This window comes from Chiloscyllium plagiosum, unplaced genomic scaffold, assembly GCF_037043375.1.
Source record: "Chiloscyllium plagiosum isolate Xiang-an unplaced genomic scaffold, Cpla_swu_hap1 HiC_scaffold_5, whole genome shotgun sequence".
Taxonomy (NCBI): Eukaryota; Metazoa; Chordata; class Chondrichthyes; order Orectolobiformes; family Hemiscylliidae; genus Chiloscyllium; species Chiloscyllium plagiosum.
Window position 1 is genome coordinate 40,274,006 of NW_028270143.1, and position 60,948 is coordinate 40,334,953.

The window sequence follows — 60,948 nt, forward strand, 5'->3', positions numbered from 1 at the left end:
AAATGCTTTGTCCCTGATAATTTCTTGGAAGTTTATTAGCAATAGAAGAGCTGGGGCTTTCTGATATCACAAAAGAAGCACAAAGTAATTTCAATAAACCTGTGACATTTTACCTCAGCCAGTACATTAGCATTTTACTTTTGGGTTTGCTACTCAGAAACAGATAGTGGGCATGATGAGAACCTACATGACATGATCATAACTCTATTAAGTAAAAGTCCAATGAAAATGAGAGCTGCAAAGGAACATAGGAGCAGGAGAGGTAATTCATCTCTCAACCCTGCTCTGTCATTGTAGACCATGGCTGATCATCTACCTCTGTGCTATGCTATTTCCCTATCCTTTCATGTCATTAGGCACTAGAAATATATCAATATGCAACTTGAGCTTACATACTGTCTGAACTTTCACCAGAACTACAAAGATATGCCATGCTCAGGGTGTAGAAATTCCTCCTCATCTCAGTTCAGAATGGCTTGCCTTTTATTCTGACAGTGTGTCCCCTGGCTCTTGACCCCAAATTCAGGGGCAACTTCCTTTCTGCATCTATCCTGTTGAACCCTTAAGAATGTTGTTGATTTTTATGAAATCACCTGCCATTCTTCTAAATTTCAGAGAACACAGCCCCAGTCTCCTCAATCTTTCTTCATTGGACCATCCCTCCATCCCAGGAATCAGCCTTTCTAAATCCATTCAAGTCTCATTGCATTGTCCTCACAACTCACATTCTCACCAAGTTTTGTGTCATTGACAAATCTGGAAATATTACAATTGATCCCCACATTCAAGTCATCGATACAGATTGTGAAAGGTTTGGTCACAAGGGTTGATCCCATTGGTCACAGCTTACTAACCCGAGAATGACTCTTTTCTTCCCATTTTATTTTATGCATGTTAACCAATCCTCTATCCACCTAGTATATTACGCCAAGACCAATGTACTCTAATTTCATTTATCAACTTCTTGAATGGACTTTTATCAATAATCTACTGACTATGTAAATACACTGCCTCCACTGGTTCTCCTTCATGAAATTTGCTCATAAGATCCTCAAAATAAAACTCTCAAAGATTTATCAAACATTATGGACGGCACGGTGGCACAGTGGTTAGCACTGCTGCCTCACAGCGCCTGAGACCTGGGTTCAATTCCTGGCTCAGGCGACTGACTGTGTGGAGTTTGCACGTTCTCCCCGTGTCTGCGTGGGTTTTCTCCGGTTTCCTCCCACAGTCCAAAGATGTGCAGGTCAGGTGAATTGGCTATGCTAAATTGCCCGTAGTGTTAGGTAAGGGGTAAATGTCGAGGTATGGGTGGGTTGTGCTTCGGCGGGTCAGTGTGGACTTGTTGGGCCGAAGGGCCTGTTTCCACACTGTAATGTAATCTAATTTTCCCATCATAAAGTAATGCTGACTACACAACCAGTCGATTATTTTCTAAATCTCCAGTAACCATGTACTTTATCAGAGAATTTATTATTTTCCCAACTACTGGCTCGAGCTAAAAGATATGTCATTTTTTGTTTTCTCTCTCCCACTTCCTGGAACAGTGGGGTCAAAGTTGCAACTTGACAATCTACAGATAATTCAGAATTAACAAAATGTTGAAAGACAGTCATCAATGCAGCTCTGTAGCCATCTTGTTTAACACTCGAGGATGAAGGTCACTGTGTTCTACAGAATTGTCAATTTTCAAACCCCATAGTTTCCCAAAACTACTCATTTTGTAGGAGTATTTGCTTTCAGATTCTCACTTGTATTGGTCCCTTGAATCTCAATTATTTTGAGGAGACTTGTATCTTCTTCTGTCAAGACAGGCATAAAGTACAAATGCAGCTTCCCTGCCATTTCTCTCATTCCTATTATAAATTTCACTCTCTCTGCCTGTAAGGGATCCCTATTTGTCTTTGCTAATGCTTTTCTTTTTACCTAGCTAGAGAAGTTTTTACAATCTATTTTTGTGCTTCTTACCAGTTTGTATTCACATTCTACTTTCTCTTCCTATGTCAGCTATTTGTTCCTTGCTTGCTGAATTCCCCCATACCTCAGTCTGACCACATATTTGGCAACTTTATCAGCATTCTCTTTTCATCTGATGTTATTTTTAACATCCTTTGTTTGTCGGGTCTAAGTTGATTTTCCTGTTGGATAATTTTGCCACGTGGGAATATAGTATTTTTGACAACCAAACATGAGATCCTTACATGCTATCCATTGTCTAGCCACTGCCAATCTCTTTGATGTACTTTTTCCAACACATCACAGCAACCTCCTTCTTAAACTATTATCATTACCCTCCTTTAAATTTAAGAATTTATAATAGAATTTTTCCAGGTCTTGAGTGGCATGGGAAATGGCATGAAATTTGAGAGAATATATCCAGAATGGAAAAATAAGATTTTCAGTTTTGAGAAAAAAAAGTCAAATTTTCCCTTTGAGATTTCAATAGCTACATGAGACTCTCACTACTAAGTGGTAAGGGCATATTTTAATTCATTTACAATTTATTATTAGCTAATCCCACCTCACTTAAAGTATACAATTATCCCAGGTACTGGTGGGAAACTAGATGACACCAATTCCTAAGTGGAAAGTTGTGTGTTACCTTAAGACTATAAGACATTGGAGCAGATGTAGACCATTCAGCCCATTGTGTTCTTGCTTGGTTAGGGAAAGTAGGAAACTCAAATGGGATTTGAAGCCAGAACACTATGGTACAAGGGTGATGACAGTTAAGTGGGTGAAACTCCAAGCATAATGGGGGGATCTGAAATAACAGGGCAATCAAGGGGCACTAGAGGGGTGGTGTGGCAGAAAGTCACCATTGCTTTGACTTCAATCGCAGTGCAGTAAGTAATGATAGTGGGCATAACTTTGCACTATGCCATGGCTGAATCAGGAAACAGGGGAATGGGTGACTGCTTTGTGGAATATCTATGTTCTGTCTGTAAAAATGACCCCAGCTTTCAGTTGCCTGCCAATTCAACGCACCACCATGTTTCCACACCAACACAGTCTACTTATTCTCTCCTGTTCTCAGTTCACATTATTAATTATTCAGCTTCTCTTCTGTCCTGATCCATTGTCAATAGTCCCTTCATTTGCCTATCCTATATCTCTCTTACAGCTCCATCCCCAAACATCTGCTCATCTTCCTACCACACCCATCCCCAACCTCATGTTCAGCCTAAGTAGCACTTTATCTGAGCTACTATCAGTCTTTCCTCATATGACCTTCACTCCATGCCAGGCAACATGACTCTTCTGATGAAGAGTCACTGGACTCAAAATGTTAACACTGCTTTCTCCCACAGTTACGACCAGACCTGCTGAGTTTTGCCAGCAATTTCTGTTTTTGTCCTATATCTCCTGCATCTGCAGTTCTTTATTTAATTTTAGGGGGGAAAGAGGGGAAGTTATAGTTAAACATGGGAACATGATGGCAACGTGAGGATCCTGAAAGCTGGTGGAGTTGACAGGGACAGCGAGATAAACGTGAACATAAAGGGTGGAGGAATTCTTAACTTTCGACAAAGTCTGGAAATTAGTCTCAAGAGCTCAGTCAGGGTACTGCCCAGTTTCCATCAAATCTCAATTACATAATAAAGATGAAAAGCAGCCAGTGGCTTCACTGTGGGCGGAGCTCTTTTTTGTCTGCAGGCATTGAGTACATTGGTGGGTATTGTGAGCCCTTCCCGTGTCACTTGCATTAATGATAGATTCCATAGATTCAATGATGTATAACGGACTTAGATCTGTCATAGAGACACAGAACATAAAACCTAGAACTTAGAACATTACAACACAATACAGGCCCACGATGTTGTACTGACCTGTGGAACCAATCAGAGCCCATCTAACCCACACTACTTCATTCTCATCCATATGCCTATCCAATGACCATTTAAATGTCCTTAAATTTGGCGAGTCTATGACTGTTGCAGGCAGTACGTTCCACACTCCTACTATATATATATATCACTCCTCAATTTAAAGCTATGTCCCCTCATGCAAGCCATCACCATCTGAGGAAAAAGGCTGTCACTGTCCACCCTAACCAACCTCCAATTATCTTATATGTCTCAACTAAGTCACCTCTTAACCTTCTTCTCTTGAACAAAAACAGCCTCAAGTCCCTCAGTCTTTCCTCATATGACCTTCACTCCATGCCAGGCAACATTCTAGTAAATCCTTTCTGAATTCTTTCCAAGGCTTCCATATCCTTCCTATGCTGTGACCAGAACTGCACGCAATACTCCATGTGTAGCCACACCAGAGTTTTGTACAGCTGCAGCATGATTTCATGGTTCTGAAACTCAATCGCTCTACCAATAAAAGCTAACACACCGTATATGCCTTCTTAACAGCCTGAACAACCTGGGTGGCAACTTTCAAAGATCTATGTACATAGACACCAAGATCCCTCTTCTCATCTGCACTACCAAGAATCTTACCATTAACCCAGAATTCTGCATTCCTGTTACTCCTTCCAAAGTGAATCACCTTGCACTTTTCTGCATTAAACTCCATTTGAAACCTCTCAACCCAGCTCTGCAGCTTATCTATGTCCCTCTGTAACCTACAACATCCTTTGTCACTATCCACAACTCTTACCAACCTTAGTGTAATCTGTAAATTTACTAATCCATCCTTCTATGCCCTCATCCAGGTCATTTATAAAGATGACAAACAGCTGTGGACCCAAAACAGATTCTTGCAGTACACCACTTTAACTGAACTCCAGGATGAATATTCCCCATCAACCACCACCCTATGCCTTCTTTCAGCTAGCCAATATTTGATCCAAACCGCTAAGTCATCCCCAATCCCATGCCTCCGTATTTTGTGCAATAGCCTACCATGGGGAACCTTATCAAATGCCTTACTGAAATCCATATACACCACATCAACTGCATTAGCCTTATCCACCTGTTTGGCCACCTTCTGAAAGAACTCAATAAGGTTTGTGTGGCATGACCTACCCTTCACAAAACTGTGTTGACTATCCCTAATCAACTTAATCCTTTCTAGATGTTTATAAATCTTATCTCTTACAACCCTTTCCAGCACTTTACCCATAACCAAAGTAAGGCTCACTGGTCTATAATTACTCCCTTTCTTTAACAAAGGGACAACATTTGCTATCCTTCAGTCTGCTGGCACTATTTCTGTTGACAATGACGACATAAAGATCAAAACCAAAGGCTCAGCAATCTCCTCCCTGGCTTCCCAGAGAATCCTAGGGTAAATCCCATCTGGCCCAGGGAACTTATTTATTTACATACTTTCCAGAATTGCTAACACCTCCTCCTTGTGAACCTCAATCCCGTCTAGTCTGGTAGGCTATATCTCAGTATTCTCCTTGACAACGTTGTCTTTTTCTAATGTAAATACTGACAAAAAGCATTCATTTCGCACTTTCCTTATCTCTTCTGACTCCACATACAACTTCCCTCTACTCTGCTTGATTGGCCCTAAACTTACTCTGGTCATTTTTTCATTCCTGATATATCTATACAAAGCCTTAGAGTTTTTTTTGATCTTATCCGCTAACAACTTCTCATGTCCCCTCCTGGCTCTTCTTAGTTCTCTCTTTAGATCTTTCCTGGCTAACTTGTAACTCTCAAGTGCCCTAACTGAGCCATTACATCTCATCTGAACATAAGCTGCTTCTTCCTCTTGACAAGAGATTCAACTTCCTCAGTAAACCAGCACTCCCACACTCGACAACTTCCTCCCTGCCTGACAGGTACGTACTTATCAAGGACCCATAATAGCAGTTCCTTGAATAAGCTCCACATTTCAACTGTGTCCATCCCCTGCAGTTTCTTTTCCCATCCTATGCATCCTAAATCCTGCCTAATCACATCATAATTGACTTTCCCCCAGCTATGACTCTTGTCCTGCGGTACCTTCCTATCCCTTTCCATCACTAAATTAAACATAACCAAATTGTAGTCACTATCACCAATGTGCTCACCTACCTCCAAATCTAACACCTGGCTGGGTTCATTACCCAGTAGCAAATCTAATGTGGCCTCGCCCCTTGTAGGCCTGTCTACATACTGTGTCAGGAAACCCTCCTGCACACATTGGACAAAAACTGACCCATCTAAAATATTTGAACTTTAGTATTCCCAGTCAATATTTGGAATGTTAAAGTCCCCCATAACAACTACCCTGTTACTCTCGCTCCTATCGAGGATCATCTTTGCTATCTTATCCTCTACATCTGTGGAACTATTTGGAGGTCGATAGAAAACTCCCAATAGTGTGACCTCTCCTTTCCTGTTTCTAACCTCAACCTATACCAGCTCAGTAGATGAATCCTCAAACGCCCTTTCTGCTACCATAATAATCCTACCTCTGTGGTTGGTGCCGATGTAGACCACAACTTGGGGCTACTCCCCTTTCCCCTCAATGATCCTGAACACACGATCAGAGGCATCACAAACCCTGGTACCTGGGAAGCAATACACCAACCATGAGTCTCTTTCGTTCCCACAGAACTTCCTATCTGTCCCCGAACTATGGAGTCCTCAATGACTAATGCTCTACTGCTCTTCCCCCTTTTCTTCTGAGCAACAGGGATAGACTCTCTGCCTCTTTGCTTACCCCTGATAAGTCATTCTCTCCCAACAGTATCCAAGATGGTCAATTTGTTGTTGAGGGGAACAGCCACAGGGATTTCTGCACTGCCTGCTATCTCCCTTTCCTTCCCCTGACAGGAACCCATCTACCTTCTTCTTTTACCTGAGGTGTGACTACCTCATTGTAACTCCTCTCAATAGTCCCCTCCACCTCCCGAATGATCCGAAGTTCATCCAGCTCCAGCTCCAGTTCCCTAATGTGGTTTTCAAGAAGCTGGAGTCAGGACTTCCCACAGATGCAGTCAGCAGGGACACTAGTGGTGGCCCTTACATCCCACATTCTGCAGGAAGAACATTCAACTGCCCTAATCCCCATTCCCACTATTCTAAATTCCCAATGAGATGTTGAAAAACTGGAAAAAAAATCAACTAATCACCTAACCAATCCGGAGCACAGAACCTTTTTTTTGGTTAGAGGAGGAGAATGCATTGATAGAATCATAGAGTCATGGAGTCATAGAATCGTAGAGTCATACAGCACAGAAACAGATCCTTCGGCCCAACTCATCCATGCTGACCAAGTTTCCTAAACTGAGGTAGTCCCATTTGCCTGCATTTGGCCTATATATTAAATGATTCTGCGTGTATAGCTCATGCATTGTTCTATGATTTATATTACAGTCCTGGTGACAGGTAATCATGAATATGTTATGACAGGTTAATCCTAGTAATCTCTGATAAGCAGAAATGATTCGACAATTCTCAAACACTTTCCAAATGTCTAAAACTACATAAGGACATAGAGATGCTTTCATCTCGCAGTATACTGTGAGTATGTGAGAACACAGGCCCTAATACTCATGTTGCATTTCATGGGGAATTTGGAGAGAGATGTGAGACAAGATGATAGTACTCTAACCACAGTTATGACAACCCAATGCATTTGAGCGACTAGACTTGTGTTGTGTGTATATACATTAAGTGCAATGTCCCAGAGGCTCAAATAGAACCAAGTCATACCCTGGTGTCTGGGAGGCCACCAAGGCCTATTGTATCATGGCCTCATTTTATGTGGTACAATTGCTCAGGAATTATATCCCTGAGAAGCTATTCCATTTCCAATACTACTAGAATGAGTGAACCCATCGCAAATGGATTTGGCAATATCAATGAACAGGCTGTTTCACTCTGCTATAGTAGCCAACTAACCCCGTCCTGTGGCTTTGTTGATTTAAAGTGCATATATATTTACAGATGTGAGATTCTATTTCCAATGCTGTGTCTCCTGTGCCTCCTATGTGCCCTTGGAAGGTTTGCCATTCCCATTTCCAGGGCCTAAAGCAATGCCAAGTGGTCTTTCTGGTTTCACTCCTTTGTTCCTGTCTAGCGGGTCGCAGAACCATAGAATCCTCACAGTGTGGAAACAGGCCATTCAGCCCAACAAGTCCACAATGACCCTCTGAAGAACATCCCACCCACACCCATCCCGCTACCCTATCACCTTGTATTTCCTGTGGCTAATGAACCTAAACTACATCTCCCTGAACACTATGGGCAATTTAACATGGCCAATCCACTTAATCTGCACACCTTTGGACTGTGGGAGGAAACTGGAGCACCCAGCTGAAAGCCACGCAGACATAGGGAGAATGTACAAACTCCACACGGACAGTCGCCTGAGCTATCATGCTACACCATTATGTAACTTGCTGATCCAGTTCAGAGTCAGCAATATTGCTGTCCGTCTGGAGTCACACAAAGGCCAGACAAGGTGAGGACAGTAACTCACTGGCTGCATCTCTGGGAAGAAAGCAGAGTTAATGTTTTGGATCGAGTGACTCTTCATCAGACTCAAAACATTAACTTTGCTTTCTTTCTACAGATGCTGCCAGACCTGCTGGGTTTCTCCAGCAATTTCTGCTTTTGTCTCTGGGTTACTAGTCTAGCAATAATACCAATGGGTTACCACCTCCCCTTAAGCTGCCTTAAATAGGATGGCAGCCACCTCTGTCTTCACTTTACATTATCACACTGATCTGCATCACAACCCTTTCCATTGTCGTGGCATCAGAGAAATGTGGGCAGGAGTTCCCTCAGAGCTGTTGCTACTTTGCTACAATCAATTCACTGGATGGGGCAAGCCAACATTCCATGACAATTCCATCAGAATTCTATCAAATTCATAATGGTGGAATGTGCAAATCTCTTCAGAATTCCAGGCATATGTGTTTTGATATTGTTTATGATTATGCATTTCAGTATTTCCAAGAACTGGCTTCATTAATTCTGTTCTATTCTGGTTCGCAGTATTGTCTGACTGTCCTGATTTGATTTATGTAACCAAATCTCTTAACAATTAGCAATGCACTTGAACAAACAATAAAATCAAAGGGAACTTATTGTGTGTATGCGTGTGAACCATTGTACTCATAGTTGCAAAGGATATTATTGTGGGGGAATTGTTTATTTTTCTCATTTCAGGTTTCCAATGAAATTTTCTAAAAATGTCTGCATTGGAAAATCTCATCTAGCATCAACAGATAGCAGAAAAACACCGCTAAGTGATACTCTAAGTCATGTCAGATGTTCTTTGAACATTCATTTTCATTTTCACTGAGAAGGGAGCCATTAAGGTGCTTGGAATAAGGCTGAGAAGAGCTACAATGTTTACCTTCAGCTCAGGGGTCTGAGTTGCAAGTAAGGCTAGAGAACAGAGAATTGAAAGTTGATTGTTTTAGTATATAAGAGTAGTTATGATTTTTGAAAAAGAATCAAGGGAACCTGGATATGTACTTTAAATTAAGCTACTGGAATAGAACAAGGGTTCACATCTATAGAAGGCCCATTTTGAGGAATTCTTGTTCGCAATACATTTTTCACATGTGAAAGCATCTTTAAGACAAGAAGGTGAAAATAGAAGCCTTTGGAATCATTTCAGAAAAATGGTTACAGTAGGGGTTGTACGGTAGGTTACTGTAGGTAACTGAGTCGATGGACAAATTCAGATCGGCTGAATGGCCTGTAATTGATTTTTGACTTAATGATTTCACTTGTGGCACTGACTAACTGCCAGCTTTGCCCTTATCAGCCTCCATGAGAAAATCTGTTTAGGAAACCGGCATTAGTTTGTCGACATACATGAGATGGTGGCTAAATATGCCGAAATGCACTGTTGCTTTGCTTGAGAGCGATGTTGACATGATACAATGTGCAATCATTCCAGCTTTTCTTCATCTCTAACTAAATGAGATCAACTGAACACATTTCCTCAAAGACAATAGGGTAAAGTTTGACATTATTTAACAGGGTAAATGAAGCAGAGTCAATCAACAGTCTAATATTCATTGCCGTTGCCAAAGTCAAGCTCTATCACAAATCCTCTTGGACAAAGGAAAGATTCAGCACGTGTACTATCTTTACAATATAGACACAAGGAATTATAATGAATATCTCATTTCCTTCTTTTTGACCGATTGTTTTTCGTAATTCAGTATTTCATTCAGACAACGTTGACTAAAAGGAAAAGATTTTTGGAAAGAATCATTGAATCGTTGTGAGTTCAGAACTTAAAAATATGTGTTTTCATTTGCCAGAATTACTCTCTTGGGATAATTCTCCCAAGTTTCCAGTTGCTGCACAGAATTTAACACAGCCATGGATTTCAAAGTTGGGAAAAATGAGTAAAACAAGGAATCAGCAATCAAGAGGCTTTCCTTTTCCTTCAAATGAGGATTCTATCCTATCATGTTTATCAGGTTCCTTGCCTGTGTCCACCCCATTTCTCTCTCAAGTCTTGTACACCACTTCTAACCACCAGCCATGACACCTTCTCTCTCATTTGTCTTGTAGGTTCTGGAGCCCTTCTGGTGATCCCTCTGCAGAGATGATGCTGGATCTGAAAGAACTGCCCTGGGGATCACTGTGGGTGAGAATACCAAGACACCAGCCCGGCTGTTTCCTTCACCACCAAGCAGCCCAGACACTGACACCTCGATGAGAAGTGTGGGTATGGAGAGTGTGTGGGTTCACAATCTGGTGAACACCATCTATGAAAACTCCACTCTGGTCAAAGAGGAAACAGACTAGGCCACTCAGCATAGTGGCCACTGGCTACTGGCCACAGACCAGGCCACTGGCATCAGCCGCCTGCTCTGCCCCAGGCAGGAGAGGACATGTGGTGTTGACAACAATGGACTTCAGACAGGCAATCTGGGTGCAATCACCCTCACTGCCCAGAAGATGGATTAATGCAGCCAATATTGCAACTGTCTGTTGGCATTCGTAGACAGGTCGATGTCTGCTGTGGATGGCCAGGTCCAGCACCCTCAGGGAGCAATTGGAATTAACATTTTCTTTATGACCTGTAAATAGAAGCAGAGATACAATAAACTAAATCTGATTTGCACACAAACATAAATATGAATTTAGCAGAAGCAGAATACTTGGGCCCTCAAGCCTGCTTCATTATTAAATAAGGCCGTGGCTGATCCACTTTAAATTCCACATTTTCATCTATCCCCAAATATATATTGATTGTTCTGCCTAATAAAAATCTCTGACTCAATAATATTCTGGCAGTTTCAGCTCACCATTTACTCTGCAAAACTCTTCTGGCTAGTCCAAAAGGTGGTTACCCTCATACACTTTCGTCTATGTAAATCCCCAAAGAACCCACACACCAAGAAAATATGGATGGTAGCACAATATGGTGATCAGTGTGGGATCTGCAGATATCAGCAATCGCAAAGGGGCAAGTCAATTGGTAACTCAAAAGACCTTTGGGAGTACAGATACTACTGGTTGCTGAAGACAACAAACCATCCGAAGAAACCTTGTGGCAACACACAACACTGAAATGTACCTAAAAATAGCTTGCAGAAAGACTTTCAAACCTGATCAAAGACATACTAGAACAGAAGAAATCTGACCTTCCAATGCAATGGTTCAAGCCGTACCCTGAGCTGCTTGTCTGTGTGACCAGTGCCAGTCTCAGTTCAGCTGTTAAGTGAACAGACGGACTGGCTCAGTCAAAACTAGAAATGCCTACTACAAAAGGGAACCATTACAGTAAATCAGGCAGAAAGGGCGAGAATTTTTTAAAAATAAGTTGCAGCTCAGATTGGCTGTTGCTACCATAATGGGCACAGACCATGAGGCACAGGTTAAAAAAAAACAAACAGGATCAAAGGAGAAACTAGTGTAATCCTGGAGCGGAGAGCCAAGGAAATTGTGTGGCCAGTCACTTAAAGCAGAAAAGTTATGGGCAATTTAAAGAAGTAAGTAATTCTGGTTAAATGCAGAAATCTTTTGGGAACTCCATTATAGATGCAAAAGATGGGAAATCTTCCAATAAAGCAATAAAAAGTGAGAAACCTCTTTTACTGTTACAAAAGATGATAGTCCTCCATTAAAGTTCTCCAAGACAGCACCAAAGCATGGAGAACAGCCTTCAGTGAAAAATAAACATCTTTACAGAATATTAAATATCAATTCACATTTGGAAGCCATGACATCTAAAACCGTATTGTCAGAAAGACTCAACAATTTCTAAACTAGAATAAGAAGCTAAAAAAGGAACGATACTTCTCCACACAATTGGAAGGAAGGAAGTTTTGTTATTGCTCACCACAGGGTAAAATAAGAACTGGACAGATTCAAAAAGCTCCAAAAGCCTCCAACAATTATTTCAACTTCAGAACTCATGAAACTCTTGCTGAAAAATGGTTTAACAGAAGAATACAACATTCAATAGAATTCATAGATGTTTTCATTATTAATCTCTACAGACTGGTGGAGAGTTACAACAATGGTGCCATAAATTGAAAATTCACAAGGAACTGAAATGTTATGGGTATTACTGTGGAGTATTTGTCAGATTCATTACAATCTTATTACACCAGGCCACACAAGTACCTCAAAAACTAACCCATTTAAAAGATATTGGTGGTGACCCACACAACAACCTTTCAGCAACTTTAACTAGATTGGCTTCAGTGGATGAGAATGACAATTGATGATGTGAACGTTATACAAGGCCTCTGTCTCATGCATTATTAGATTATTCAGGACACTGGAGACCATCACTTTGCATGAGATCTTTGTTGAAGCATACTGGATCGGTTGAAGTACCTGAGTCTAATATTCAGTAGCTCCACTGACTGGCTTGATAGTTATCGGGTGGGCCTACAAGTGGTATTGTAACTCTCTTCTGCTGCTGTGTGTGTCCCTCACAGATACAAGCAGTCATCTCTTCAATCAGAATCCATCCATAAAGGTGCAGAGGAAATTGGAAAAGCTGCAGTATCCAGGACTAGGCCAAGTATTTAGATATCATGGTTACATCCTGGAAAACAGACACATACCTTTTGGTGTACACTGAACAATTGGACATTGAAGGAATGGAAAGTTTTCTTGATATTGAAGGCCACTGGTTAGTCCAGCAGAACCTTGATAGCTGCATGAACCGGCACGAATTTAGTGATAACCCTGAGGCCGATGGTTATTTCTATCCAATTGTCCACATCTGGTGGTGAGTGTGGTGCTGGAAAAGCACAGCACGTCAGGCAGCATCCGAGGAACAGGAGAATCAACGTTTCAGGCATGAGCCCTTCATCAGGAATGAGGATGCTGCCTGACCTGCTGTGCTTTTTCAGCACCTCACTCTCGATTCTGATCTCCAGCATCTGCAGTCCTCACATTCTCCTCCCTGCTCATTGTGAACAAGGCATGGTCATTTCTTTGATGGAGTAACAGGCTGCAGACTAGAAGGCACCAGATATAACCCCAGGAGGTTCCTGAGAAGATCTAGATGTGTAAACGTTGAGTGCCATTTTGATCTTCGAGAATATGTCCATTGGGTGGCTACCGAAGCCTATGAGGGGTAACTCACTCTACATCATGGCGTATCACCCAGTTATGGCTTCTGTTGAAGGCTGCAGTCTTCATTAATACTATTTCTTGGGCAGTTGCAAACATTTGAGGTCTGTGTTCTGTCATGGATAGGCTCTTCATGGTTGCTATGCAAACATAACCAACATTGCCAACTTGCTGCTCCTGCAGTTGGTGCAGTGAAATTGGTTTTGCCCAGTCTTTTCTCCCTCTCCACCTTTTGTCTCTTACAAGGATGAATCCCATGCGCTCTGGTCTCTCCATTTCTCTTGCATTGTCCTTAGAAGCAACTTCCCATTGTTACTCCCCTCTCAGCAGGTACTAATGTGTCTCTGCATCCTTTACCAGAAGTCCACTACACTGGGCAGACTGAAGGCCTCAGTTTCCCACTCTTCCCCTTCAAGGCAATCAACAATCCCAACAATCCCATATTCAGAGAAGTCACAAAGACCTCACCTTGTTGCCACCATCATATATGTGTCCGAAAGGGATCCTATTGGGAAGCATGTGATTAGCACCATCTCCAGAGATGAGATCAGGCAGACACTCAGATTCAGTCTAAGACAGTCAGTGGAAATATATAGAAGAACACTAGTGGACACATATTGTGTGTATAGTTTACAGCAGTACTCCATTTTCCTTTCAAGATCCTATGCCTGTAAGAGCAGGGGAGGGGTACGGAGAAAGAAGAGTCTTTGAGAGGAATTGGGGGAAATGCTTCTGTGAGTGAGGGGCAGTGCAGGATGCCTTTATGCTTTTTGGAGGGAGGAACTGGACTGCCTCTCAATGTGGGGGAGATGCCTGAGGAGCAAAGTCTATGGAGAGGGGTGAGGGGGAGTGTAGATGCATGAAACAGACACTGGACTGGGGTTGGAAATGTCTCTTGGGTGGGGGGGAGGGGTGATATGAAGGTTAAAGCCCTTATGGGGAAAGGGGTGCAGAAATGCCTCTGGGGGACATAGGAGATGTCTTTTGGGACACGGTGCTTGTGGTTGAGGAAATGCCTGTGATGCAGGGGTAAATGTTCGTAGGAAGGTCAAAGATATATCAAGCATCTTCCCCCATGGTTGAATAAGACAGCATTGTCAATAAAACTCACAATGTCTTCTGATTTTTTTTAAAGACTGCAACATTATCTTCCTCTGTGTCTTAGCTTAAAGCAGTATTGTTTCACATTTTTTAACCCACAAAGAATGAAAGTGGTCTTTCCAATACTTGGGAAAAGTATTCAAGTTCTCTGCAAGTAAACATAAAATGAGTTTTCAGATTTGAATACAGATAATAATAAAACTCAAACTGAACGGTGAACCTAAGGTAATTAAGATTACGGCCTTCTGTAAATAAACCACAGGGCAGAAATAGCAACAATTTTCATATCCAATGTATTTGTTTCTAATTTTTGATGTCCATCTACCTTGCAATATGCTCTGTGACAATCTCTTTATGTACAACATACTATTAGAAACTAAAGCTGGCGGTTAATAAATTTAATTGATTGCATACTTAAGGATTTTGAAGGATTTGATGATGGCAAAGCTCCAAGGATGAAAACTGCATGCAGTCCATCATTTGCCTAATTGATTTTGTGTTGATTTACCTGCTGAAATATCCAAACAGCCCCTACAGCTTGCACAATGGAATTTGGATTTGAAAATGATTGCAGCTGTTTAAAAAGTTAATCCCGCCTTTTAGAAGACATTAACTTCAGATGAAGTTTCTGTGTTACCACAAAAAGTAGTTGAGGGGAGATGATGCTGCACTGGCAATATCATTAGACCAATAATTCAGAGGTCCAGGCAAATGCAATTCAAATCCCACCACATTAGCGGGTAGAATTTGAATTCAGTTAACAAGGGATATAAATCAGTCTCAATGATGGCAACCATATTAATTAGCATTGATGTCGGGGAAATCAGTCTGGTTTGGTCATGTCCATTTTGGTAGGAAATCTGCTGTCCTTACCAGGTCTGATCTACATGTGACTCCAGATCCACATAAATGTGGTTTGCTAGTCCTGCAGGTGATGACCACATTCCACGGAGGAATAAAGGACATAAAATGAAGTGATGCGGCAGAGAAATATTTTACTTAAACAATATTGCAGGAAAAGGACAAAAGAAGGAACTCCCCGCTATCACCTTCCGTGGGGTTACCATTGGTCAGAAATTGAAATAGACTAGCCATATACATACTACAACAGCAGGTCAGAGGCTGGGGAAGAAGTCCCAGTACTGATCCTTGCAGAACACCACTGATCACCCAGTGACCTCCAGTCAGAAAACACCCCTCCACAACTACCCTCGGCCTTCTATGACCAAGTCAATTTTGTATCAAACTTGCCAACTCACCATGGATCCCATGTGACTTAATCTTCTGGACAAGCTGACAGAGGAATCTTGCCAAATGCTTTAGAAAGTCCATGTAGACAAAATGCACTGCCCTGCCCTTGTCAATCATCTTCGCCACTTCCACAAAAAAAACTCAATCACATTTGTGAGACATGACTTCCCCCACATAAAGCCATGCTGACAATCCCTAATGAGTCTGTTCTTTGTCATGCAGAGTTCCTCAATTTTGTAATCCTTATCTTTCATCCTTACAGGAACATGCTGGTCCTGATCTCTGATCAACTGGCCTTTAAAAAACTCCCAGTGTTAGATGTGGATATACCTTTAAACATCTGCCTCTAGTCTACATTTTCCAGTTCTTGTCTCTGATTCTATTGTGAATCAGCTAGGCCTCATCTCCCCTCCTCCAGTCCATCATTGTACTTTTTCAAATGTCTCACTGTCTGAGCCCAGGCCATGGCCCCTTTAAGAGCAGATAGCATAGGAAGTCAATGTGTCTTGCAAATTAAAGCAAGAAGTTTGCAAGACTGCTCTGTGGCTTATGTACTACAACAGCAGTCTGCCTTGGAAGATTCAGGCTCTGGATTCTAATGACAATGTGCGGTTGGGTAGAAAGTTCCAGAATGAGCTTTTCTTATCAATTAATTAATCTGCTGTTAGTTTGTCTTTGAATATTTCCTTTTTCAGTCTGTCCCTTTTGCCTGATGTTTTCCTCCTGTATCTTTTGATCCATTGAACACTCTCTCATTTTCTTGGTTTGACTCTTTGTCTGATTATCATATTATTTCTAATTCAGTGCCACACTCTGTCTGTCTTTCCCTTATCTTCCTTTTGCTGACCCTTCCTATCTTTTCCCATCCTCTAAGCTACACCTTTCTTTGCTGCGTCTCAAGTTCATACATTTGTCCCTTGGTTTCTCTGCCTGACTGTTGTTGAGGCAATAAGCTGGGTTCAGCAGGGTTTACAACACTTCCCCAGGAAATGCTTGATACATGAAGCTACCTGTTCACAGCACTTAGCATTTCCCATCATCCAATAATCCCATCACAGAAACAAAAAAAGAATCTACTTCCATGAGATTCATTCATACTCTGTATCTAACCCCATGCTGTCCCTGTCCTGGAAGTGTTTAATGGGTCTGTGTAGGGAGACTTTACTTTCATTATAAAGGGAGATTTACTCTGCTTCTAAACTTGTGCTGTGCAGAGAGAGGGTGTGGTTTATTTTGTGAATCTACAGCTTTCGTGGGACAGTGTAGGAAGGTGAGCTGGTTCCAGGGCTGTACCCTGAGTCGGTGGAGGGGTACTGAATGTAATCACATGGCCCAGTACAGCTCCCTGTTGTACTGTTGCGTGTCGTGCTGTGAAGGGTCAGCTTTCAGGAGGTGTGATTGCAGTTTCAGGGCCAGTCCAACCCTGGGACATTCCCTGAGGAGATACTGGGACCTGTCGTGTCAGACTGCTGGCTGGATTTATTAAGTAACATCTGTTGAAACATTTTCAAGCTGTCTTTCATGTTGGTAAAAACAAAGGCTTGACCCTGACTTAAATATTTGAAAGACTGACTGTTCACAATATCTGGGAATATACTGCCTGTGACTTCAACGTGAGTATCTTATGACTGCGACTCACTCAGGCTCACTCACTTGAATTTCCAGTTTCAGTTTGTTGGAAAAAATTGAAACAATTCCATTTTGTTATTCAATTCCCTGGCTCCTCTCATTTGCAAGCTGACTATTATCCCATCTCTCGCAGGACAATATCTTTTCAATATCTTTTTTGACTGATGTCTCTCAGTAACTAACACCTCCCCTTTCTCTCTTTCTTGCTTTCTCTCAGGGCAATATGTTACCCTGACTAATATCTCTCAGTTGTCTGGGTTATCTCTCTCTCTCTGTCTCTGTCTCTGTCTCTGTCTCACAGGGAGATATCTGCATACTGATTGGTGTGTCTCAGTACCCCTTCTCTCAGTGAGATATCTGTACACTGACTGGTGTTTCTCAGTCCAGCTATCTCTGAGGATGATATCTGCTCACTGACTGATGTCTCTCAGCCTCTCCTGTCTTTCTCAGGGTGACTGAGGTATCTGCACACTGACTGGTGTCTCTCAGTCCATCTTTCCATCAGAGAGATATCTGTATACTGACTGATGTCTCTCAGTCCCCTCCAGTATAGGAGTTGGGAGGCCATGTTGTGGCTATACAGGACATTGGTTAGGCCACTTTCAGAATACTGTATTCAATTTTGGTCTCCTTGCTATTGGAAAGATGTTGTGAAACTTGAAAGGGATCAGAAAAGATTTACAAGCATGTTGCTAGGCATGGAGGGTTTAAGCTATAGAAAGAGGTTGAATAGGCTAAAGCTATTTTCTCTGGAGCATCGGAGACTGAAGGGTGACCTTATAGAGGATTAGAAATTCATGAGGGCATTGTTAGGGTGAATAGTCAAGATCTTTTCCCCAGGGTAGAGGAGTCCAAAACTAAGGGGCATAGGTTTAGGGTGAGAGGGGAAAGATTTGAAAAGCATCTAAGGGGTAACGTTTTTACACAGAGGGTGGTCCATGTATGGAATGTGCTGCCAGAGGAAGTGGTGGAGGCTGCTACAATTACAGAGGAACCTCAATTATCCGAACGACATGTGTGAGAAGTATTTTGTCTGGATAATCTGAAATTCGGATAATCGAATGTTGGATAACTGAGGTTCCTCTGAACAACATTTAAAAGGCATCTGGATGGGTATATGAATAGGAAAGGTTTAAATGGATATGGGCCAAATGCTGGCCGATGCAACGAAACTAATTTACGATGTCTGGTTGGCATGGACTAGTTGAACTGTTTCTATATTGTATATCTCTATGACTCTAATTCTGCAGCCAGTAATTCACTGGGTTATGAGGGAAAGAATAGGGCCCCTCAAAGATCAGCAAGGCAGCCTATGTGTGTAACCGCAGGAGATGGGGAGGTACTAAATGAGTATTTGCATCATTGTTTACTGTGGAGAAGGACATAGAAGATATAGAATGTGGGAAAATGGGTGGTGACATCTTGAAGAATGTCTATATTACAGAGGATGCAAAAAGGCGGATAAATACCCAGGACCTGATCAGGTGTACCCTAGAACTCCATGAGAAGCTAGGGAAGTGATTGTCAGGCCCATTGCTGAGATATTTGTAATCACTGATAATCATAGGTGAGGTGCCAGAAGACTGGAGGTTGGCTAATGTGATGCCACTGTTTAAGTAAGGTGGTAGGTAAAAGCAAAGGAACTATAGACCAGTAAGCCTGACATTGGTGGTGGACAAGTTGTTGGAGCAAATCCTGAGGGACAGGATTTACATGTATTTGGGAAGGCAGAGAGGGATAGTCAACTTGGCTTTGTGCATGGGAACTCATGTCTCACAAACTTGATTGAGTATTTTGAAGATGTAACAAAGAGGATCAATGAGGGGAGTGCAGTGGAGATGATCTTTATGGACTTCAGTAAGGCATTTGACAAGGTTCCCCATGGGAGACTGGTTAGCAAGGTTAGATCGCATGGAATAAAGGGTAACTTAACCATGTGGATCCAGAACTGGCTTGAAGGTGGACAACAGAGGATTGGTGGTGGATGGTTGTTTTTCAGACTGGAGGCCTGTGACCAGTGGTGTGCACAAAGATCATTGCTGGGTCCAATGCTTTTTGTCATTTATATAAATGATTTGGATATGAGCATAAGAGGTACAGTTAGCAAGTTTGCAGATGACACCAAAATTGAAGGTGTAGAGGACAGCGAAGAAGGTTACCTCAGATTACAACAGGATCTTGATCAGATGGGCCAAGGGGCTGCGGAGTAGCAGATGAAGTTTAATTTAGATAAATGTGAGGTTCTGCATTTTGGAAAGGCAAATCAGGGCAGGACGTATACACATAATGTTAAGGCTCTGGGGAGTGTTGCTGAACAGAGACCGTGGAGTGCCAGTTCATAGCTCCTTCAAAGTGGAGTTGCAGGTAGATAGGATAGTGAAGAAGGTGTTTAGTATGCTTTCCTTTATTGGCCAAAGCATTGAGTATAGTAGTTGGGAGGTCATATTGCAGCTTTATAGGACATTGGTTTGGCCACTTTTGAGTTATTGTGTGCATTTCTGGTCTCCCTTCTCTAGGAAGGATGTTGTGAAACTTGAAATGGCTCAGAAAATATTTACAAGCATATTTCCAAGGTTGGAGGCAACAGGGAGTATAGGGAAAGGTTGAGTGGGCTGGGGCTGTTTTCCCTAGAGCTTCAGAGGCTGAGGGGTGACCTTATAGAGATTTATAAAATTATGAGGGGCATGGATGGGATAAATAGTATTTTCCTTGGGTTGGGAGAGTCTAGAACTAGAGGGCATAGATATGGGGAATGATTGAAAAGGGACCTAAGGGGTAACTTTTTCACGCCATGAGTAGTGCGGGTATGGAATGAGCTGCCAGAGGAAGTGAAAGAGGCTGGTACAATTACAACACTTAAAAATATCTTGATGGGTATATGAATAGTAAAGGTTTAGAGGGATATAGGCCAAGTGCTGGCAAATGTAACCAGATAGATTATTTTCTGATATCTGGTCAGCATGGATGAGTTGGACTGAAGGGTCTGTTTCCTTGCTGTAAATCTCTATGACTTGGCTTACCAAAGCCTGTCTGCCATCCACAAGTGATGAAATATTCCTCACTTGCCTGATACGTGCAGCTCTAACAACACTTAAGAATTTTAATATCAGGACAAAGCAGCCCCTCACGATTGGCACAACATCTAATGCTTTCAAGATTTACATTCCTTCACCACTGCCTCACAGTGGCAGAAATGTGTGACAGCAACAAGGTGCACTTCAACAAACTCACTGAGGCTTTTTAAACAATGCTTTCCAAACCCATGACCTCTACCCCCTGGAAAGACGAGAAGAGCAGGTAAATGAGAAGACCACCATCTGCAAGCTCCCCTCCAAACCCTAAACAATCCTGACTTGGAAATATATTGCTATCCTTCACTATTGCTGGGGCAAAATGTTTGAACTGCCTTCTTTTTATCACTGTGAATGCCCTTTCACCTCTAAGACGACAGCAATTCAAAAGGCAGCTCACTATCACCTTCTCCAGGGCAATTATGGTGAGCAATAAATACTGTCCCAGCTTGTGACACCCACCTATGACTGAATAGAGAAAAAGATTACCTTTGTAATATTTTCAGGTCATATTTCCCTCAGGAGAGTAGTACAGTAGATCTGGGAGGAACTGAGATAAAGCAGAACTGTAAACTAACAATTCGGTCAATAGAAGAAGGAACAAGGAAGTTAATTGATTCAAGAGAAAGAGCTCTTGAAGTTATAGTATCTCCATTTATTCACAAGTGGATGACAAGTGTATGCAAATGAGAAAACCTGATATATTTGACTACAGTCTCATGCAAAGCATTACGCCAAGCCTGCAGTTCTATACCTTTGCTGGATTCCACAACATAGAGAGAGGTAATAGAGCCAAAGCAGTCTTTGCTGATGTTTATTTTCTACCTTCGACTTCTCCCACCTTACATAATTTCACCTTATCAACATATCATTAGATTATTTTATCTCTCGGGTGTTTCTCTAATGTCCCCTTCAATATGTCTATTTAATTTGCTTTCATAACTTCCTGACTTAGGGACTTCAACATTCCCATCACTGCTTGCCAACTACACCAATTGGATTGGCCACATTCAATTGCCCATTGTGTCCAAAGGCTTGGTGGGTTAGCCATGGGGAATACAAGGGAAAGGGTTGAGGAGGTGGGTCGAGGTGGGCTGTTCCTTAGAGAGTTGGTGTGGATTTGTTGGGGTGAATTACCTGCTTCCACACTGTGGGGATGCCATGATTGTGAACAAAAGGGTACAAATTTAAAGTAACTGGTAGAAAAATGAACGATAGGAAAAATATATTCTCACAAGCAATAAGGATGTAAAATGCCCTGCCAGAGCATGCAATGGGGATAGATTTGATTACAGCATTCAAAAGGGAATTAGGCAGTTGTTTGAAAAGGAAGAATATGCAGGCTTTATCGGAGAAGGCATTAATAAACTCTTTGTTTGGAGAGGTGGCACCGACACAATCGGCTAAATGGCCTCCTGCTGCATGGTAACTAATGCTGTAAGCAGACAAGACATTGACGTTTTTCATCTTGTACTCATAAGGTTAGGATGCAAGAAACAGGCTTGAAAAAAATGTTTAAACAAGGTTTAAGTTCTGTACAACCAAGCTCTTCCATAGTTTGGTGACCTGAGAAAGATCAGCACAATAAAAAACTCTTTCAAAATAATCTTTCCTCCTCCACAATGTTGGTTTGTGGATAATCATTCAGTAGTGTTGTACCTCTTGGTGAAACTTCAAACATCTCAATTTTGCTTGTCAGCTGCATGATAAGACTATTTAGTCTGAAAGGAGGAAGAACCTGAAATGTCAAGCAAGTAACTCCATTTGAGGAATTGCATTATAAATTGTAAGAAGGAAGGGGATGGAAGGAATGAACATGATGGAGCATATTTGAACTTCCGAATTTGAATTCTGCTATCAGAATTCTCCAACTATATTTTGCCGACCACTCACTTGTTTATTGCTCACTCATTAATTCAATCACTCACGTAATTTGTTCATTCATTCACTCACATAATTATTCACTCATTCCTTCACCAGTCATTCGCTCATTCAATTACTCATTCAGACATTCACACACTCTCTCATTCAATCACTCAACCACTTTCTCACTGATTTATTTATTCACTTATTCATATATTCACTCACTTTTTCACACACTCAATCACTCACTAGCTTACATGATGGCTCGCTCACTCACTCACTCATTCACTCATTCATCATCCCACCCACCTACTCCTTCAGCTAAGTACTTAACTTTCCATTTTCATTAAGTCACTTATTTTATGCAAAGATTCAAACACTGGTGGCCTTATGTTTATCAGCCAGAGGATTGTTCAGTGAAGGGATTCCTGCAAAATCTCAGGTAGAACACTTTTTAGTCCTTAATCATAATATAGGTCTCGGCAGGGGTGGCACGGTGGCACAGTGGTTAGCACTGCTGCCTCACAGCACCAGAGACCTGGGTTCAATTCCCGCCTCAGGCGACTGAATGTGTGGAGTTTGCACATTCTCCCTGTGTCTGCGTGGGTTTCCTCTGGGTGCTCTGGTTTCCTCCCACAGTCCAAAAATGCGCAGTTTAGGTGAATTGGCCATGCTAAATTGCCCATAGTGTTAGGTGAAGGGGTAAATGTAGGGGAATGGGTCTGGGTGGGTTGCGCTTCGATAGGTCGGTGTGGACTTGTTGGGCCGAAGGGCCTGTTTCCACACTGTAAGTAATCTAAGGTTCATGCTTAATATATTGCATTTAGTGTTAAATTGCTGCATAAAATAAATTTGTTCCACATGAGGTTTCGAACACAGCTCACAAATGCCACCATATGGATTCAATTCTTGTTTTTAATGACGTCTGTAATAGGAAAAATATTCTGTTCAACATCGTTGGTGAGAAAGGGGCATTTACTGGATGTCCAACTGATCGCTGCTGCTTATTGACCATGTCAACAGTGAGTTTTGGAGCTCTTGCCAGAAACATTTTAAAATTATGATGTATTGTGATGACATCTACAGTAGGATGTCTGGCAAGCGGCAGTCTATTTGAAGAAGTATGCTTGAAAGTGTAATAGTTTTTTGATTCATGTTCAAAATTATTTTCAGGTTTTTATTTGCTAGATTATGTTCAAAGGATTTTACACGTGAGTCAGCTACTGGAATTATTTACTTATAAATTTAAAGTCATAGAGGTGTGCAGCACAAAAGAAAGCCCTTCCTCCCATTTCATCCATGCTGGTCAAAATCAACCACCAGCTCTTTTAATCCCATGTCTTGACAATAAACATTGTAATGGCATTCCTCCTATTTTTGCATTGTCAGGATAATCAGGAGCAGCATTGGTAAGACAATGGCAGATTACAAATTTCACTAAAGTATCACATCCATCAAATCCTGTCCTACAGCTCTCATTGCCTAAAAAATGCAATTACTTTCTGGTGCTTTATCTTATGGATCTGCATCTGCCTGTAGGTAGCTCTTCTTCTCCACCTGCCGTCAGTTCCTCATTCTCCCAATTGCCAATTTCTCCCTTACCACCCAGTTGTTAATCTTCCCACTTCTCCAAGGATAATGCTCAAACATTCCCTCCCATTGATTTCCAAACCAGCCTGCCAATGTAACCAAAGTCAGGGTTAGAATTGAAGTCGCAAGTTGATAATAAGTTCTACTCATTTCCTTCTGAGAAAATTCAGTCTTCTTCTCCTTTCACATCCCGACACTAATATTGGGGCCAACTTTATGTTTCACACAATCACTGACAACATCCAGTTCTACCTCATCAACACATTCCCTAGCCCCTCTGTTACCATTATGTTGTCCCACCAGTTGTACAGGTCTGAGTGAGATTCAATTCCTTCTACGTAATTATCAAAATGTCTAAAGCCATTGTATTCACAGTGCCAAAACTTCAGTTCCCTAGTTACTGATTTTATTTCCTTCTTTGGCCACAGTTGAACTCATCACATCACAACCTTGGAGTCCTGTTTTACAGTCAGCAGGCTACTCTGACACCATGTCCTCTCTGTCACAAAGGCAGCCTATTTCCAGCTCTGCACTATCATGTATGCTTGCTGCAGCCTCAGCCCATCTGCTATTGAAATCTCCATTCTTACTTTTGCCAACTCCAGATGCAAATAGTCCAACACCTCCAGACAGCTTTCCAGCTTGCACACTCCACAAATTTGAGCTCATGAAAATCTCAACCTTAATTGCAGCAAGTCCAGTTCAACAAATTACCCTGTGCTTGTGGCTTGTACTTGTTTTGGGGTATGGGGATTGTGTTTTGTGATCTGCCTGCACTCTGTCCCATTGGGACTAGTAAGACACAAGCCTCCAGCTGTTTCCTATTTATCGTGGATTGCACTATTTTGCAGCCAAGTGTGACGCCAGCTGCTGGCAGGGTGAAGGTTCTGCGGGACCCGAGCAGTATTCATGACTGGCATGTTTTCTTTGATTCTTTTGTGGAATGCAAACACCACTGGCTTGTTGTTCACCCTTAATTATTTTTCAGAAAGTGCTGTTAAGCTGCAGGGTGCCTTCAGAATAAATCTTCGGAGATAAATTTGAGTGGGTACACAAGGGATAGCAGTGACACCTTGGAGAACAAACACACAGACTTCTTCCAAAGTATAATAGTGCTCTGCAAATTTATATAATTAATATTTTACACACTTCCCTTGATTTCCTTGCCTTAGGAGACATAGTGAACCTCATCCAGTCTATTCAACAATCCCTGGATCTGAGAGGCCCTCATATGCAAATTGAGGCATTTTCAAAGTTTTCTCTTGGAGCAATATAAGTGAGCATAAGGGTAGTCCACCTCATCAAGGTTCCCAATGCTGCACGGACTTCAGAACCGCTTACACGCAACTCTAAAGGCCCCACAAGTGGACAAGGAGAAGCACAGGAACTGTGAAAGCTTTCATTCTATCAATGTGCCATTGTTATCTGACCATTCACAAAGCACCACACCAGTGGATGCCTGTGTCAGGTTCACATCACTTTGAAACAGTCTATCATCCTGCGATCTTGAATCAGTGAGTGCTATTTAGAGACAAGGGCTGTCCTCTCTGTAAAAGGCTGCTAATCAGATTCTACAAGGAAAGGGTTTGTACAATGAAACTCATGTAGCCAACAGCAACTTTGTGGAGCAGGCCATTGCCATTCTCAAACAATGGCTCCACTGCCTGGGAAAATCTGCCAAGACCTACAAAACTTCATGGCATATATCACTATGTTCATGGTAGTCCATTGCACTTTCCGTAACTTCACTATTTTGAAAGGATAACTATTTCCAGCACAGAAACCAATGACATTTTTTTTAAATACAAGAGATGTAGGCACCATTCACTGGGGACCATCATTTATTGCACATCCCTAGTTGCCATTGAGAAGCTGACTTCTTAAACTGCTGCGGTTTATTTGCTGTAAGTAGACCTGCAATACTGTTAGAGATGGAGATCGAGGATTTAAACCCAATGACACTGAAGGAATAGCAATACATTCCCAAGTAAGAGTTGTGATTGGTTTAGAGAAGAACTTGCAGGCGCTGATGTTCCCATGGTATCAACCTTGTCATTCCAGATGGTGGTGGTCCTATGTTCAGAAGGTGCTGTCTAAGGAGCCTTGGTGAATTTCTGCACTGCATCTCGTAGATATTACACATAGTCCTACAGTGATGGTGGAGAGAGTGAGTGTTCGAGACTGTAGTGCCAAGCAAGGACTGCTATCAATCACTATTTTTCTGATAGGTTTTGGTGTCATATTATCTACTTGTTAATTATTGAATATGACTAATTTTTGTTTTGGCTTGTTTGTGAAAATTGCTAACTGTACTCCAACAAATTATTCTCTTTAATTTTGAAAGTCCAGCACACTCAAGAATTTAAGATTCAACTTTACAATAATGTAACTTCCCCATGTGGCTTTCCTAGTCAGAACTTTGAATGTTAATTACCTGAAACACAATAGCTGCATGACATAAAAGTATTCTGTGGTAGTTGTTATTTGATCAGCTGTTCCAAACTTTAGTTATGAAGGAGCATAAGGTGGGACAGTGTTGATTTGATATGAAATATCACACTGGTGGATCACTTTGAGGGCTGATTTTGCGTCTGTGTTAGTGAACTTTATATGGCATTGCCGGTATTGGACCTGGGTGGATAAAGTTAAAAATCACACAACACCAGGTTATAGTCCAACAGGTTTATTTGAAATCACTAGCTTTTAGAGTGCTGCGCCTTCATCAGGTATTTATAGCCTGCTGTTGTGTGATATTTAACTTTGTGAACTTGAACACATTAAAGTCAGACTCTGGTGGCCAATTCTGCACTCAGTTTATTTTCATGGATTTGGCAAAAAGCATTTACAACACGTGTTATGACATTAATTTTAAAAAGCAATGATTCAATCACACTCGAATCCCTCAGCTAAACAACTGCTATTCCACTTTATTCAGGCAGAGTACTTGCACATGGTTTATCTCAAAGTGCAACACTAAGCACACATAAATAAGTAAATGACAAAGGCTGGTATCAGAAATAAAAACAAAAATAGTTGAAATGCACGCCAGGTCCACCAATATCTGAAATAACAGCCATGAATGATGGTGGTCAATGAGAGAACTCACAGGAAGAGGAGGAGGAGGGTCCACCTCCAGCCATCCTTAATAATGAATTAGTACAACACAACAGTGCAAAAGATAAGGCTGAAGCACTTGAAACAATCTTCAGCTAGAAGTGCCAAGTGCATGATCCATCTCAGCCTCCACCAGAGATACCCAGTATCACAGATTTCATTCTTCAATCAATTCATCACGTCATAGAGTCATAGAGATGTACAGCACGGAAACAGACCCTTCAGTCCAACCCGTCCATGCTGACCAGATATCCCAACCCAATCTAGTCCCACCTGCCAGCACCCGGCCCATATCCCTCCAAACCCTTCCTATTCATATACCCATCCAAATACCTCTTAAATGTTACAATTGTACCAGCCTCCACCACTTCCTCTGGCAGCTCATTCCATACATGTACCACACTCTGTGTGGAAAAGTTACTCCTTAGGTCTCTTTTATATCTTTACCCTCTCACCCTAAACCTATGCCCTCTAGTTCTGGACTCCCCGACCTCAGGGAAAAGACTTTGCCTATTTACCCTATCCATGCCCCTCATAATTTTGTAAACCTTTGTAAGGTCACCCCTCAGCCTCCAATGCTCCAGGGAAAACAGTCCCAGCCTGTTCAGCCTCTCCCTATAGCTCAAATCCTCCAACCCTGGCAACATCCTTGTAAATCTTTTCTGAATTACAAAGATCAGCAAGATGGCCTTCGTGTGGAGCTGCAGAAAATGAGGGAGATACTAAATGAGTATTTTGCATCAGTATTTACTGTGGAAAAGGACATGGAAGATATAGAATGTAAGAAAAACATAGCGACATCTTGAAAAATGTCCAGATTAACTCTGCATGATATCAAGAAATGGCTGAAGACATTCGATAGTGCAAAGTTTTATTAATACTCACAACACACTGGAAATGGTACTGATGTTGTATGCACCAGAACTTGTTGAATCACTGGCCAAAACGTTCAAGCACAGGTACAACAGCAGCTACCAGACAATCTGGAAAATTGCCCAGCTATGTCCTTTCCTCTAAAGGTAGGATAAATTCAACCCTGCCAATTACTGCCCCATCGGTCAAGTCTTGATCAACATTAAAGTGATGGAAAGAAGCAAAAATGGTGGTATCAAACAGAACTTTCTTTGCAATAATCTGTTCATTGACATTTGGTTGGGTTTCCGAGGGCTGTTGAGCTCCTGACCGCAGTACAACTTTGGTTCAAACATAGACAAAAGTACTGAATTCCTGCACTTGATATCAATGCCTTATTTGATCGGATGTGTCATTTAGGACCCAAGCATAACTAAAGTCAATGGGTATCGGTGGGTTGTGTGGGTGGGTGTGTAAATTCCCTGCTGGTTAGTGTTATATGGGCATCAGCCATCTTAGCGTCAGGATATCTCTGCAGGAGTGCCTCAGGCCCAACCATCTTCAGCTGCTTCATCAATGTCCTTCCCTCCATTATTAGGTCAGAAATGGGGATGTATGTTGATGAGTCCCTATTGTTCAGCGCCATTCACAATTCTTGAGAAACTGATGAAATCTCTGTCCAAATGCAGCAGGACCTGCACAATATCTGGGTTTAGATATTGCAAGTTTAGAAAATGCAAGTAACACCTGTGCCCAAAAATGCCAGGCAATGACCATCTTCAATAAAAGACAATGTAACTTTTGACCCCTGACATTCAATGGCACTACTATCACTGAATCCTCATTATCATCATTCTATGGCTTACCATTGATCGGAATCTCAACTGGACTAACCATGCAAACACTGTGTCTACAAAAGCAGTCAGAAGCTCGGAATCCTGCAATGAGTAATTCAGTCCCAGTCTCTCCAAGAGCCTACCTATCATCTAAAAGACACAGGTCAGGCATGTGAAAGAATTCTCCCTACTTGCCTGGATGACTGCAGCTCCAACAACACCTCAGAATTTTGATATCATCTCGACCAAAGCAGCCCAAATGACTGGCACCAAAGTTCATTCCCTCCAACACCAACACTCAGTAGCAGCTTATAAATGCAGCAATCTACATCTTGTGAATCATATATCATCCACAAGACGCACTATAGCAATTCACCAAGGCTCCATTGACAACATCTTCCAAGATAAGGGCAATAGATATATGGGAAAACCACCACTGGCAAATTCTTCTCTAACCCACTTATTATCCCGATTTGGAAATATATTGTCATTCTTTCCTTCTTTGACAGCATTAACTGTCTTTCTATTCCAAATGCACTGGAGCGCTTCAAGATAGCAGTTCATCATCTTCTCAAGGAAAACTTGAAAGGGGCATTAAGTGCTGACCTAGACAGTGATGCCAAACACCACGAGAGAATAAAAAGGTTACCAGAAATATGAAAGAAGAGTCTGCTGGAAGAGTTTATGAGGTCACTTGAATGTCAGTTCCAGTCTAAGGGGTGGGCCTCCTTTATTTTATTATAGATTACACTCTTTAGAACACAGCAATTTGATCAGTTCTTGATTACAAGTTTCAGCAGCTAGAAAATTTTCTTATAATTGACAAAGAATTCTGCCAACAGTGAGAAAAATATTCAGTCCCACTGTCCATGTAAAATTGTGCATACTTTGGTAAAAGAATTCTGACAGCAATCTTAGAATTCAAAAGGAATATTGCAAAGTACAAGACTAAAATGTTAATAATCTGTTTAAAATATCCTATTGCTTTCATCCAAGGTGTTAAGCACTGTTGTTCTTAGCTGGCGTTAGCAATCTGTAAATAAAACTGATTTTGCATTCAACTCAAACAATGGTTGTCCTGGCAGAATAAAAAAGGTGGATTGAATTTCTTTATCATTCTTCACAAACAATTCAGCAGTAAATGCTCTTTGGTTGTGTCACTGCTAATAGCAACCGAGTGCCAACATGGGTTTAGTTTCAGGTTCTGCAGTTATAAAACTGGGGCTGCGATTTTTATCCCAGGTCAACTTCGATGTTCAGGGATAGTTGTACAACCTGCACAGGTTAAAACTGTCATCTGACAAGAGTTTGAAGTGACATTATGCTGAGAATGTGAGTGCGCTCCTGACATGAGGAATTCTTCTTTGATGCTGATGGCACCCAGGGGAGCAGTACTTTTGACAAGACGTATCTTTAAGCTTGTCATGGAGTTGCTCTCTTGAGTAACATTTATTGCAGATCTCTGTCTTTCTCAAGGAAACTAAAGGAACATTTTTTCCTATAGATGTGGATTAACATTACCAACAACTTTGCACTTCTCTTTGTGATTATTCATTTTCTTGGCAAGAAGAGTCTCTTTGTTAAATGTGCTTAACAGTGCAATCTTGTTCGCGATATTTTCATGTATATGTACAATCAGAGTACCAATTGGTGCTAAAGATAACCAAAATGGTAAAGACTTCAAAGGAACTACTTGGCTATTAACTTAATGCAACAATTTAAAAGTTGGTGATGTTGGAATGTCTGAAGAAGTTATGGTAAATGATGCTGGGTGTTATAAGAAACTGCTGGGTGCAAAATTTCAGATTTAAATTCTATACGGTTATTATAGCAATGTTGAAGGTGGATCAAATATATTCCCCCTTTTCGTAAAAATAGTCATTTCATGCATGTAATAAGTCAAAACTATACATCTGATGTAAGGTTTGATTTTTATTTTGTACTTTTGCTATGCTAACTGGCCACTGCATTAGAATTTCAAACGGTTGCTGCTTCATGAATTATGTCTGGGACGAAAGAACTTGGACAGTGCTTGTATAAAGTGTCGGTCCTTTAACATTTTAGACACTTCTTTTGTGGTTACTCTCTGTCCCATCTATAATAGTTCATGATGTAAATTAACAATTTAAGCAAATGTAAAGAAAATAATGTTTTGCACACAAGAGCTCTTGTACTTTCTATTTCTCAGACCTTCAACTTTGAGTTGGAAACAAAAATTCACTTCATGATTTCTCTTTCTGTTTAAGTTGTTTAACGGTGTTTAGCCATGTGGCTAGGATTTGGCTACAATGTCAGGACCCATGCAGGGTTGCAGGAGCTCAGTAGAGAAATTGAAAACTGTATTCCTGTACCAGGACTAAACGGTAGGGAACTGTGATCAGAACCACATCAACGGCAGCATAAAAATCTACAAAGCAGTCTTTACAGTCGTGGCCTCCTCACTGGGATATGGAGTCTCTGGAAATGAAGACCCCTCCCAGATAAACCACTGGATTGCCTCCATGGTGGTTTCTCTATCCATTGGGCCTGGGGTTATGACACCCACAGGGCAACATGAAGCTGCCATTCCTGGAAAAATGGCCTGGCAGCAGGACTCCATCAGGGAATCCTTCCAATGCTATTCCACACCATTTGGCCACCACTCCCACCTCCCAGTTTGAATTTCTTTTTTCTGATTGAACAGCTCCATCTTTGCCGTGTTTAGGATACTATTACTAGATATCCGAGAGGTTCCCCAATTCATGACAGTTCCAAATGGAATACCTGGAGTTGTTAAGCTTTCAGGTTAGGAAGGATGAACTGGCACTCTTTCTTTAAGCATCCACTCCACCATTTGTACCAACAAAGTTGGTTTAAATGGACCCCTTCCATAGAGAATGTCTTCCTCCCATACCCAAATAAACTCATGCTTTAAAAGCAACCAAATTTACCAGGCTTTTTTGATTTAACAAAGAGTAAGTTTACTAATGACTAAATGCAATATGAATTACTAATGCAGTGATAAAAGTTATAAACAGATAAATGGATCAGTCTCTGAATTCTTTGCAAAAAATAGATAATTGAACCTTGTGCCCATTACAGTATAGGTTATCAGTTACATTGATATTGGTTGGTGAACAGTTGATTTCACAATCCTTAATTTTTTCAAATTGGTTGAGATTCTGTAGTTTTGATGCTTTTCAACTGTGATTGTATTCCAGCTTTCTGGCTGGGAGAGATTTAGACCTTTGCAGTCCCCTTTCCTTTCGACTGGTTTGCTGCACTTGGACTTAATGAAAGTCATTACCTGTAACATAGGGTGACAAGGGAATAGTTAATTGAATGTAACTTTCACAACATGTTAACTCGTGAATGCCAGCTGGCATAAGTGAGAGCATTCAGTCCCACTAGATCATTTCAGTAGAGTTAAATAGATTTTTAGCACTTGTCTTTGTACACCCTTCACAGGGAAAACCACAAAATATATCTGTACTTTGGGAAATAATTTTCAACACATAGCTTCCTGTTGATCAGAGAGATATCAGTCCCTTACCTCTTCCCTCATATCTCTACAAAGTATCTGTAGATTGGCTGCCTATCATAGCTTTCCAATTTATTGTTCCCTTGTAGATTGCTTGGTATATCTAATGGGTGGTTAATCTGCTAACACGCATGGTGAAAGTGAAAAAAAATCCTTATCATTCACATGGAAGAATTGTAATCTAACAATCAACATAAGACAGCGTTGAACATTCCCCAAATAAAAATCAGAAAGAAGAAGTTGAATACAGACAGGGGAGCAAAAATAGCAAAGTTAATTGCCCCACACATATCTTATAATACTTACCTTTCATAGCATTTGTAAAGTATCTATCTGTGTTTTTGGACATTTGAACCTTGGAAGCTGGCACACTGACTGCTGAGAAAGGGTGTACTTTGACATTCCCCTGACTACACTGCACAACAGGGAATGATTTTGATTTCAGCTGCAGTTCACATTTATTGGAGAAAGTTGAGATTGGAATTCCTGGCTTGCAAAGCAGAGATCACTCAATGCATAGAAGAAGTGAGTGGAGTGGCAATCTGAATTTTATCTCATTCCTTTTATCTGATCCAGGGTCCATTAGTTTTGCACATCTTTATAAATCTTTCCTGTTAAACTTGTCCATTTTAATGCATAAAAGTATTGTCGCACTTCACAGAAGAAGGCTTTCTCCCCACTGTAATTTCAGTAAATTAGTTCCCAAAAGGCCCATGTTTACCAAACAATGGGGTGATAACTGGACACATAGGTGCATCCTCTATAACCCATGACTGTTTTTCCCCTTTCCTGATACTGATACATGTAAAATATTTGTGCTCATCTTCTTACTGTTGTTTTGCAATCATGTGAATCATGCAATCATCTACTTCCCTATATTACCCCCTGCAATATAGCATTTATATACTGGGTGGTTCAGCCTGCATAAAGATTTCGTCCCAAGTCATGAACTCTCATCTGCATCGATCTGTGAATGGTCCTGTGCAGATGTTAGTGCTTTAATCACGTCCTCACCACACAAAGCATCCACCTTCAGCTGCATTTCCTGGGAAAGTTCAATGAATGACTAGAAATGTTAGGAGTTAAATGCTTGCAGCTTGGGAAACTGAAATTTTGCTTCTACTTAACCAATTTCCTTTACATCACCCCAACCCTCTCCTCACCATTTTAAAGGCTCCAGATGGAGCCAGAAAATTCCATGCACTGCATCTTACTGATTAGAATTGAGTAGAATCACTGTCTTTTGTGATTCCAACTGAAATCCAAAGGGATTGAGTAAAGAGTATTGTAATAATTGTATGATAAGACACCTAGGGTTTCAGACTAAGAGCACCTTCCCCATACCAGTCAGGACTACCATTAAAATGGTCACAAGTATTCAAAGTCAAAGCCCCACTTTTCTTCTGGCGACCATTCATTGGGCTGCAACATGGAAAATGACTGGAGCCTTCAAGAAACATTGGTAAAGGGATCAAGGTGCTCTTGCCTCTTTTAAATAACTCATTACCTTTTTCTATTGATGCATTAGTTTCCTTGCTACAGCGCCACAGGAATCTGCTTCCACATTGACTGGCTTCTTTCATTGACATGAATCCTGCCAGAAGAACATTGTGTGCATATAATAAACTCAGACTTATGAAAATAAATCCGGTTGGGGAACATACAAAGAGACAGAGAAGTGTTTAATCCCTTGGAACTCTGCCCAGAAAATTAGAATATGTGCTCTTGTTGTTTTTCTGTATTTAAAATAACACTTCTATCAAAATCATCAAGGAAAGAAAACAGAAACCATAGCCATCAAATGACTTTAGCTATGGTAGGTTAAAATCCAGTAAACCACTGAAGCTTTAAAAATAATCTGTTGATTTGTGAAAAAATGCGTGGTTAATTAGGGCATTGCTACCAATTTAGATTTCATCACAACGTATTGCAACCAACATAATCTGTTGTGATGGCACTGTTGAGTGGGAGTAATGAAATATCTGGAACATTTACAATGCAGCCCCAGGCTCCAGGGTTAAACCACCCCATAATCCCATGCGAAAAAAACAACACAAAGTACATGAGTCATACTGCAACTATGAAAGCACTGACAGGGTGCTCAGTGGTTAGCACTGCTGCCTTACAGTGCCAGGGAGTAAGGTTTGATTCCACCCTTGGATGGCTATTTGGGTGGAGTTTGCATATTCTCTCTGTGTCTGTGTGGTTTTGTCCCATAGTCCAAAGGTGGATTAGCCATCTAAATTGCCTGTAATGACCAGGGTGTGCAGTCTCGGTAAATTAGCCATGGGAATTGAGGGGGATGGGTCTGAGCAGGATGCTCTTCAGAGGGTTAATGACAGCTGAATGGCCTGCTTCCACACTTTAAGGATTCTAGGAACCAAAGTGCCTGTAACACTCCTATTACTACCTGAATGATAGCAAGTATAAAATGAATACTTCCACTAGTTTTGCTTCTTTTTCCACTGTTTTAATCACGAAAATTATTTGTGAAGAGAATGTCACAGCAAATGTGATAATTTTTGAGGTACAAAAATAATTGTTTTTAACTGGAAATGTATAATTGCATTAAACATTTTATATCATTTTGTGTAATAATTTTCATATGTCCTTATATTGTTCTATTATGTGTGATTTGGAACATAAAGAACTGATGGAGATTACATATTGTGGCTTCATCACTCGTATAATTTCCATCCATTTGTTTCAATCCTGTAGCAGTCTGCAATAAATGGTACTTAGGAGACAGGGAGAACACACTGCTCTCCTTCAAAAAGTACAAAGGGCATCTGAGGGTGGACAGACCTTCGACATTTCCAATCAGACAGTTTCAACACCATTCTGTGATTTATTTACAGAATCTTCATACTCAGAGGCAGAGATGCAACCAATGTGCCTCAGCTAACACTTTCAAAGAACGCTTGACTTGTAAAATTTCAGTAATTGTGTGGAATATGCATTCAATTTAGTTTTAAAGTGGAATCTTGTGTAGTGATTATATTGAGGTCAGCCAGGTGGACCTCATATATCATGAATTCCTTGACTGGGGCTGTTAATCTGGTCCAATCATGGAGCCCTGCTGACACATAAGAGCAGGCGTGTCAGACATCCTGTTTACTCTGGGAGCTGGATCAGTGCCAATGACTCTCCACATGTAAATGAAGGGTGGGTTGGTGACTGAATACTGTCTCTGTGGAATTATTTCACCATGTTGACAGTTTAAACTTGGTAATATACAATCTTGAGCTATTATACTCCTAATAGATGTATGAAGCTATATATAAAGTATCAAAATCTTGATCTAATATTAGTTCTTTGAACATAATTGTCCTGTAACAACTCTCAAAGTCTGATTAATGTGAAGTTTCTGTGACAACCAAAAATTATCAGAACAGAAGCAGTAATTGCCGGAAAAGTTTGTCACAAAAAAGCGTGTATTATCAAACATTACTGTCACCCAGTGCCTTATCTTAAAATCTGCTCAACTGCTAAGAGAAGGATCCTTGGGCCTTCTGCTCATTTCATTCAGTTAATGAAAGCGAGATCTAATCATTGTTAACCATAATAAAGCAAGTTGCATCAAACAAAAATAAATAGCTAATACCTTTCAATATTTGGAAGAACTTTTGAACAGTTTTCTGTCAACAATTTAGTAGTATGAGTATGTCATTAGTGATATTTTGTAACAGGAATTTTCTTAAATTAATGTATTTCCCAGTATCAATTATTCTAAGAATGGTCGTTATAAATAATCCATCCAAATACCTCAAGAAGGCGTTGCCCAGTACACTGTTTCTATCGCAATAACTCCATGAAATAATTTGATCTGTTTGTGAAGAGTGGTTACTAAGTGTGGTTTTTGTTTTTCTTCAACACCATAGATATAAGCAGAGCTTAGGAGTCTATCTACAGCTTGCACTACTCCAACTCTGTCACACGTTGATAGTTGATAAGACTCACCTTGTGTTTTTTTTATTAAAGGAACAGATAACACAATAATGCAAAACATGAAGATATATCAGTGTAACTTGAACATAATGTTATGAAAAATTCACTTCTCTGACTTACAATAAAAAAAGTGTACAATAAAAAATAGTGTGTGTTTCTATTTAGGTCTTCAGTGAATACGGTTCAGTGGCAGTGAGAGTGCAAGTTTATGCCGCATCTTCACACACCAGACAAAGGGTGCTCAGAGAGGGCTTCAGGGTAAGGCCAGGGGAGGGGGCATTGGGTGGGAATATGTGGTGAGGGGTCCTTACGGCTGTTGTTTCATGCCAAGACCACATTGACACATTCTTAAACCTGCTTACATGAGGTCAGGATGCGAAGGGACACTGTCAGGTCAGAAGATAATGCAACAGTGGAACATGGGTCTAGTCTCCTGCAATTTTGATGGCAAGGGGCTGTTCTCTCAAGAACTGTATCTGGGTAATTACTGATACTGTCTTTATGAAAGCCCGCCACTTCAACTTGTTCCTGCTTGTCAGGCAGAGTCAGGCAGCTGGGACATGAGGGATCTCATCCATTACTGAGGCTCGGGTGACAGGGACATTCCCTCCACAGCTGGCTGAAGACATATTTAAGAAACCCTCAGACTGCTGCAGAGGAAAGATTGAACACTATCCACTCTTCCTTAAAGCCAGAACAGACCATCGACCTCCTGAAGATGAGACGTCTGGAGTATCTCACGTCCTAGTGCTGTGCTGAACCCTTCACAGTCTCAGACACAGGCAAATGTGTGACGAAGGGGGAGATGCAGGAACAAGTGTAAATGTCTGGGGAGGAGCATGAGGCTGAGGATTCTCAGATGGGCCAGGATAACCAGCAAAAAGAGGACATTATAATGGTCCACTGAGCCAGAGAGATCAGGGAGAATCATATGGTAACCTATTTTCAGGGTGACTGAGATGATTATTGTTCTTATCATTATTTCATTTGAGCAGTTGGCTGCCTGTCCTCTGCTTATTGTATGCTACATTCTTCAAAAATTTAGTACTTTTATATTTATCGTCGCAATAATGTGTTGTATTTTCCTTTCAAATGTAGTCTCGTTCTCCATCTCTGTAAAAGCTAAATTTCATGTGCAAACACGGACTCCAAAGCAGCTGTGAAACATGGATGTTTGATATCTCAGGCTCCTGCATAATTGCGTTAAAATGATCCAAAGGTGTATCAGTCCCATCAGGGAGTCTATTGACTTACCCATATTCTGAGACTGCTCCTTAAGTGCCTTAGAATCTCTGTAGTGCTGCAGAATACAGTGAGCTTTCACAGTAACCTTGCATTGTTTCAGTATATTTATTGGCAATGTTTCCAGTACCATGGGCTGTAAAATAGGGATCTGTTCCTTGCGTCTGGTTCCACATTTATAATAAAATGATACGTGATTTGTCTAATACCCAAGTCACAACCTTGAATATTCTATCCCTCAATGAAAACCTCAGCCATGGGGGTGACCTTTCCCTCCTAGGCCTTGTAGATGGGTAACGGCTTCTGCCATTGCTCCTTTATTACACATGTGTGGGATCTACCAAATGGATTTTCCAGGCCCTGGTTCTTGCCCCAGATATTACCTGTTACCCTCAACATCCCGAGACTCTTTGGAAGTGCCTTGACTGTAATTCCCATCTTATTGGTGTGTGGTTCCCTGAGGCAATTTCTAGTAACCCACTTTGCTGATTATTTGTTGCAGTTTTGAAATGAGTGATTGAAACACATCACAACTACTTGTCTTTTGTCCTACTCATGTCCTGTTGGGACAATAAGACTATAGCAAATGCTAGAACAGTGCAGATGGACATATATTCATGAATATGAACATTAGATATAATGATTGAACAATCCTTTATGTTTGTGTGGTACCTCCTCTTTGTTCTTCCTCCACCATGTCCTGGTGTTGGTCTGAGCTCCAAGGCTGAGCTGACCTGTACTCCCTGCTGACTTGGAAGATATTGATGGGTGTCTTCTGGCAGGTCTGGGCCTGGGGCACTCCCAGGAATGGTGAAAGTTTCTACATAGGTGCAGGCTCAACCTCCCTGGCCTCAGTTTCTGGAGGCAGTAGGGTGACTGGCAGAGGGGAGGTGGAACAGTAGGGCACAGGAGTCTCCTTAGCTGAAGCTGCCAATGTTCCTGTCTGTTGTCTTCCCCCCGCTAGGAGCCTGCTGACATAACAGTGTATTTTTGAAAAAGAAGGGCACTGGAATGAGATCAACATGCCTTTTTCCTCTCGTCTTGCCTTAGTGCTGAGCACATCGCTCATTATTAGCGTGCAGATCCAAGATAATAACTGGCAACCCTTGAGCATTCTGCTCTACTTGTACACGTACGGTGGCCTCCATCCCTTCCATGACTCGCATAGTGAAGCCTTCACAGTTGTAAGAATACAGAGCGACTCCTCCAGTTTTCATGCTAGTCTATTGAGGGCCTCTTGCATACCTCCCTGACATTCTCCTCTCTCTTTTTGTATGCTGACCATGTGATTGGTTCCTGAGCTACATCTTCTGCAGGCATCTTGACTGCTGCAGTCCTCAGTGTCAAAGACCTTGAGGGTTTCTCCTTCAACCAGCTGCGGACATTTAGTGATGTACTCACCAGTTTAAGCTCCAGAGACCAATTTAGACAGAATACCCACTGAGGTGGATTTCTTATGGGTTGGTATGGCAACTGCACTAGCCAGACCATAAAAAAACTACAGAGTTATGAACGCAGCCTATTCCATCAGATAACCCAACTTTCCTTCCACTGAGTCCATCTATACTTCCCGCTGCCTTGGGAAATCAGCCAACATCATCAAAGATCCTCCCACCTCAGTTACCACCTTTTCCAATCTCTTTCATTGGGAAGAAGATACAAAAGCTTAATCACACATACCAACAAGTTCAAGAACAGCTTCTTCCCCACTGTTATTAGAACTCTGAATGGACATCTCAAATTTCCAATCAAACATTGACCTTGCTCTTTGTGCACCTTCTCTGCAGCTGTAACCTGGTATTCCTTGCTCTGCTCTATTACCCTTACACAGTTTATATGGTATGATCTGCCTGTATGGCATTGTAAAACAAAGCTTTTCACTGTACCGAGGTACGTGTGACAATAATGAATCAAATCAAATCAAAATCAAGCGGGTAGATCCTCTGAAAGTTCACAGGCTTCTTCCGCAGAGATTGAAGCTGTGTGTCTCAGGCTGCAGCCTTTTGCACTGGGCCTGCAGAGAGAGGAGAAAGAACCAGTTGGTGAAGATGCTGAGTTTTTTTTATTTGCCTTCATGCTCATTCAAGAAGACAGAGTGAGCTGGCCCATCCATGTCTCTGTCACCATGGAAATGATCCTGGTTATCTGAAAGGGCTTGTTGGCTTGATGTTAAGCTCAGTCCATCTGGCAATCTTCTGCCCATCTTGGCTCTCGATGGTTCCCTCAGTCTATAAAACAGCTTCTTGTAGAATAAGATAAAATGATAGAGAAAGGATTGACTTTGATAGAAATGTGTAAAAAACAATTTGTGAGCATGGCATTTCTACAGCTGTAATGTTACTTGCCACTTGTCAGTCCTAATTTAGATATTTTCCAGGTGTTGCTGAATAAAGACTGTTTCACTATTTGAGAAGTCACAAATGGTGCAGAACGCTGTGCAATCATTAAGACATGCCCACTTTTTGATGACTGGACAATTGGTTGATGAAGTCGCTGTAGATGGTTGGGTTGAAGACACTACTCTAAGAAATTCATGTGACATTTTATAATATTGTCCTGAAATATATTTAGTGTATTGCAACATTTTGGTGATTTCCAGCATTAAAACTGAAAATGCAGTGGTATTACTGAGTTATTTCCTTTCTTGCTGAATCATTGGCGTTCATTGGTTGTTTGTGCTGCAACTCTTGTTCCTGAAAAAATTGAGAGAAATATAACTTAAACAATGTCTTGATTGAAAGTGCAGAACAACAAAATCCTAAGTGGCTCGAAATGAAAGGATGAATTTTTTTGGACTTTATTCCTGAGAAATGGGTATCAGGCACATAGATCAGGAAAATTAAGGGACAGGGAGTTGTGTTGCTGGGTCTTTTCCTTCAATGCAGCCTCAGGATTTCCAGCAATTGCTGGACTACAGTTGTGGAAGTAGGTCCAAATCAATCAGGCTTATTCTTATGAAGTGTGAGAGTGAGGAAAGGAAACTGGGATTCTCTGCTACAATTTAATTTGTTTTTATTGGTTAACAGGAAGTTGGCATCAATGACTGTGCCAATATTTATAGTCCATCTCCAATTGTCAACGGGTTAAGAATCATATACTGTATTTCTGGAGTCACATATAGATCTGACCAGGTGAGGGTGGTAGATTTCCTTCTCTAGAGGACATTAGTGAACCGGGTAGCTTTTTCAACAATTGGCAACAGTTTCATGATCATAGTTAGACTCTTAATTCCAGGTTTAGGGATTAGGGTGGTCTAACCTGATGCAATAATTTCATTCATTACTGTGACAATGCTGAAACTTTAAAAAAGGTTATTTTGTCCTGAGTTTTTTTGGAGAGGTTGGAAAGGCAGAGGTGCTAAAGTGACTAGTGTGCCAGACTGAGTCACTATTTCCTGAAAACAGTTTAACAATATGAAAGGGAATGGCCAGTTCTTCCAGTTCAAGCTTTCTCATTTTTTTTAGCTGTAACAGTCACAGATGTGTGAGTACCAGAAAGGTTGCAAGCCTCATTAAATGCTTCCTAACCGACTTTCTCTGAAATCTCTTTGGATATTGTTCCCTGCTGACTGTAAGAATCTGTGTTTGAATTCACCTTTTTGTCAAAGGGTGTGTATGGGATGTTACTGGTTTGGAACAGTTAGTTAGTTAAGTTGCTGTATCGGATCATTTAAGTTCTCCAATAATTAAGTTATTCTAAATTCCTCTTTTTGTTGTTTGTGTTTCATTTCCAATGATAAATTCTGTTTTGGTTAAGGCCATGTGCTTTGGCCTGTTACATCAGACCTGGAACCACCTACTTAACATCTGCCTTTAAAATAAGAAAAAGCTAGGGTCTAAGCTCCCTCCTTAAAATATTTTGAGGGTTTCTGGCCTGGTCTATAACAATTACAACTTGGAAAAAAATGCATTTCACAAAGGTCTAGTGGAGGTATGTATTCTACTACACTCTCCTGAGACAGAGACATTGAATTTATTTAATTCCAAGTACATCAAAGCCACAATTCCAGCTCTGCGTTAATCTTTCCATAGGTGATGCTGGAGTAGGCAGTGTCTGGGCTCAGCCAGGGACTCATCCTTTCTGTCTGCTTCTCTTTATTTCCTCTTCTTTTTTCATTTTCTTTATGTATTTTAGTGTTTAATTAACCTACCTTGGCTGATGAAGAGAGTGGCAGCACTGTGGTGGCTGAGGGTCTGGTGTAGGGTGGTTGGCGGGTCAAAGCAGAGCGGGCTGATGAGCTGGGAACCCAGAGGAGTTGGCTGGTGGACTTGAGCCCGGTGCAGTCCCTGTCAGAGATCTTGAGCCCAGCAGTGCAGGGACAGCAAGAGCACATGTGAAAAACCCACAATGTGGAGGGACTGTAGGCTCTGAAAGGACTGTGACATTTATCTTTATTTCTTTATCTTCCAAAATTATGCTATGAAGAACTGAAATGTAGAAATTTTAGCTTTTCTCTTTGTTTCTCTATTTTTGTACCTAATCTATTTTAGTACTTAAGATTTGTACATAGGTACTTTGTATCTAAAATAGCACCTTGTGTGGCAACATTATACACATTTCGCTGTACTCCTGTACTTAAGTATGGGTGACAATAAACCTCATTCTATTCTACTCTATGCTAATTCTATTTGGCAAGTTAGGTAGGCTCCGAAAGTGCAAAAACACTCACATGCTCTGAGTCAGAAGGAGTTGCATTAAATCTTGCTCCAGAGACACAAACACAAATTCTTTGATTTGATTTGATTTGATTTGATTTATTATTGTCACATGTACTGAGATTCAGTGAAAAGTATTAATTTGCATGCTATCCAGACAAATCATAACTTACATCCCGTACATCATGGTAATAGAACAGAATGGAATTTGCAGCTAGAGAGAAAGCATGAAGGAAGATCAACTTTAACATATGAAGGGTTAATTCACAAGTCTGATAAACGCTGCTACTTCAGCTTAACATGAGGAAGTACTGCAAATCAATGCTATTGTCTTTTTGAGTGGGGGTTAAACATAGAAAACATATAAAACAGGCCTAGGAGTAGGCCATTCAGCCCTTTGAGCCTTCTACCTTATTCAACATTATTATGGCTGATCATCCAACTCCGCTTTCTCCTTATACCTCTGGATCTGTTTAGCTCTAAGAATTATATCTAACTCCTTCTAGGAAATATTCAATGTTTTGGCCAGTCCTGCTTTTCTATGGCCGAGAATTCTGCAGGCTCACTAATCTCTGGGTGAAGAAATGTCTCCTCATTTCTGTGCTGAGTGGCTGACCTCAAACTAAGACTTGGGTGGAACTTTCCCCTCCCTGGAGGTGGCAAGAGAGATGGGCATGTGGAGAGGCACAACTTAGTGGTGACCCCTTACTGTCCAGTTGGATATTCTGAATTTGGATGGGAGGGCTTCAAATTGACCCATTTGGGTGCAATCAGAACAATGACTGGCAGACAAAGTAGTGGCCTATGAAAGCCCCTCTCACTGGGGTTCCCTCCCCAAGTGAAGGAGAAACAGAGGGTAAAAACAATGACTGCATATGCTGGAAGCCAGAGTCTAGATTAGAGTGGTGCTGGAAAAGCACAGCAGTTCAGGCAGCATGCGAGGAACAGTAAAATCTCAGCAAAGAAATGAAACTGGATGGACTATTGAGTATAGATCCAGAGTCTGGAAACTACCAAAGCAAAAGCAGCCCTGTTGACCGAGCAAAGTCCTCCTTACTAACATCTGGGAGAGCTGGCTCACAAACTAATCAAGCATCAGCCTGACAAAGACACACTTATGGAATTGTACCTTCCAGACAATGCTCTGGACACCACCATTAACATACCTGGATTTCCCCTGTCCCACCAGCAAAACTGACCAAGCAGAGGTGGCAGCATAGTGATATACAGTCAGGAGGGAGTTGCTCTGGGAGTCCTCAACATTGTGTCTAGACCCCATGAAGTCACATGGCTTCAGGTTATATTGGCAAGGAAACGTCTTGCTGATTACCAAGTACCATTCTCCCTCAGCTGATGAATCGGTACTCCTCCACATTGAATAGCACTTGGAGGCAACACTGAGGGTGGCAAGATCACAAAATGTATTCTTTGTGGGGGATTTCAATGTCCAACACCAAGAGTGGCTCCGCAAGCACTACTGATCAAGTTGGTTGGGTGCTAAAAGATTCTGGATTTGTGGTGCTGGAAGAGCAAGCGATTCGGGCAGCATCCGAGGAGCAGTTGAGTAGACGTTTCGGGTGAGGGCCCTTCGTCAAGAGTCCAGGCAGAAAGCCTGAAGGGTGGAGAGATGGATGGGAGGAGGGTGGGGGTGGGGAGAGGGTGGCATAAAGTGTGGTGGGTGAGTGGGGGAAGGGGTGGAGGTGGTGGGTCGGGGGTTGGAGGGAGGGTGGAGTGGATGGGTGGATGGGAAGATAGGCAGGTGGGGCGAGTCGTGGGGACAGTGCTGAGCTGGAGGTTTGGGGCTGGGGTGAGGTGGGGGAGGGGGAAGTAAGGAAACTGTTGAGGTCCAGATTGATGCCCTGGGGTTGAATCAACCACACCGCCCTGTGGCCCAACATTTCAACTCTCCCTCCCACTCTGCCGAGGACATGGAGGTCCTGGGCCTCCTTCACCGCCGCTCCCTCACCACCAGACGCTTGGAGGAAGAACGCCTCATCTTCCGCCTCGGAACACTTCAGCCCCAGGGCATCAATGTGGACTTCAGCAGTTTCCTCATTTCCCCTTCCCGCACCTCACCCCAGTTCCAAGCTTCCAGCTCAGCACTGTCCCCATGACTTGTCCTACCTGCCTATCTCCTTTTCCACCTATCCACCCCACCCTCCCTCCCCGACCTATCACATTCACCCCCTCCTCCACTCACCTATTGCACTCTATGCTACTTTCTCCCCACCCCCACCCTCCTCTCACTTATCTCTCCACCCTTCAGGCTCTCTGCCTGTATTCCTGATGAAGGGCTATTGCCCAAAACATCGATTTTACTGCTCCTCGGATGCTGCCTGAACTGCTGTGCACTTCCAGCACCACTAATCCAGAATCTGGTTTCCAACATCTGCAGTCATTGTTTTTAAATCAGTCTCAAATCAGTCCTTGCCTTTCCAAATGTATGTAAATCCTATCTCTCAGAATGCCTTCCAATAATTTACCCACCACTGACATCAGGCTCACCAATCTACAGTTCCTGGACTTTTCCTCAGTACCTTTCTTAAATAATGGCCCACATTAGCCACCTTCCAGACCTCATTCATGGCTGTCGATGATAAAAGCATCCTCCTCCAGAGTAGGCCTTGACTGGCAGCTCTTAATATCCAGGGGCTGCCAGCCTCTCTTTGGTCAGCAGCTTCAGGTGACCTGGTGTATCTCATTTAGGCACTTGACATGGTAAGAAACACACATTGAGTTATCTCATCAGCGGGAGTGGCCTGTTAGCACAACCTAAACCGTTCATCCCACACTTATTCAAATCATTGGGGAATCCCAGCCTGTGTGTCTGCCTTTGTGGGTGGGTATTAAAGATCCCATGGCACTGTTTAAAGCAAAATGGACTGGCTTAATTTGGGAATTTTCTACAATCTCAGGATACTGCAAAGCACTCAAAAGCCAATAAAGTACCTTTGGAGTGCAGTCACAACAGCCATATTTCACACAATGAGGTCCCACAGATTCTGTGACAACAGCAAGATGATGTGTTTTAGGAATGAAAGATAAATATTGGCCCGAACATCAACAATAACTCGCCTGCTCTTCTTCAGAAGGTTACGTGATTCTTTGCACTCTTTGTGGCAATTGGGCCTCCATTAAACATCTGGTCCAAGAGTTGATGCTTCAAACAAGGTAGTATTCCCTCAAAACGTCACTGCAGTATCAATCTAGATGCTTCTTCTTGATTCTTGATGTAGGACTTGAGTCCACAACATTCTTACACAGATGAGCGTGCTACCAATTGAACCACTGAAAATACCCTGATGTTTTGGTCAATATTTACCCCTAAACCAGCATCGCCAAAATAGATTATTTGTGGAATCTTCTGTATACAAATGGAGCGTTGTGTTTCCTGTTGTAGGTGAGCTTGGAGATGGCCTAGGACAATGTCTTAGTAACCAAAACTGTTTATTGAAATAAATATAATGTATATTTAGTGTCAAGAGAAATCTGTGTATGACTGAGTTGGAGGAATTCCTCCCACAACTGATATCAAATGACCTGACATCACTTCCTCAGTGCTGTCTTATACTGAGGGCTGAATTTTACTGGAAATTGGCAGAGTTTATTTTGGCAATTGTTTTGTTGAGGGTTTCTCTACATGAACACTAATGAGTTTCCTCACCTCATGTTCCTAAACTTGCCTCCTGAACCAGGCCACCATGGTGCACGGTTTTTGTATTCTCCGACTCACCACTGACAGATCTCCATCTTCCTCAATTATTTTGTACAGGTACACAATCCTTTATCTGAAATCCGAAAAATTCTGAATTCTGAAAACCAGTTTTTTTTTTAAGATTAGATTCCCTACAGTGTGGAAACAGGCCCTTCGGCCCAACAAGTCCACACCGAACCTCCGAAGAGTAACCCATCCAGAGCCATTTTCCCTCTGACGAATACACCTAAAGCTATGGGCAATTTTACAATGGCCAATTCACCTAACCTGCACACCTTTGAATTGTGTGAGGAAACCGGAGCACCCGGAGGAAACCCATTCAGACACAGGGAGAATGTGCAAACTCCACACAGACAGTCACCCAAGGCTGGAATCGAACCTGGGTCCCTGGCGCTGTGAGGCAATAGTGCTAACCAGTGAGTCACAGTTGGCCCCGAGGGTTTTGGATAAAGGATTGTGTACCTGTGTTTATATTTAGAAATTAAGTGTTCATACTCTGTAGCCTTCAGATCAATCTCAAGCTTCAACACAAGGTCAAATAGAGTCATAGAGTCATAAAGATGTACAGCATGGAAACAGATCTTTCGGTCCAACCCGTCCATGCCAACCAGATATCCCAACCCAATCTTGTCCCACCTGCCAGCACCCGGCCCATATCCCTCCAAACCCTTCCCATTCATATACCCATCCAAATGCCTCTAAAATGTTGCAATTGTACCAGCCTCCACCACATCCTCTGGCAGCTCATTCCATACACGTACCACCCTCTGTGTGAAAAAGCTGCCCCTTAGGTCTCTTTTATATTTTTCCCCTTTCACCCTAAACCTATGCCCTCTAGTTCTGGACTCCCCGACCCCAGGGAAAAGACTTTGCCTATTTATCCTATCCACGCCCCTCATAATTTTGTAATCCTCTATAAGGTCACCCCTCAGGCTCCGACGCTCCAGGGAAAACAGTCCCAGCCTGTTCAGCCTCTCCCTGTAGCTCAGATCCTCCAACCCTGGCAACATCCTTGTAAATCTTTTCTGAACCCTTTCAAGTTTCACAACATCTTTCTGATAGGAAGGAGACCAGAATTGCAGGCAATATTCCAACGGCGGCCTAACCAATGTCCTGTACAGTTGCAACATGACCTCCCAACTCCTGTACTCAATACTCTGACCAATAAAAGAAAGCATACCAAATGCCTCTTTCACTATCCTATCTACCTGCGACTCCACTTTCAAGGAGCTATGAACCTGCACTCCAAGGTCTCTTTGTTCAGCAACACTCCCTGGGACCTTACCATTAAGTGTCTAAGTCCTGCTAAGATTTGCTTTCCCAAAATGCAGCACCTCGCATTTATCTGAATTAAATTTCACCTGCCACTTCTCGGCCCATTGGCCCATCTGGTCAAGATCCTGTTGTAATCTGAGGTAACCTTCTTCGCTGTCCACTATACCTCTGATTTTGGTGTCATCTGCAAACTTACTAACCATACCTCTGATATTTGCATCCAAATCATGTATATTAATGACAAAAAGTAGAGGGACCAGCACCGATCCTTGTGGCACTCCACAGGTCACAGGCCTCCAGTCTGAAAAACAACCCTCCACCGCCACCCTCTGTCTTCTACCTTTGAGCCAGTTCTGGATCCAAATGGTTAGTTCTCCCTGTATTCCCTGAGATCTAACTTTGCGAATCAGTGTCCCATAGGGAACCTTGTCGAATGCCTTACTGAAGTCCATATAGATCATGTCTACTGCTCTAACCTCATCACTCCTCTTTATTACATCTTCAAAAAACTCAATCAAGTTTGTGAGACATGATTTCCCATGCACAAAGCCATGTTGACTATCCCTAATCAGTCTTTGCCTTTCCAAATACATGTACATCCTGTCCTTCAGGATTCCCTCCAACAACTTGCCCACCACCGACATCAGGCTCACTCGTCTATAGTTGCCTGGCTTGTCCTTACCACCCTTCTAAAAGAGTGGCACCACGTTAGCCAACCTCCAGTCTTCTGGCACCACACCTGTGACTATAGATTATACAAATATCACAGCAAGAGGACCAGCAATCACTCCTCTAGCTTCCCACAGAGTTCTAGGGTATACCTGACCCCGTCCTGGTAATTTATCCACCTTTATGCATTTCAAGACATCAAACACTTCCTTCTCTGTAATATGGACATTTTTCAAGGTGTCACCATCTATTTCCCTACATTCTATATCTTCCATATTTTTTCCCACAGTAAATACTGATGCAAAATACTCATTTAGTATCTCCCCCATTTTCTACGACTCCATACAAAGGCTGCCTTGCTGATCTTTGAGGGGCCCTATTCTCTCCCTAGTTACCCTTTTGTCCTTAATATATTTGTAAAACCCCTTTGGATTCTCCTTAATTCTATTTGCCAAAGCTATCATATGTCCCCTTTTTGCCCTCCTGATTTCCCACTTAAGTATAGTCCTACTTCCTTTATTCTCTTCTAAGGATTCACTCAATCTATCCTGTCTATACCTGACATATGCTTTCTTCTTAAATTATGTTAATTTACATTTCTAAATATTTTAGGCAAAATATGTAATAATATTACTGTACCTTATGAGGGTGAATCTGAACATTTTGTTTGTTTTGACTCATTACTATATATAAGTTCATCATTGTAGAAGAATGCAATTACGATATTTGCTGCTTATTCCCTCCATTCACCAACCTTTTGCCAAAGCTTTGTAAGTTTTTCTTCCACTCGGTCCATGAGGGCAGTGTATGCACCCCGACCCCTTCTATGTCTCTGGAAATGAATTAAAATGATATATATTTTTTACTGAACAGAAACACTGAATAATTGCATTCATGTTACTTTTAAAGTTTCACCTCAAACGCCATGGGCTGAGGTTATAAATGGCCATTGAGTTAGAAACAGATGCAGTACATTTGCTCTGGGAAGTTTTGACTGTGATAGTTTGAGATGGGAGTGGCCACCTACTCATCGGTGGTGGGTAGCTAATTGAACATCATTAGTGATCTATTAAGCCAATTCTGATTGTACCAACTGGAAATTGTCAGCTGACTGAGGTTGAAACATGGATCAGTGTTATAAACAACCGCCCAGAGGGAAAGAAAAACTCCTTCCACCGTCTCAGACACCCTCCAATAGTTATGATCCCAATATGACCATACCTGTGACTCTGGTGAGTGGTATCTCCCGTGACAGTAGTCTTACAGCTGTGGTCAGTTTGCATTCCAGATTGTAAACATCTCAGACGATATCTCAATCATGAGTCAACTCCTTTTTCCTTCCTACCTCTGATGGTGGGGCTGCCAGCCTCTCAGAACTGTGGGACATTTTGTTGACCCTCCAGCCTCAGTGGTCCTCCCACCATCCTGAGTGGTCCAGCTCATCATAAATTTCCTCAAAGAGTAGGTCATTGAGATAGTGGGTGGTGTTTTGCCTCTGAAACAGAAGCTCTGGGTTCAATGCCCTCTCAAGAGCTTGATAGTGGAGGAGGACAGTTAATACCAAATTACAAATGCCTCTAGTTTAGACCAATGTCAGGTGGTGAGAGTGAGAGATATGTGATGGAAAGAAATTGGAGCCTTTACCGCCACCGTCCATAGCTCCAGGCTACAATGAACATGTGAAAGGATTGAGTTGGCTGAATGGTTGTAGTGAATTCACAAGCTGCCTCCTTCGCCTGCCCATGGTGAAGCTAGCTCAAGAAGTAAATAGGAGTTACAGCCAATCAACAATTCGCATACGTTTAATATTGTAAAAGAAAGAAACAAACTCTCCTTGAGCATCAGGCACTAATGTGATTTAGAGCCTCCACTTGCCACTTTGCCCACCATCATGGTTGGGTGTTTAGAACTAAGCCCCAGATATTAGGAACGTGATATGTGATTGCCTGAAATTGTTAAATGCTAACCGTATAGGAAGCTGACTTTTGTGGCCAGGATTGTTTCCTCAAGATGAGTTCAGAGTCCCATTTACGTTCCTGAGGTTTGTGAGTAATAAAGCTTTGAGATCTTGCATCCTTAATCTGTTTGGATTCTTGAAGAAGATCATGAACTAAGAAAAGAAATGAAGCATTATTTAGTTAATGTGATTCATCTGTCGTCAAACCAATAGATCTTCTCTAATATTGCTCATGTGCATTGTTAATGCTTTCTGATGAGATGTTAAACCGAGACTTGGTTTGCCCTTGCAGATTGATATAAAACACTCCACAGCACTATTTCAACTGGGAATGAGCAATCTATCCCCAGTGTCCTCGTCAATATTTATCCATCAAGCTACATGACACCTGCAGATTATCTGGTCATTACTGTTGCAGTTTTTGTGAACCTGATTTGCACAAATTGCTTGTCACATTTCCTACGTTACCAAAAAGACTACACTTCAGAAGTACCTCATGGGCTGCTTTGAGATATCTGGGTGTTTTTGAAAGAAATATATACATTCAAGCTTTTCAGTCTTTAATAGAGTCATAGAGATGTACAGCATGGAAACAGACCCTTCGGTCCAACCCGTCCATGCCGACCAGTTATCCCAACCCAATCTAGTCCCACCTGATAGAGTCATAGAGAATATTTGCAAGTTTTTCATGTTTGCTGGCAGCCAGTCAGCTTAGGCCTGCAAAACATCATAAAAGATGGCAGGGGAAGTGTCAGGTGTGTTGTATAAGATACTGGTTTTGAAGGAGTAAATGTTCATGTTACACTGGCTGCAACCATTCTACTGATACAGCATACAGTCGGGGGGGAGAGACAAGAAATCCTATTCCAATTTTTTTTTTATACAGGGAGTAGACATATCTGCACCAGCTCCCAAAGTCCTAGTAATAATACCTGACTAAATGTAACTATACTTACTGTTATCATGCAATAAACCTTCTTATTATCTGAGAAGTGTCGCATTTATAGATATCCTACAGTGGTGAATCCTCCACAATGAATCATTAGGTAGGGCGAAGGAAAAGCAACAACAAAAGAGGATTGGTGACAATGAATTATTTTGACAACCTTCATCTACTTTCACATACTGGTAGAGGTGGCAAATACCATAAGGTACCAGCCATGACCACCTGGGAAAAACACACAAGGAGAAGTTTTTAGCAGTAAGGATACTTTTCAGCATCAACTGCAGCAATGTGATGAAATAATAGAAGCTTTTATGAAGCATAGCTTACAAAGAACTGGAGAAAGGAAGGGAGCTCAATAGTTGAAAGATAGTTTCAAACAATTCTGATCAAGGAATAGATAGTTCACAGCAGGAAACAATTGATTTTAAGAAAACAAATATGAAAATGTAAACAGTGCTTTGTTAAAATTAATCTGAATTAGAATGCGTAGCTGCAGGCTTCAATTAAGGTAAGTCAAGATGTGATTGGTGGAAATATTAGTTTAAGATTGGTGAAGCAACTTGGGTATTGAAGAAATGATATAAGGTTGGTTAACACATTTATGTAAGTTTGGGTAAGTGTCAGTATCCTATTCATTATTGTGTTAAAAATACCTACATTTATACAATCAAATCTACATGTGTAACTTGACATAGTGCACCATCTACTGTATATTTAACTATAGTTATTAATTGTTTACTGTGTATCTGACTTCTATCAAAGTAAGTATTCCTATTTGTGATTGTAACTGAATATTATCAATACCAAACTTTAGTCATGATCTTCAAAACTAATCATGAATATTGGACTCCATTAAATCTTTCAAAAATAGAGGTCATTATCCAACCTCCTTATTGATACACTTGTTTGTTTACCTGCTAATCTACTTTTAAACCATGAAACATATTCATAAACATCATAGACAATTTTTTTCAACTTAAGATGAGGAACAATCTAAAATATTTGTTCTGCAAATCATTTCTTTCAATGGGTTAATTTACTAATTCAGAATAATTATTATACCTATGTTTACATTCTTTGATTCAAACTTCAGGTTGAGAATGTCTCTGTCAAATTTGGTCACGAAGTCTGGAATATTGGTCTCATACTAATGACAGAAGGGAAAGACAGGTATTATAACCATTGCATGCAGTTTGTAGAAATAAACATACTTTATAACCATGGCAGCCTTTGTATGCTTCTACAATGTGAAATATAAGATCAATGTAAAAATTAATGCCAAATGATGCAGCACAATGGCAGGATCTGGAACTGCAGCTTATGTTTACAAATATGAGCTTACATCTGTATTCCACCAGCGGGGAGATCCTGATCTCTTTGATATGGTTGGAATGAGTTGTCACTTTCAGTTGTTTTTGAACCATTTAGTGAAAGTGGATAAATACTTGAGGTAGAAGAGGATATAGGATAATGGGGAAAGATCAGACATTGAGATTAGTTTAGGATGGAAAAGAACTTGCACAGAATTTGAGGACCAAATGTGATGTACTTTAAACTTCTGGGAGTAGAAATTCACCTTAATTTCATACCTTTCTTTAATGGAAAATTAAGGTTATAGAGAGATGACCTTTAGTCACAATTTCTTACTCCTGGTATGCTTTCCTTTATTGGTCAGAGTATTGAGTACAGGAGTTGGGAGGTCATGTTGCGGCTGTACAGGACATTGGTTAGGCCACTGTTGGAATATTGTGTGCAATTCTGGTCTCCTTTCTATCGGAAAGATGTTGTGAAACTTGAAAGGGTTCAGAAAAGATTTACAAAGTTGTTGCCAGGATTGGAGGATTTGAGCTATAGGGATAGGCTGAACAGGCTGGGGCTGTTTTCCCTGGAGCGTCGGAGGTTATAAACCTTATATAAATCTTATAAACCTTCTATAAACCTTATAGAGGTTTACAAAATTATGAGGGGCATGGATAGGATAAATAGACAAAGACTTTTCCCTGGGGTCAGGGAGTCCAGAACTAGAGGGCATAGGTTTAGGGTGAGAGGGTAAAGATATAAAAGAAACCTAAGGGGTAACCTTTTCACACAGAGGGCAGTATGTGTATGGAATGAGCTGCCAGAGGAAGTGGTGGAGGCTGGTACAATTGCAACATTTAAGAGACATTTGGATGGGTATATGAATAGGAAGGGTTTGGAGGGATATGGGCCGGGTGCTGGCAGGTGGGACTAGATTGGGTTGGGATATCTGGTTGGCATGGACAGGTTGGACCAAAGGGTCTGTTTCCATTCTGTACACCTCTATGACTCTCTGCCTGCATGGTACTGTCATGGTCAAAAAAGTACAGTCAGTAATTCCTATAGAATTCCTACATGAAATGTGCATTGGCACCGTCAATACGAAGATTAAGGCCCTAACTTCAGTTTCCGTATTCTGATGCAAACTTGACAAGTAAGTATTGAAGATTTGCAGAGTCTATGTTAAGTTAGCGACACAATACACATAGATGTTCTTGTCTTCTGTGATTTAACAGAACAAGTTTCAAGGGACACCTGGTGGAAACATTCTGAAAATTAAGCAACCATTTTACTTTCAGTGGTAACCAGATTCTCCCTAGTCTGGTCACCTTCTGCTTTGGCTTCTGACCTATGAGTTACTAACAGCCGGCTTACTTTTTGAGCAGTCCGACATGGATAAAGTTCTTCATCAGGAATGAAGCTGGGAGCCTAGGGGTTGGAGCGATAAATGGGATGAGGGTGGGGTTGGGGGGTAGGTAGCTGAGAATGCGATAGGTGGATGGAGGTGGGGGTAATGGTGATTACCAGAGGGGAGGATGGAGCAGATAGGTGGGAAGGAAGATGGACAGGTAGGGGAGGACATGAGGCAGTGCCGAGTTGGAAGGTTGGATCTGGGATAAGGTGGGAGGAAGGGAAATGAGGAAACTGGTGAAATCCACATTAATGCCATGGGGTTGGAGGGTCCCGAGGTGGAAGATGAGCCATTCTTCCTTCAGTGTTGAGTGGTTAGGGACTGGCGATGGAGGTGGCCCAGGACATGCATGTCCTTAGCAGAGTGGGAGGGGGAGTTGAAGTGTTCGGCAATGGAGCAGTGGAGTTGGTTCATACTGGAGATGTTCTCTGAAGAGCTGTGCGAGGAGGCGTCCTGTCTCCCCCATGTCGAGGAGACCGCAAAGGGAGCAATGGATACAGTAAATGACCTGTGTGGAAATGCAGGTGAAATTTTGATGGATGTTAGAAGGCTGCTTTGGAGTTGTGGGGGGAGGTGTGGGTGCAGGTTTTGCAATCCTGTGGTGGCAAAGGAGGATGCCGGGAGAGGAGGCTGGAGGGTGGTGTGGGGTGGGGGGTGGGGGTGGACCTGACGAGGAGTCACAGAGGGAATGGTCTTCACAGAAAGCAGATAGGAGTGGGAATGGAAATATATCTCTGGCGTGGGGTCCATTTCTAGGTGGCGTAATTGGCGAAGGATGATGTGGTGTATACGGAGGTTAGTGCAGTGGAAGATGAGGACCAGAGGGGTCTGTCCTTGTTGTGGTTGGAGGGGTGGGGTTTGATAGCAGAGGTGCAGGGCATGGATGAGATGCGCTGGAGGGCATCATCAACCATATGGGAGGAGACGTTGCGGTCTTTAAAGAAGGAGACCATTTGGTGTGTTCTGTGGTGGAACTGGTCCTCCTGGAAGCAGATGCAGTGGAGGCAGAGGAATTGGGAATAAGGGATAGCATTTTTACAGGAGGCAGGATGGGAGGAGGTGCAGTCCAGGTAGCTGTGTGAGTAGGTGGGTTTGTAAAAGATGTCAGTATTGAGTTGGTCCCTGTTGATGGAGATGGAGAGGTCCAGGAAGGGAGGGAGGTGTCAGAGATGGTCCAGGTGAATTTAAGGTCGGGGTGGAATGTGTTGGTGAAGTTGATGAACTGTTTAACCTCATCACGGGAGCATGAGGTGGCACCGATACAGTCATCAATGTAACGGAGGAAAAGGTAGAGAATGGTGCCAGTGTATCTATGGAAGATGGACTGTTCTACGTAGCCAACAAACACACAGGCATAGCAGGGGCCCATGCGGGTGCCTATGGCTACCCCTTTCATCTGGAGGAAGTGGAGGATTCAAAGGAGAAATTATTGAGGGTGAGGACAGTTCAGCCAAACAAATGAGAGTGTCAGTGGAAGGCTACTGGTGGGGACGCCAGGAGAGGAAGAAATGGAAGGCTTGGAGGCCCTCATCATGGCGGATGGAGGTGTAGAGGGACTGGATCCCATGGTGAAAATGGGGCATTAGGGGTCAGGGAAACAAAAGTCTTGGAGGAGGTGGAGGATGTGGGTGGTGTCCCAAATGTATGTGGGAGTTTCTGGACCAGGGGGGCTAGGACAGTATCGAGATATGTGGAGATGAGTTCAGTGGGGCAGGAGCAGGCCGGGACGCTGAGTTGACCAGGGTGGTTAGGCTTGTGGATCTTGGGTAGGAGGTAGAACCAGGTGGTGCTGGGTTCTCGGATTATGAGATTAGAAACTATGGGGTGGGAGATCCCCTGAGGTGATGAGGTTGTGTACGGTCTGGGTGATGATGGTTTAGTGATGGGAGGTGAGGTCACAGTCAAGGGGGCAGTAGGAGGAAATGTCTTCAAGTTGGCACCTGGTTTCATCGGTGTAGAGGACAATCCACCAAACTACCACTGCATTCCTCCTTGTCCACTGGTTTCCTGATGGACGGCTTTTGCCTGAAACTTAGATTTTCCTGCTCTTTGGATGCTGCCTGACCTGCTGTGCCTTTCCAGCACCACACTAACCACACTCATCGCCAGTATCTGCAGCTGTCACTTTCCCAATATTTAAAGTTCTGATTAGCAAGCTGCCAGTTGATGTTTGCAACCCACCAGTTCCACTTTGGGTAAATTATTTCCACCAAATTCTAACATAGAAAAATATGTTAGGGGTATAACTGGGGTATAACAGATGCAGACGTCCCAGCACGAGAAAGGCTGGGGATGCAATTAAGTGTGAAAGTGACAGTTTATAAGAAGGTTGTTGGTGACAGGGAGGCAATAGCAAAACATAAGAGGTCAGAAAATTTAAAATATGGTGGAAAGATGGAAAAAAAAAGGCTTGTTAAAGTGTAGTTGGAATTACTTCCACTAAACTAATGTTGGGAGAGGAGGTGGAGTGTCAATGATATGTGATAATGAGATTTCCTACAAGATAGGATTGAGCCTATGTATTTCTGGATGAATTGGATTTTATGCAGTTGGGGTTCAGAAGGTTGGTAAGGAAAGCTTCAAAAGGCTAAAGTTTGAAGTTAATGAATGCACAGATGAAAGTTTTAATGATAAGGTTTTCTTGGAAATAAGTACTATTCTCAGTGTTTAGTGATTGCTTGCAGTGATAGGTCAGAAGTGAGGATCAAAGTTCAATTATGTTAACTTGAAACCACAGCTCACATTTTTTGTGGAGACTCTGCTGAGCTCTCAACATGGTGAACAGCATCCAGACAATGAGATCTCCCACAATACCAAGTTCAAATAAATCATTTTTTGCCTGATGCAAAAATCTTAAGCAGCAGTGTGCAAGTCACAAATTTATAGAGTACATGTAAATGCTTATGAAGAGTGAGTGAGGTCGATATAATTATCATGCTGTGAAGTTATTGAAATCTACAGCTTTTAAAGTTGAAAAGAAAACATGCTGCAGATGTCAGTGACAGTAAAATCAAAAGGCCTATTCTGGCAGCTTCATTACCTGTTTGCAGACACTTTTCTAAGGGATCTTTATGGATGCTTGGCTGACTTCGAAATGTTTGAATTGTCTTAATGTGGTTTCTCAGTTCACATTTTGATTGAAAGCTGACAAGGCTCTTAAAGGATTAGCTGACTTTGATGTCAGGTATAAACAGAAGTTTGCTTGCTATTACGATTAATAATCACTTAAGATTTAAAAGGTTTAAATGGACTTTGAAGAATTGGAGCATTGTTTATAATATCGTGTATGAAGTATTAGGCTTTTTTAGAATTTTATTTTATTTGATCTCAATATCTTTTCAGATCTTGCGGTATGGCCATGTTTGACACTGGGGAGTTTTCAGAGAGGACAGAAGGGATGTGTGAGGATGGGAATGCTGCAAGTTTTGCCGTGAAAGGTATTGAGGCCATGGAGGAGGTTGGTGATGATGAAGGGTCTGAAGAGAATGTTGATGTATAAGCTTGGTCAAAATTTGAGAAACAATATGTTAGAAGTAACTACATTGGCCTACTATCCATAGTAAGTGACTGTTCAAAATAGCAATTTCGGAAACACAGCAAACTTTGTTTTAACTGGCACAATATGACCGGCACCCTTGATAAGCCACCATATGACTGAAACACCAGAAGTTTACTGTATAATTGCGATCACTGTGATATCCAAGTAGTCAGTTGAGTGAGAAGGCTCTCTGCCAGTAAGTTTCATTTAAGGCAAAGTTGCATTATTATTTAAGTGACTTCTACTATAACTGAAGTAAAACAGTGATGAGTATACCCCTTGCATTACATTTCAATTACTTTGTGTGTGTTTTACATTGTTTATGTGGACCACTTGATCAACTGGAATATTTGATCAGTCAGTACACTCTTGATCCTGTAGGTGTTTGTTAATAAAATGTTCTAGTTAAGTGCTAGAGATGTACAGCACAGAAGCAGAACCTTAGGTCCAACTCGTCCATGCTGACCAGATATCCCAATCCAATCTAGTCCCATTTCCCTCTGAATCCTTCCTATTCATATACCTATCCAGATGCCTTTTAAATGTTGCAATTGTACCAGCCGCCACCACTTCATCTGGCAGCTCATTCCATACACGTACTACACTCTGCATGAAAAGGTTGCACCTTAGGTCTCTTTTAGATCTTTCCCCCTCACTTTAGTAGTATTAAACATAGTAGTAGTAAATGTAAAAGATTCTCTTGGCATATGGGCACCATTGAACAAATATACCTTAAGTATCTTTATATGATACAGGGTCTAAAAGGTCACATTACAAACAAATGGGACATTGTCCTGGAGAACTGAGGCAGTCAATTTAAGCAGCCACCTTGGCATTCAGCCACCCCTTGCTCACTTATACGCTGCTTTTAGGAAAAGTGGTCTTGACTTCATCTTGCACTGGCCTGCCCAATTGAAGATTGAGCTATCTGGAAGCTGTCTTGGGTGTTTTTTGAGTGCTAGTTAATTTCCTAAGTCAAGCTGTCCGCCTTGGTTGTGCAATTCTGGGCCAAATGATGTGGTGCATTGCTAGACTGAGTCTGATTGATTTCTGGGAAGTTGGCAATCAGGGTATAGAGTGTGGAGCTCCTCGCAATGCTTCAGACTTGGCAATGTCACAAAACATTACAAAAATGCTGGGAATTGGATACTTCCAAAAACGTGTCATAGAATAGAGCTCACAATGAGAAGGTAAATGGATGACTGAAGACAACAATCGATCTGGACATCAAATAAGACAACACTTACAGGAGCGGATAATTAAACTGGATTTCTGAACATTCTCATGCTTTAGAAGCATACTTGCATAAACGCAACCAGTGTGTATCCCTGTGACCAGAGGTTAGCGGTCTCTTCATGCACAAAAGGAATAATATTAAATAATAAATACCTGTCTGAAATCATGTGGTTTTGAATCTTTAAAAACACCAGATGCATACTTCCCATTTTTCACAAACAGAATTTTAGCTTCAAATGGATCGAGAACTTTAAACCTGCAGACAAAATTTGAAATCTGTTTCTTCGGAACAACTTCTGGAAATCTAACTTTTGTCCTCGTTTCTACTTTCTTGAAATCTTTTGACATGTTTACTTTTTTCCGAGCCGTGTTCTCATCCAGTATTGTTGAGGATGTGTAGAACTGTGGGCTGAAATTTGGAGGTTTCCTGTTCCATACACTGGGGGCTGGTACTGGTTTAGGGTGAACATTGGTTTTCCCTCTCGTCACAGCCAAGCTCTGCCTTGCAGCAAATTTGTTCTTTTGTGAAAATCCAAAAGAAGGTCCACTAAATAAAGTGATCTCCGGATCCATTTTCACTCTGTTTGTCACTCCTGGTTCACGGACTTCCCTTGGATAAGCACATGCAGAATGAAGGATAGCAATGAAATCCTACTTTAAAAGGAAAGAGATGTTAGGAGTAAATAAAAAAAAGTTGTTAGATTGCAGTAGGGATATCCAAATATTCACTGGAACTTTGTTAGCTGTAGATGTTCCATGAAAACTCCCTCCAGAAATACTCACATTATATCCTTACATATGCAACAGCATTACCCCATAACTAGCCCTATTGTGCAGCTATGTGGTTATACTGTGAATACTATGGTTAACATTACTTGATACTAGATTCATGCAAAGATCACCAAGTTTTCTACGCATGGGATTTCTGAGGGTCTGGGTGTATGGATCCCACTGTTCCTAGATGGGTACTGCTGTGATGATCTGCCTCACTTCTGTAGTTGCCCAGTTAATCTGACTTCTTGTAAGTATTCCTTGCCTCAATTCCGCCAGCTTATGTAAAGTAGGACTCAAACTAGGGAAGTTATTCTGCAGCACTGAAATCCGAGGTCTTTGAAACAGTAAGCCTTTCATGGAAATACAGAATGTAACGTGGAGCGGGAGTGGGGCTGTCTGGATTAAGAATAAAGTTTTTCAACCCCAAGGCATGGTCAAAATTCGGAACAATCTCAGTTGAGTAGTGGCCTTTAAACAATGTGTTTCTCACTTTCTGGTTGCCAAACTGTGCAATTTAAACAGCATTCTATTGTCAAACCTCAGTATCCTGAATGGTGAAACCAAGCTGTGCTAACTCTGTTGTTTGGAAATGGCTATCAATGTAGGCAGACACTCCTCCAGCCCATCCTGAAACTGAAATAATTTCTGCCAGACTGCTTCACCAGCCCAATACTGGTTTAAATGGAACCTTCTGAAATTACCATCCCTAAAGTGGGGAAAGTCCTGATTTACACATCCCCTACCCCCAACCAATCAATTTCAACATCAGTATGTCTCCAAGGGAAGCATTTTCCAACTACAACTGTTCTGTTAAGATTCATGGCGTTTCATCTGCCATGGCTTGGTGTGACATTTCTCCAAAGAATCTTGTGCTCTTCACCTCATGAATTATCCAACTGAGCTGCTGTGGCCTTTCTCAAGGAATCACGTAGCTGGGGAACTGGAAGTACTTACCGCTGTTGGCATTGTCCAATGTTCACACCACCGGGACCCTATTCAAAGACCAACAGCACACCATTTCAGATGCTGTAAGCCAGGACGGTGGTGGCATGGTGGCACAGTGGTTAGCACTGTTGCCTCACAGTGCCAGAGACCCGGATTCAATTCCCGCCTCAGGCGACTCTCTGTGTGGAGTTTGCACATTCTCCCTGTGGGTGTGCTCCAGTTTCCTCCCACAGTCCAAAAATGTGCAGGTTAGGTGAATTGGCCATGCTAAATTGCCTGTAGTGTTAGGTGAAGGGGTAAATGTAGGGGAATGGGTCTGGGTGGGTTGCGCTTTGGTGGGTTGGTGTGGACTTGTTGGGCCGAAGGGCCTGTTTCCACACTGTAAATAATGTAATCTAAGGACCTGCCCCTCACTCTATGCTGCTCAGCTATTTTTACTGAGGAAAGGAATGTTTGCTCCCCACTTTGTGGACAGGGACGTGAGGTATTTGTGGAGGGAGTTGTGAAGGCAAAAACTGCTTTTTTCCAACTATGCACCATAGAAGGCTACAATATGAGACCAAGCCAACTGAGAAACCAATTTTCAGACCAGATCAATGTTCTGTGCAGGTTGAAGTGGAACATCCAACATTGCAGGAGAAAAGTCAATGATCTCTGTGCTGAGGCAGACTAAATATTCATGCTGCTACCTCACAGGGCCACCACTCATTCTAACCCTTACTTTGAATTTGCATTTTACCAAGACTCATATACTCTCAGTACTGCATGCACATGTGTACTCAGTGGCTTTCACCCAACTTTTCCTCACAAACTACTTATCCTTCCTGTCCTCAGTGCTACTTATTCACTCACATCACCACCTCTCCTGCTCATGCATCACCACTAACTGCTCTTCCATCTACTCCTATTACATTCAATCCTTCCTCTTATCAAATTGCATGAAAAGCATGCCCAACCCTGGAACTTATGTCTCAACAGATACCTGGTGGATCTATCCTTGGACTTAAGGAAACAGATCCCCAGGTTCTAGTCAGACCAAGTGCCTGAT

At 41.8% G+C, this 60,948-nt stretch overlaps 1 protein-coding gene across 1 annotated transcript; it reads right to left on the bottom strand.

Annotated features, from left to right (window-relative positions):
* Window positions 1–30,269: 30,269 nt before the first annotated feature.
* On the bottom strand, window positions 30,270–58,809 carry cunh7orf78 (chromosome unknown C7orf78 homolog). The gene is made up of 5 exons (XM_087986837.1): window positions 58,335–58,809; window positions 51,760–51,844; window positions 49,762–49,904; window positions 48,549–48,626; window positions 30,270–32,056 (listed from the first exon to the last, which is right to left on the bottom strand). The coding sequence occupies exons 1-5, from the start codon at window positions 58,752–58,754 to the stop codon at window positions 31,865–31,867; spliced, it is 918 nt and encodes a 305-aa protein (XP_087842963.1). The 5' UTR covers window positions 58,755–58,809; the 3' UTR covers window positions 30,270–31,864.
* Window positions 58,810–60,948: the final 2,139 nt, after the last annotated feature.

Bases quoted from the DNA above. Each gene is read 5' to 3' on its own strand.
- cunh7orf78 (XM_087986837.1), bottom strand. From the start codon at position 58,754: ATGGATCCGGAGATCACTTTATTTAGTGGACCTTCTTTTGGATTTTCA. The intron at 51,845-58,334 runs GTATTTATTATT...TTCTGTCATTAG, and splicing joins AACCACATGATTTCAGACAG to TATGAGACCAATATTCCAGA. The intron at 48,627-49,761 runs GTTAGCATTTAA...ATTCATTTCCAG, and splicing joins AAAAGTCAGCTTCCTATACG to AGACATAGAAGGGGTCGGGG.